Source organism: Leptosomus discolor, chromosome 15 (assembly GCF_034619465.1).
Source record: "Leptosomus discolor isolate bLepDis1 chromosome 15, bLepDis1.hap2, whole genome shotgun sequence".
Lineage (NCBI taxonomy): Eukaryota > Metazoa > Chordata > Aves > Leptosomiformes > Leptosomidae > Leptosomus > Leptosomus discolor.
In genome coordinates this window covers 11,101,956-11,171,049 of record NC_141405.1, presented here as the reverse complement: position 1 = coordinate 11,171,049, position 69,094 = coordinate 11,101,956, and the positions used below count along the sequence as shown (strand labels likewise).

General features: G+C 50.9%; 4 protein-coding genes across 5 annotated transcripts; all 4 read right to left on the bottom strand.

Moving 5' to 3' along the window:
• Positions 1 to 25,289: 25,289 nt before the first annotated feature.
• Positions 25,290 to 31,644, bottom strand: TVP23C (trans-golgi network vesicle protein 23 homolog C). 2 transcript variants are annotated; one of them, XR_015183890.1, is made up of 8 exons: positions 31,616 to 31,644; positions 30,875 to 30,957; positions 29,842 to 29,986; positions 29,282 to 29,371; positions 27,910 to 28,041; positions 27,694 to 27,822; positions 26,601 to 26,726; positions 25,290 to 26,330 (listed from the first exon to the last, which is right to left on the bottom strand). XR_015183890.1 is itself a non-coding variant. In XM_086473416.1 (7 exons), exons 1-7 carry the CDS (start codon positions 31,625 to 31,627, stop codon positions 26,694 to 26,696), a joined length of 624 nt encoding a protein of 207 aa, XP_086329542.1. In that variant the 5' UTR covers positions 31,628 to 31,644; the 3' UTR covers positions 25,290 to 26,693. The 2 variants fall into 2 exon arrangements, 1 of the variants encoding a protein (XP_086329542.1); XM_086473416.1 differs by having other exon boundaries at positions 25,290 to 26,726.
• Positions 31,645 to 37,360: 5,716 nt separating this feature from the next.
• LOC147414432 (F-box/WD repeat-containing protein 10-like) lies at positions 37,361 to 39,958 on the bottom strand. Its single transcript, XM_086473530.1, has 3 exons — positions 39,787 to 39,958; positions 39,467 to 39,502; positions 37,361 to 38,241 (listed from the first exon to the last, which is right to left on the bottom strand). The coding sequence occupies exons 1-3, from the start codon at positions 39,956 to 39,958 to the stop codon at positions 37,361 to 37,363; spliced, it is 1,089 nt and encodes a 362-aa protein (XP_086329656.1).
• Positions 39,959 to 40,868: 910 nt separating this feature from the next.
• On the bottom strand, positions 40,869 to 50,940 carry FBXW10B (F-box and WD repeat domain containing 10B). Its single transcript, XM_086473529.1, has 13 exons — positions 50,771 to 50,940; positions 49,973 to 50,055; positions 49,677 to 49,730; positions 49,110 to 49,319; positions 48,881 to 49,008; positions 47,798 to 47,920; positions 47,148 to 47,260; positions 46,490 to 46,693; positions 45,423 to 45,544; positions 44,020 to 44,168; positions 42,928 to 43,070; positions 42,061 to 42,219; positions 40,869 to 41,160 (listed from the first exon to the last, which is right to left on the bottom strand). Exons 1-13 carry the CDS (start codon positions 50,938 to 50,940, stop codon positions 40,869 to 40,871), a joined length of 1,950 nt encoding a protein of 649 aa, XP_086329655.1.
• Positions 50,941 to 55,573: 4,633 nt separating this feature from the next.
• LOC104343172 (cytochrome P450 2C5) lies at positions 55,574 to 60,434 on the bottom strand. Its single transcript, XM_009946985.2, has 9 exons — positions 60,261 to 60,434; positions 59,589 to 59,751; positions 59,067 to 59,216; positions 58,125 to 58,285; positions 57,775 to 57,951; positions 57,529 to 57,670; positions 56,910 to 57,097; positions 56,052 to 56,193; positions 55,574 to 55,848 (listed from the first exon to the last, which is right to left on the bottom strand). Exons 1-9 carry the CDS (start codon positions 60,432 to 60,434, stop codon positions 55,574 to 55,576), a joined length of 1,572 nt encoding a protein of 523 aa, XP_009945287.2.
• Positions 60,435 to 69,094: the final 8,660 nt, after the last annotated feature.

Below are 69,094 nucleotides of genomic sequence, written 5' to 3'. Positions count from 1 at the left end.
GTGAATTCATGAGAGAGTACAGCTATATGGAGCAACTACATACCCATTAGCCTGCCTGCAGAGAAAATAGCACCTAGAATTTTAATCCAAAGTGCCAGCCTCTCCAGCTGGAAGTGCCTTTGTGCTGCAAACCTCTGCTTGGAAAACAAGCAGGACACCCCAAGACAGTGATCCTGCTTTTGCACTTGGCATGTTAGGGCTGCACACAGAGTGGGAGATCATGCACAGCATTGAGCACTAGAAGGTGGTCCTGAGAACTAGAGAGAGCAACTGATCTATCAGAGATCACACTACAAGGCACAGCAGCATCAGGCACCCTCTTAGCTGTAAGAGCACCTCTCCTCTACCTGCCAGCTAGAACCTACAGCCCGATGTGCAGTCACTGAGGCTGTGAGAGACTGCATGGGTAAAAGTCACAAGAGCAGGTAGTGATGTACCAGCTACCTATAAATACAAAACTGCAAGAAGGTAGAAAAGATCCAGCGAAATGCAAAACACAAGAATTATCCTACAGACTCCAACATCACTCAACTCTTTTGCTTCCTGTGTCCACGTTACACACCCACAGGTATGTCCTCATGCCTCTGCAGAGGCTGCTCAAAACACACAAAGCCAAGTTTAACGATCACCATGTTTGCGCTATGAGTATCACACCAAACCACACAGACAATCATTTTTACATTACCTGCTGCAAGGACAGCTCCCTGGCCTCCACCACCGGCTTGGCACCGGACAGACAGTGAAGCCTTAAACAGCCAGCCTGAAGTGAGCCACTAATCACACTCAGTTGCTGGGAATCAGTGAGGAGGGAGTTCACACCTGGCGAAGCAACCCGTCACGGGCAACTTAAATGAGTCTCATTGTTTTCTGCTGAACTACCCATAACAAAACCCTCCTATTTTCAGAGATTTCAGGAAATGCATGGCACATTCCCTAAGGAGGTAACTCCCGACTTCTGTGAGCTGCAGAGATCCAGGGTGAACTGCAAGCTCCCCTCAGTCCTGGAAGACACAGGCAGTGAGCTCTGACCCCAGCAGAACTAACTAGCAAGTTCAAGGATAACATTAAACATTCAAATTCAGCGTGCCATAGCCACGAGTTGCCAGCACATGGCCAGCTCAGCTTGGCCAGGTACAGGCACCAAGGTGTAGCTTCTCTAATATTTCTGCAGTCAAGTTGAAATCTCAACCCAGTGTCTATTCAAGCTCATAAATAAGAAACCCCAACGTTTTTGCAGGAAACCGCGGTGAGGGAAATGCCCATATTGGAGGTACACACAGTAGGCGTCCTTCAGCTTTCCCCACTCCAACCCTGCCCCTTGGCAGCAGCCTGCCCATCAACCTGGCACAGGGCACCCCCAGCCCTGAGCAGCCCTTACCTGCACGCAGGCTCCTGATAGAAGGTGTTTCCATCCGTGTCAAGTGGTCAAATGCATCCCACTCTGAAGGCTCCAGGATTTCCTTTAAAAAGGCATCCATTTTCCTCACTGAATATATGGTGAGGGTGCAAAACAAACAAAAAAATGATATCATATGATGCTAAGTGGCAAAGACGTGGGGCTTTTTCCCCTTTTTTTTTTTTTTTTTTAATGCTCAGGGACAGCCAGGCCAGGAGCAGATCGCAGGAAGCTGCTCTGCTGCCAACAAACACTGTGTTACTATAGAGCTGTTACTGTACGGCCGCTTTCCGCTGCCTCGCACACCATCCGCCTTCGGCTTGCTCTGAGAGCCCCTGAAGCCAGTGTGAGCCTGACTGAAAGGATTTGAATCTGGCTTTGGATATCAGACACTTCACACACAGCTCGCTGCCTTTGAATAGCATTGGGCAGGTTGTGAAGTCGTGCATTTTAAAGAAGAAGAAAAAAAAAAAAAAACCAACACAGAATTAGAGCTGATGAGATAAATTTAAGCCCCTGTCCTCCCGGTGTTGTGCATATCCAGGCCAGCTGAGCTCACTTTTCCACAACTCTCTCCCTTACCCAGTGAAATTGGTTTTGCTTCACCAAAAAAGCAGGTGTATAAAGCATGGGACTCCTTTTCCAAAGCCCAGTCTCGCCCACTGCAAAAGCTGGGAGCTGCACGGTGGATACAGGCAGGGCTTGCAGATAGTCCTTGTGTTTCCCTTTCAGTATCTGCCCTCTCCCTGTGCTGCCAACTCCCCCAGCCTCTGCTCATCGTTCCCCTCTCTAGGTCTCCTTCCCCGGCTTTCTCCTTCCAGTCCCAACCTCACCCATCCCCATTTTTAGACCTCCCAGTCCCCAACCCTGCCTCTCCTGCCCTGCAAGGGCTTTCCCAGCCCCCAGTACCTGGATGCAGCAGGCAAGCAAGGAGCAGGGCAGCTTCTGCTGGAGGTGAGGCAGACACTCAACCCCAGGACACACTCAGAAGCAGAGCTGGCTGTTGCTAGGTGCTTATGACACCATAAAGCACCTCAAGAACCCATTAAAACAAGAGGTGAAAATTTAGCCTAGGTGCTTTTAACCCCCAAAACTGCCTCTTCAGTCAGTGCCACCAGCTGAGCCCTACTTCAGCCCCACATTGTGCCTCCCCAGGAAGGGGCTTTTTAATGTTATGGGGAATTTCTCCTTTGATGAGTTTCAGCTGAATCAGTTTTCTGGTTTAAAGCTACCAGGGAAGAGGCAGGCACTCGGTGCACTTCTGCATAGCTTAGGTGATCTGCGAAAGAACTCCGCAATCCAAGTGGATCGTGCAGCAGGTCCGTTTATTACAGCTCTGCAGCGCTGGGTGCAGCGAGGGTCAGGTACCTCAAGGATGCTGCACCCCGAGCCGTGCGAATTGCCTCCTATTTAAAGCAACAAAACTTATATATTTATCACTCTGTCCCACTTCGGATGTAAATTAGATCTCCTCCCCCTTGCGCAGGGGCAGTCTTCCCCTTAGGGGGTCTTTTGGTGGTCTTGGGGAGGAAGTAAGAGTTCCTCGATAGTCTTCATCGTGATTGTCCTTTTGAACCCATCCTCCAGAGTGCGCAGTTCGGGGGCAGCTGGGCAGTGTCTGTCTTCCCCCCCCCCCCCCCCCCCCCCCCCCCCCCCCCCGCCACCACAGCTCCAGGCAACATCCCCCTCCGTGGTCACGGTCTGTGGCACAAAGACAATTCCTCCCCCATCCCCATCTTACCTAAAACAATGAAGCAGGCCTTCAAGTGACAAAGACCCTACTTAAGCCCTGCCAAGGGCAGGGTGTTACACTCTTGTTTACCAAAGACAAGGCTAGCTAGCTAATATTGCAGAGACTAAAGCATATCACCTATTTCAAAAAGAATATTTTCAGATATTTTCTACTTTCCCATATCATAGGAAACAAGCCTGAAATCAGCCTAGATGTCTTCAGTCATTCCTGTTGTCCTGTGCAAGGCTCATCTGCCTCTGCAAATGTTTCTTTGTCCCTTGGCTACCTACCCACAAGGGTATGCATTTTTCTGGGCAGCGGACACAAGTCCTACATGTGGTTCTGTGACAGGGGTAGCACCACATCACCATCCTCCTCCCACACCAGCTCTCCAGAAACTATGAGTCTTGGCTAGAAAAAGTCCTCCTGGTCACTTCGGTGCTGCTTCCTCCGTGACTCTGTCCCTGCAGCCTGCGCTGCACACACAGTTCAATCAGTATCATCCCTCCCACTGCGTGAACAAAATAGAATCATTCAGGCTGGAAAAGACCTTTGAGATCATCAACCCTACTCTACCAAGTTCACCCCTAAACCATACCTCCAAGCGCCACACCTAAACGACCTTTAAATACCTGCACCCAGCCGTCTGAAAGAAACACCAATTCAATGCCTGAACCAACGGCTTGCCCCATGCATGCCCTGGAGCAAATCACCAGCCTATGGTACCTATTGCCCCCCACACACAGATGAGTCTATCCAGTGGTTATCTCACCCGCCTGAGTGTCCAAGGGGCTGGAATTAATTCCTCGCTCCATCCAGCAAACACGCTAGGTTGCTGACAGATTGGGAAGTTTAATTAATAGCAGGAACATACGTTAAGCCACTCCAACCAAACAGGCTTGGTTCGTCAGATATGGTACATCCAGAAATACATCTGACATTGGAGGCAAAAAAAGAAACCCTAAAAAACCCAAAGCATTCTCCTGTGCCCAGGGTCTGAAGCTGCTCCATGCAGCGTTGACCCAGATCGTTTCTTTGGCTCACAGAAACGTGGGATTCCCATTAAACACAGTGTTAACCAGAACCTGCTCATGAGACCCCAGAATAAAAAGCAAATTTTGGCTGAGGTATTTCATGAATCCTAGGTGCTTTGGCTGGCAGTTGATTTCATGACCTTTAGTAACAAGAAAAGAGAAAGAAAGTTGAGAAATTTCTTTTGCAGGAAAAAAACGACTTTAAATACCTTCTTGTCCTTCCAGTGGCTCTCGGTTACTGGCAGCGTCAAAGCCTGCCTTTACCTGGGGAAGGATTGCTGCTGGGAAATGCTGCTGCAGCTGCTAAGGTCTCCTGATTTGTCTTGAGTTGTGTCTGTGCCAGGAAGGGATGCTGTGAATCCCAGCACAAAATCCTTTAGCGGTCAGCTGATGAAATCTGTTGGTTTCTGCTCGATTCGGATGGCGTGCTGTCACTTGCTGGATGCTGCCAGGCATCGCGGCTGTCCCCGGGATGAGTTTGCTGCTGAGCATCCCTTGAGCAGGTGAAAGCCAGGGGCTGCGCTGAGCCCGACCCCAGGGAAGGGAGTGGGTCTCGCTATTTTTTTTTTTTTTCCGATCTTAGGATGGTTTAGGTTGGAAAGGACCTTTAAGATCACCAAGTCCAACCCTGACACTGCCAAGCCCGCCACTAAACAGCGTCCCTCAGCACCACATCTACACATCTTTTAAATACCCCCGGGGTGGTGACTCCACCACTTCCCTGGGCAGCCTGTTGCAGGGCTCAGCGCCCACTTTGTGACACCTCTGCTCGGCCCCGCAGTGGCGAGGGGTCAGGGATGGGCGTCACGGGGACCTGGGTGGGTGCTGCCTGTGGCTGTTGTACTCACATGTGAATTTTATCAGATTAACCACCCGGAGCTAGGCAGGTCCCATGCTGGGAATTTATAACCTAAGCACAGGTACTAAGCAGCAGGTGAGAGAAGGGGATATTATTCTTGTTTCACTGACATGCAAATGTACTAGAAGAAGGTGGAAAGGGCTGGGTACACCAGGGAATTTGCTGGTGTAGGAAAACCACCATAACCAGGACAACATCCACGCAGAAGCAAAGCTGATACACTTCCCTGCTTGACAATGGGACAAGACTAATTCTGAAGGCATGGGGAACTGATCCTAGGTCCTATAAAAGCTGCCTACTGGTCTTAACCGTTAAATAACAGCTCAGCTGGTGCTTTCAATATGTCTTTGCAACCCCGGCAAACTGGGCACGGGTGTGCACGTCCCTGCAGAGGGTGCAGAGCAGCACCACACGCCAGCAGAGCCGCAGAGCATCACTGGTGTGCGTGCCCTGCTCCTGTCTCTGTATCAGCTGACGGACCCTTAGGACTTCTAAATATTCTGCTTTTACTTCTGTATATTTTAAAAATATCCAGCCAGGCACCAGGAGCTCCAGCCTGCTGAAGCAGGAGGTGGATTTCCTGACAGATTCTGCGCCTGCACTTTATACTGAAGAGCCACAGACGAAAATGTTTTGCAATAGCAGGAGCAAGAACGGGCTGACCTCATAGATATTTTCTACACAAAGCTTTGGGGAGCTTGTGGTTCCTCCCAGAGCTTCCAGTTCGCTTCTTATGACAAACTGCAGGAGAGAAAGAGAGAGTCTGTGGGAGGAGACTGGGCAAGAGCTCGATCACCGGGAGTTACGGGGAGTTTCAACCCTTCCCTAACCTTCCCTCCCCACTGCAGTGCCACGGATTTGCGGGGAGTTTCAACCCTTCCCTAACCTTCCCTCCCCACTGCAGTGCCACGGATTTGCGTGCTCTGAGCCCAGAGTTGCTGTGCTTCCCCTCCCTTGGTCTCTGCATGGGGGACGGGGAACAGGGAGGGGACAGGGAGGGGACTGCTTCCCCAGGCAGCCCTGCATGCTGTCATGGCATGTCCCACCAGATCAGCCCCTGTAAGTACCTTTTGGGCACGAAATAGATGTTTTCTAACTGAAACGCAGAGCTCCCATGGAAAGCAGTTGTTTTTCACCTGCAGCAGGTGGGTGAGGACTCCCTGTGGGAAGCCGGGTGTAAGTCCTTACCCCATTGCACATGGGAAAGGGATTTGGATGCTGATGGTATGTCTGGGTTGAGTAATACCTCTGGCAAGAAGCAGGCGAGTTTGGGAAGTGTGTAATGGCACATCCCGTGCCACGAGAGCCTCAGAGGGCTGCCTGTCCGCGAAGGGGAGGGGTGGGCTGACCACCCACACAGGCAGAACTTTGCAGGCATTGCCTGCTCCCCCCTGCCCACCCCGGGGGTCTCCCATGGGGCAGGAGCTGGCGGTGCTGGGGCACACCCTGCACCGAAATGCAGGGATCCTGCCTCCTCCCTGGCAGCCTCCCCTCCCTCGCAGGTCACCCCTAGGCTGCTGGAGGAAACAGTGTGGCCCCTCTGTGTCCTCAAATGAAAGGTCAAGGCTGGGGAGGAGGCAGAGCGCATCTTCATCGTATTTAGCGGCCGATTTTAACAGTGATAATCTTGAGGACTGCAGTCAGAGAGCAGGAGGGGAATGCCCGCAGCAGAGACAGAGGGGAAGGCACCCAGGTCGGAGGTGGGGCGAGACAGGGAGGACGCACCCAAAAAGACAGCAAGCAGAAACCAGCACATTCAACTGAGCCCAGTAATTCCACTTGAAACCACCCCAGGAGTGGGGCCAGTCGTTGTCCCAGAGCAGCCCCTCTTGCAGGACGGGCAGTGTTTCAGGGCTACATGAGTTGTCACCGTCCCGTCCCCGGTGGCTGTGCCTGGGCATCTTCTGGCACCTCCATCCCTCTCCCTGGCCAACAGTGGGGAAAACGGGCGCTCCTGCAGCCCAGCCTCTTTGGTAGTGTCAGTAACTTGTCACAGAGCATTGTACGTACAGAGGCGTTTGGAGAACACACAACAGGCAGAGCCCTGCCTGCAGAGCCAGGAGTTTTTGCGCTGAGGTCACTTCTGCTGTCCCAGCCCCAATGTGTCCCTGCCCTGTGCTGGGAGGAGCAGGGTCAGAGGGAAAGAGGGCTGGTGGGTGCACCCAGCTCCCTCCAAACCAGGGGAGAAAAGGAGAGGGGAGGAAAAGGGATCAGAGCTGAGGACAATGTTATTCCACCTGAAAAAGTCACGAGTCACCTGCGCTGTGGATACTGGTCTCCCAGCCCAGAGAGGTGATAGCAGAGGGGTGGCTGAAGGAAACAGCTCTCATTAGGCACAACCAAGGGAGCCATGGAGGGGGCATGTGACAGCAGACAAAACCAGGTCTCAGTCCTGCAAGGATGTATTAACGAAAGTAGGAGGATGCAGCTTTAGAATAAGAAAAAAAAGAGGGGGTTTTCCATGTGTAGTTATACTGCGACATGCCTTGGCGCAGGTACTGCAGATGCTGAAAGTTTGTGCCGGAGTAAGGGGAATGGAGGAGTTCAGGGAAGAGGTATTCATGAAGGTTATTTATCTGCACTGCTGGAGACCATCTCTAGCTCAAGCTGTCCCTGCCCTGGGAGAGCCCATCCTTGTGGAGGTGGTGTCATGCCGCTCTGCAATCACCCACTGCTGGCCACTCTGAGAGGTTATCCCGCGCTATTGCAGGGGTCAGCCCAGCCTGGAGCTGCCCAGGCAGCCCTGGTGGCACCAGGCAGTGACACAGAAAGGTTCTCTGGCCCCTTCAGATGCAGGGCTTGAGGTACTGAGGAAACACATTGACATTAAGCATGAAGGAGGCTTCCAGGAGCTTTCTCTGGTTCAAATGTTCCTGGAAATGAACAATCACTTCCTCTGGGAGCCCCTCTGCCCTAGGAAGAGGCGCCCCAGCCTTGGTCTGAAAAAAGCGGCAAAAAGACAATCTGACCTGTTACGGCTCCAGGCTGGCCCCCGGCAGGGCAGGAAGCCAAAGCCATTGCTGGTGTGACACAGATCCGGCCCGTCCTGGCCAAACTCTGCTGCAGCACTTACACTACAGCCCTGTCCCTGCAAAGCTGGATCCATCATGCTGCCTGATGTACGGCGCTGACCGGCAACAGCTTTCTCACCTGGGCTGTGGCCCTTTCCAGATGCCTTTGCGATGCGCAAGGGAGACGTAACCATTTCCAGGATTTATTGTTTACAGTCAGAGGTGCTAATTCTGTGCACAGGGAGAGGGATCCAGCAAGGAAATGCCTGTAGAGGTGCCTCTGAGTCATTCATCACCCAGGCTGGGTCCCTGCTCGCTGCTTAGGCTCACCATCCCGTCTAACCGGCCTCACCAGGCGAGGAAAATGGGTGTGCTGGGATGCTGGGGTGGTCCAGACTTACCAAATGGAGAGAAAGCACAGTGGCAATGTGTACAGCACGATGTTGTCCTTGTGAAAATATTTGTGCACGGTAGATATATTGGTAGCCCTGTTTGGGGAAACTGAGGCAGGGAGCTGAGGCAGCCTAGTTCCTTAGAAAGGGTCGATACTGAAGCTGTGGTTAAAACCTGAAGATCTTGTCTCATGATCAGAGAAAGCTGCACATCAAAGGAGTCCAGCTGATGATATCCACAGTCCTAAAAAACCATTTTCCATCTAGCCATCACCCACCTTCCTCCTCCTCTGTCTGGTTAAAAGGGCCCTCTGGGCTGTGCTGACAAAAAGAAGGTCTCTGGTCACAGGGAAGGGCTGGAATCCCACATTTGAAGGCGTCCCCAGCACAGGAACGTGCACACACGGTGTCAGAGACACCAAAGCTGCCCCCAGGCAGTGACAATGCCAGGTCAAGGCAATATTTTGTATGTATTTGGGTTTTTTTTCTAAAGTTGTGCATTTTACTAATTTCTCACATGCCTTGCCCTGCCTGGACGGTGCTTGTCTCCAACGCACTGGGAGTGTTTGGAGCAACACGGTGGATGACTTCCTGATGTCCTTGTGACTGGTAAGAAACTGTCACCCCTTCTCAGGCAGGAGTGTAGAATGGGGTGACTGTAGCAGGGCTCCAGGTGGCAGGGAAAGGCAACAAGTGACGGCATGGACAGCCCAAGTGTCACACTGGCCCCATTACAGGGGAGGAGAGAAGAGAACGGGCCACAAATTAAAAACAACCCACGAAGCAGAACACAAAATTCTGGCAATTGCTATGGACTCTGACATACAGTGAGGCCACCTACGACCTGAGCTCTCCTGTCAGCCCAGGGTCCTGCTGTCCTCCCTGTAACCATTTGTTAACAAGGAAACTTGTCATCCAAGAGAATAACAACGGTAATAATATAATTATAATGGTCTTTGATTAATTGGGAGCAAGGAGGCTGCAGGAAGGTGTGGTGTTCACTGTGTGGTTGAATCTCCGTCTCTGTGCCCAAGGGGAGACACTGCAGATGTGCACACAGGGAAGAGCAGCGTGGTTTAAGTGAAGGCAGACGTGCAGGCAGGCAAAGGTCTTCTCTGCTCATGTGGCCAAAGCATGAGCCACAGGGAGGGGCAGGTCCCCCTGCAGCCTCTGCTCATCCATGAGCACAGGTGACATGAGCAGCTGGCGAGCTCAGAGGTGGGCCGTTGTGTCACCCGGGGAAGGAAGCAAAGGTGGGGACATCCCATTTCTGATCCTGGCTTTCCCAGAGCTCCAGCAAACCTCAAGGCTTTTATTTTGACAGTGCAATGGAAACTTTTTTTTCCCAGGCAGGAGGAGGCATCAAAAGTCATTTCCACGCTCCAGACTGCAAATGGAAGACTTGGAAGGAAGATCCACCTTTTACAGGCAACTACCTATCAGTGGAGGCTTGGAAACCCTCCACAGCTCCACCAGCACCTCACTGGTAGCTTGGGTCATGCAAGGGAGATGCAGGACAGCGACACAGTTTTTGAGCAAAAGCAGGGAAAAGTCAGGTCTAACCTCAAAGTAGACCCAAAAAAGTGTAAGCCCAAGTAGACCCAAAAAGGTCCAACCTCAAAGCAGACCCAAAAATACAGCCCTGAGACACCTTCCCACTTCTTCTGCGGGGCGATCAGGCAGGAGGGAGCTGCTCCCCCCAGCAGCAGTGGACACCCTCTGCTCTCACAGCAGGATGGTTTGCACTGATATCCCCAGCCATGTACTTCAAGTGCTGCTCAAAAGCCATAACCTGTTCTTCAGCTCTTGAAGAGGAGCTGGGAGGTGTAGGAGACGAGCGGCACTAGCAGCACCCTGCCGCACGTCTCACCGAGCTGAGGAGGAGCCAGCATCCCACGGCGGCTCCGGGCACCCTCCCAGCCGCCCGTCCATCCCAGCCATGAAAGCAGCCCCCATCCCAGCACAGATATAAAGTCTTTCACCAGCCCGAGCCCCGCCGAGCCTCGCTGGTGCTCAAGCAAATAAGAGCTGCCGTGCGAGCCAGTGTTATTACTCACATGCATGGGAATCCCAGGGGTCCCTCCCTGACACGGGCTGGGGCACGAGGTAGGAAAAGGCCTTTGCTTTCCTTGAACCCAAGCGGCAAAGGCACCAAGCCATGTCTGTTTACATGCTATATTTCACCATTTTCCCCCCAAAAGAGCCTGTTAGAAATCACTGGCTGGCTTAACAGGATTTGTGGGGGCAGAGGGTTTGGACTGTAATGCAACACTTGATAAGCAGGGCAGGGAAATGGCCTTGCCATGGAGCAAGCAAGCACCTCTGAGCACCCTGCACTGCCAGGCACCTCCCTGCCCCATGTATGGGCAGCATCTCTTCCCTCTCCCTCACCCCAAATCCTCCCACCACCCATTTGGCAAGACAACGAGGCACGACCCCGGTCAGCTGTGGGACAACTGGGTGAGGAGGGGAAGGATAAATAAGCTTTAATCCTAAGCCTTAGTCATCTTAACTGCAAGAATAATTATGTGAGATCTCGTTAGAAAGAGATGGGATAGATTCCTTGATTCCAGGCTAGGTTGACTTCGTCATTTCTATGTGTGGCTTGAAGGAGCAGCAGGGTGGGCTGAATCCAATGGACAAGCCAGACACGATCCTTATGCTGGTCTGCTGGCCAAGAGCATCTGGAGAGCTGAGAACCCAGCTCCTGGTGCTCTGGCCATCCAGAGAGCATCCGGAGACCTGTCCAGCTCAATGAGCGAAAGCTGGCCCAAACGTGTCTCTTACAGACCTGAGCCACATCCTGCCCTACTGGGATTTCTGTTGGGATCTGGATCTTCATTGAAAGTATCAAACATTACACTTGGAAGTGCTGTGTGTGTATGTGCATATCGAGCAGCTAAGTCACACTGTCAGTAACTTATGCATTACTAAAAGCCTTTTTTTTTTTTTTGCATATATAGAAAAAACATAAAATATGGAAGCAAAGCTCCTATAAGGGTGTAATAAGTGTGCCTGTTCTTCTACATGCTGTGTCTCTTCTGTGTGGCAAAATCACAGCTCTCTCTGCAGACAGGGGATTTTGAGAGGATGAACTCCCAGCAGTTACACATCACACACAGCAGCTGGACAAGTCTGTCTGAAAATGCACTAAGCCCAGACTTTCTGATAAAAGCGTGTAAATGCCACTTGGCTCAGTCAAAGGATTGATTTCCACATTTTACTATGGGTGAGCTTTGCAGAGCAGCACATAGATGTGGGTGGGAGGGCGATACCAAAGCAAGAATACAGAAACAGGAGAAAACACGTCGTTTAAAGGCTGGGAGAGGAAGATGAGGGATTTGGATGTAATGCAGAGGCCAAGAAGCCCATCAGCCATGTGATGCAGAGAGCTGAGACTGCATTGAGATCTCCAGTGCATTTCAGATAAAAAAACAGATTAGAAAGAGTTTTGACGCCGCTAGGTAGTACTGGGCACCAGAATTTCTTCTTGAACATCCAGCTGTCTCTCATCAACCACCTGAACTATTGAATTCCCTTTCCATGTCTCTCCAAACCCCACAAAGATCCAGAAGAAGAAACAAAACTGGTGGGAAAAATAAACATGCCACATTTTGAATGTTCGGGACAAAAAGTTAAACGTTTCTCTCTCTTCCTTCAGCTATTTTTCCCCCAAAGGAAAAGACAGCCTTTGAAAGCAGCAGACACGGAGTCCAGGTGACAGTGGTGCTGGGTGGCCACGGGCACCACGTGCCACGGCGAGGAGTGATGCTGAGTGAGGCTGGTGGCTACGGGCTCAAAGGCAGGCATTTTGCTAATTGTGCAATTAAAAAGCAAAGGGTAGAAACTTGGAATCAGAAACGGGTTAATGTCACGAATCTGAAGGTGAACAGCAAAACGGTACAGCCCTGCCAGAGCCACAAAGCTGCCCAGTGCCTGCTCTGCGCACCCAGCGCTGCCTTCATTTAATTTCCATTAAAAGTGATGCCAGAGCACTCCACGTCATGACACACGCACGTAATCGCTCCATAGTTTGAGAGGGGTTTGCCAAGGACCGTGTAGGATTCCTTAGCCATGCCCAACTCAGTGTGACCTTTCCTTGCTCCGTGGCACTGAGCTGGGGACACAGACCTGCACCAAGCCCCTGAGCACCCGCTGGGCAGCGCAGCCCTGGGGGCATCGCAGCAGCCCCCAGCCCTCCCAGGGCAGCTCCGACAGCGGCTGCCGGGGTTTCCTAGCTCTTGGCGAGTGTGGGAGCCACAGAGCCAGGAAACCTCCAGCACTTTGTGAAAGGGCAGAGGGCAGCCTTTCCAGCGGCTGCTATTTCGCCCTCGCTACTGAGCGAGCGCTGGGCAGGACGAGATAAGAGCATCTCCAGGAAATCTGAGTCACCCCCGGCCGTTCGGTGCGATGGGAGCGATGGAAAGGCGCGTCTCTCAATGAGCACTTCAGACAGCACCTTTCCCGACACATCAAAACAACCTCCTGGTTTGCCAGGGGACGGGGGAAGCCAAGGGCCATTTTTCCTGTCTGGGACCAGCGTGAGCTGCGGTAAACAAGTTGCCTCTCCAGGGTGATTTCCTCCCCTCCTCCTTGCGCTGCCTCATTTATGCCCCGTAGGAAACATCCAAATGCAAGCCAGCCCACCTCCCCTCTCCTGATTCATGTCTTGGACTTTTTTCTTTGGGGGAGGAAAATGACAACCTGGGACTCACCACCCTATCTTGGCAGTGCCATCTCCAAAGAACAGGTTGGGAGAAGGCTTGGGAGGCTTAAACAAGGACCCCAGCACCCATCAGCATGGGCAGGGAGCTTTGTCACTCATAATGGTTGGCATGGCCTTACTGCTGCCACCCAGGGTCACGTCAACCTCTTGTCTTCCATCTTGTACATCAAGGCAAAGCCTGTCCTTTCATCCCGCATCTGGGCAGGCTCCAGCTCGGTGTCTTTGGCACTGGTCCAACACAACAAGCCCACCATGACCTTCCTCATCATGGAACTACACAACCAGCCAGGCCTTCCCCCAAAGAGCCCACTGCAGGGAGCAGAGGTAGAGAGGTAGGACCTTCCTTGGAAAGTCAGGATGTGCCCTGGTTCATTGGCACGTCTCTGGCATGTGCTTGTGTTGGTGGGAAGGAGAGGTGCAGCAAGGAGATGCACAGTTCCATCTCAAGTAGTTAAATATGAAAAGTAATATTCTATTCTGTTCTAATTGGGGAGAAACAGATTCTTTGGGAGACGGTTTGTCACACCCTGAGTTGGACATCCCAAACCCATCTGCTGAGTGCTCTTGGGGCGCTGTGACTCCTTGGGTGTCCCGTGTGGGTGGGTGTCCTGGGAGAGGCACATGGGGGATCAAAATTATGTGGGCTTGACTTCACATGTAAGGGGTTGGTTTAAATCAAATCCCCGAAATTTAAATCAGTTCGTTCAAACCAGCCACTCTGGTTGCTCATGACCAATACTGTTCAACTACCAGAGAATATCTGTGATGAATTGCAAGAAATTGCACATGTCACTGAAGTTAAGCATCCAGCCAGCGCTTAGGCAGTTTTGTATCCATGTCCTGCATTTTAAATTCTCTCCAGACACTGAGATTGTCACTATTTCCCCTTGAAGCTGCTGTGTCCTACAGACTTGCAAGGTTTCAGCCCTTCAGTTGTGCTCATTTTCTTCTGTCCTTTCCTTGAAGGGCTGTGACACATCCCCCAGCCAAGTGTTTGCGAGGCTCGGCGGCTGTTCGCTGGGCCCACTGTCGCATTGCTACATCATGGTTAAAGAAAATAGCTCACAGCATCCTGACACACGTACTTAGCGTCTCGCAGGGCTGCGAGCACCAGCCAATATTTTCCTTTTTTATTCCGAATGACACAGGAAAAACGGAATGTCTCACCTCTGACCCCGGGAGGGGTCACACAGATGGCTTCCAGGCCCAGCAAAGTTGTAGGACGTGGGATAATTCCCATGCACATTAGCTATGCTGCTTCCTCTTGTATAACTACGAGATATTTGCAGCTGTAAGTCAGAGGTCCTGCGTGCTTAAACCACAAGAGCAGAGGCAGAGAGCTTTGCCAGGAGGGATCTGAGCTGGAATTTCCTTCGAATACATATTTAGTCTAGAAGAGACCTGAGCTGCAGATTTCACATCTGGGTCTGAGGGTGCTCCCAGGCTGGGAGGAGGATGCTCAGGAGGCGGAGGTGGGCTGTGCCTGCCCACTGCAATCATCCACCCCAGCTGGGGCTCATTCTTTCTAAGATCCCTGTCCCTCTGCACCTTTGGGTATCTCTGAGACAAAGTTAAGTGGTCACTGGAGTTCAAAAATCCATTAAATCTGTACCAAATACATAAAAGCTGCACAGGGCATGGCCATAAAACCCCAGGGGCTGAGCAGGCAAGGAACAGGGTGAAGGTCATTTGAAGAAGAAAAACTGCCTGATGAGAATGGCAGCAACCCGCATCCCAGCTTCCAGAGCTCTCAAAAGGTGGAGGCTCATTCGGCCCGGCTGGTGCTGAGCTCATCCGCTGCAGCTGGAGGCTGTTAGACCTCCCCGAGGATCCCCCCACAGCCCAGAGCCCAGACCTTGCCTTTGACTCAAAAATTCACAGTGTCCACAGCCAAGTGAAAAAATAACTGTGCTGCTGTGGAGAACACACGTGTGTGTGTGTGTACGTGTGCGCACACCTGTGAGCACGCCCCAACACAGGCAGGACGTACTGGATGTGGGGTGCACACCCTGTACCCCAGCGGGGTTCCACACCACGATGCTTTTTAGTGCTTGGCTGCGCCCCTGCGCACCCCTGCGTGTCCAACAGCAGGCATCTGGGCGGCGGGTGCTGTGTGGACACCTGTGTCATCTGCTTGGGCTTCCCTGTCCTGGTGTGTCCGGGGCTGTTTCTGTGTCCTTGCGTGCCTGCGGGTGTCCATCCGTGGGTGTCAGGTAATACAGTTGCCACAAAAGCCAGGAGGAGGTGAATAAAGTGGTTTTTATCAAGCGCTGCAAGGGTCTGCACACTGCCAGGAAGCTCCTGCTGTGGGGGGACAGTCGCACCAGAGCCCTGTTCTGTGGGGTGCCCTCTGCCTGGGTCTCCAAGCCCCAGACGGGCATGTTTTCCCTGGACAACATGTTCCACCTTCTTCAGCATCCAAGACAGAGACGTGGACCTATTCCCAAACCACCTTTCCCTGGGATCAATTCTGTGCAGAGTGAGCTCCAGCCGGGTGGGTGCGTGCGCAGGGAGGGGAGCGAGCACGGGGCTGAGCCGCTGCCGGAGCGGGGCAGCAGGTCACCGTGGTCAGAGTTTGGCATGTCCAGCGTTGGCACGGTGCACGCACAAGACACAAGCAACTCGCTGGGCAGCCCTGCCCTCTGCCACCAGCGGGTTTACCCAAGCACTGCCTGCAAAGAGGAGTTTCTGTGCCAGCAAATCTCCACCTGGACGGGGTTCATGTCCCTCCCGTGCATCGATACATCAAGGGCTGTGCAACCCACCAGGTTAGCCACAGGCACATTGCTCTGACACGGAATCTCTCTGTCCTGCCCTCACGAAGGAATACAGTTGGACACACTCTGCTCCTGCCTGCCCTATGGGACTGCTTCAGGCTGCCAGCTCCCCAAACCCCACGGAGATCCCAGCCCCTGAACACCTTCCTGCAGAGAAAGCGCAGGAAGTTTAATTTCTCCTGCTTGCTGCTGCCAGAGTGCCCTGAGCACAGCTGAAATTTTAGAAGGACTTTCACAGCAGGAAAAAAAAAAAAAGGGCAGACTTGGTGTTTTAGAAGCAGAGGACACCCTCTGTTTGCAATCCCACTGACTGTCGTCGTCCCCAGCACAGCACGAACCCTTTGAGCAGAAACACTGCTGCAGCGCTGGGTTGCCGCACACTTTCCTCTCCGAGGTCTTTGGCCAAGGGCCATCAGAAAGCAGAGAAATTTTTGTTTCCAAAGAAATCTGCCTTCACCCAACCAGATTTGCATAGGTCAAGGTGGAGCGAGGCAGCTACAGGCAAACTTCTTCCAGGCTCCTTGCCCGGGTGCCTGCGTGGACCAGCCCGTTCCTGCCCGCTCCCATTAGTCATTCCCTGCCTGGGCTTTTTTTTTTTTTTGCAGAAATATTTGGAGGATGACTGCTTTTCCTACAAATGCCCATATTTGCTTGCAAACTTACATGCAGATGTAAAATCTGCCCTTAGTCATTTGGACTCTCACTTTTAATGGGCTTTTTGACTTGAGTGCGTTCGTTTTAAGATGTCCTTAATACAAAATGATTAAGTAATGAGGGGGTGATTCATAAGTATGCAATCTCAGTTTCCCTGAAAGCAGAGGCTTGATTTATAGTTCAGCTAGGTGAGTTTTATGCTTGAGACACTTTCAATTTCAAGGGCTCAATAACATGGTGTGTTTGGTTCTGGTATGGGGCTCTGATTTTCCTGTATGAAAGGCTCTCACTCAGTTGAGAGTAAAAAGCAGGATAACTGACCACTGCACTATTCCCTCCCGAGGGGGAATCAGGCCAAAAGCAAAGAATACCTGATGCTGCTGTGTGTTTGGGGGGAGGCAGTCAGGTGGGACATACCTGAGCATGCTGGTTGCCATGTCTTCTAGAGTAAAAGTCCCCCTGAAGTCAATCCATGAAGTCACCTATTTCCAAGAACAACCCTGGGGAAAGAGGGTCTGAATTTTTAATGTGGATACAAACCAATATTTCAAAATGAAAGTCCTGTGAAGTGCAATCCCTGCAGGGCTCCTTCCTCCTGTCCAAGTAATCAAGAATCACTTTCTGCTCTGGCCACGAGCCATCCAGCATTTGTTGGGTGCCCACGTCCACCATTCAGCGCTGGGGCTGGAGCTGGTAGGCATTACCAAAGTGCCAATAAGCACTGAAAATGTGGGCACAGGACAGCCTTCCTTCAGCTTTGAGAAGTGAATTCGTTTTCTTTCTTGTGCCAGCGTTGTCCTATGGCCCTGCGGGTTGTCCTGTAGGACGTGTCCGTTGAGCTCCAGGTCTCAGCCTCCTCTGCACTTTCCACCTCGGTGCCCGCAGCAGCTAAAGCAGCTGTAATTTGGGGCTATCCCTGATGGTCATCACCTGGTGGTCAAGGTGCTGGTGACAGCGGGGATCCCAGCACATGAGGATTCTGGATGGAGAAGGTCCCAGGCTCCTCTTCAGCCACCTAAGATCTATGCCAGCAAGTGCATCAGCCCATCCCAGAGATTGCAACTCCTTCCCTCCTCACCCGCCACGTCTCCCAGGTGGCTCCAGTCCCTCACCCAAGGCTCCATGTAACATCAGCAAGGCCACTTGCTGTGGGACAGGCAGCGAGCTGCCTGTGGCACCAACACAAATTGGTGGAAAGCTTGCAAAGGGCTCTGTAGCTAATGTAGCATCACACCTGCTAAAAAAAAAAGACCTCAAACTTGGGGCTGAAGACCAAGAATTGAGCCTTTACCCCAGTTGCTGTAGGGGTGGGAAGAGGGCAGGGTACCGCTGCTTTCATCAGTGCTGTATCCACAGCCATCGTGAGCAGTGATGGCAGCAGGTCTCAGGGGAGGGAAAATAATTTCTTGCTACTTTTAAGACTTTTAAGAAAAACATACATCCCCAAACCCTACTGAGCCCAACCCCTGCCTTACACATCTACGTGTGGCCCCACGCCTGGAGAGAGACCTGAGCGAGCAGCAGTCACAAGTGGGTCACAGTGTTTGCCACGCTGGTGGAGGATGAGGGTGGTGCAGGGGCTCTGCATGGATGGGGACGTCAGCCAGGAGAGGCTGTGGTCTTGCCTCATAAAAATGAAATCCAAGGCCTGAATAACAGGTTGGTTGTTTTGGGATACCCTAAAATCATGTAAGGGCACTTCAAGATCTTGTGGGAGCGAAGGTAGGGGAAAGCAGCTAAATGTAATGACAAGTCCTGTTGATCTATCTGAAGGCAGAAACTTCGACGTTGCCAAAACCTACACTGGGGATGTTTGTACTTGACGTCTTGGGGTGAGACCACCTGAGTAGAGGGGCTGAACAGTTTGCCTGGGGCACGAAGGATGAGGAGTGACTGCAAAACCAGGTCATGATGGATGTGGGAGTTCATGGGTAGGAACCAGCTGTAGCAGGGGGATATGCAGACCTGATGAAGGGTGGGGATTTGGAAGTGTGGTTCTGCACTGAAATGTCACTGAGCAGGTGACAGCTATTCCTCACCCACCACCAAAACCAGCCAGACCCAGTGCTGTGAGTGGGAAGCTTGGGAAGGACCTGAGGGAGCTGGGTCCTTCCCAAGGTCCTTCCCAAGGGCTCCAGGGACCCTGGCTCAGGGCTGTGCTGCAAAAAGGCTCCGCAGCCCCATGGAAAGCTGAGGAAAGCCATTGAGCTGGGACAGATGTGCTGGGAAGCAGCGCTGTACCCTGGAGCATCACCACTGTGATGGGCGGGAGGTGCTGCCCCGGCTCTCCACCACCCCTCATCGCACTCATTCACGGACCACAGGATCACCTTCCCCATCCCACCCATGCAGAGTAAAGCTGAACCCACCACAAAAAAAAGGTGGGTTGATCTGTTTTGCTTTGTACCAGACCAGGTTAAGTGCACCCATGTGACGCTGCTGCACCTTCCTGGTCCAGCGGCTGTGACCTGGCAGCCACTGGTGCCAGGTTGCCCCATCCCCTGTGTCCTATCATCCCAAAATGTCACCATTTGAATGGCAGGGGAGGCATTTAGCTGCTGCTTCAAAGCATCGATAGGTGGTTGAGCCTGGAAGCAGTAGACATTGCGGTGTCCCAACAATTAAACCTGGCAGCTCCCACTAAAACCGATGTTAAAATTCCCTTCTGGTTTCTGGGAGCAAAACTAAGCCAAGACAGTTCAGTTTTGCTAACCTCGTCCGGTGCCAGAGTGCTGAATGCTGGGGGATGTGGAACAGCTCTGCTCAGCTTTAGAGGCCCCAATTCAAATCCTCACTGAGGCGCTTGCAAATAGGACGATCCCCGGCTGCTGGAGCAAGAGGCTGCGCTCTGAGCTAACGAACCAGGGGCGGGGGCCAGCGGGGATGTCCATCCCTACACCCCAAAGCCAGCGCATGCCCCTGCTCCAGGGAACACCCAGCCCGCACCCCGGGGAAGGGTGCTGGACCCACGAGGGTGCGGTGGGGTGCAAGGTGCCCCCAACACACAGGCACCTGCTGCTGGGCGGAGGGCTGAATTGCTTCCTGGGAAGTATTTCTTTAAATGGGAGTTTATTCCCCCAAATCGGGATGGTCCCGACGTCTTGTTTGAGGAGACAACCCAGGCGGCTGGTCTCACACACACACCCAGCTGGGAATAAATTTGGTTTTTACTTACTTTTTCCAATTGAAGCGGTTGCTCACACCACCACCCTGTAACATCAGGGCGGTGAAATCATGTTCCTGTTATATCCCCGCTCGGCCCAGAGAGCTCAGAGGGAGCACTAACGGAAGGAGAGGTGGTTTCAGTGATTGTTTTCCTCTTTGTCACCCCTCTGCGAGGCACAGGGGGACGGGTGGCCACAGCCAGGGGTGACGCCCGCAGAGGTGACACCCTCCCCACTGCAGTCTCACGCTCGCACGGGATGCGCTGGGCTGGCAGGTTGCTCCTGGGGCTTCTCACATCTCAGGATGGTCCTCGAAGGCGTTTCCAACAAGCCCTTCCAGAAAACTTTCTTTGCTCCATTAAAAAAAAAAAATTATTTAATTAATGAAAAGAAAAAGCATACGAGCTCCCTCTGGCGCCGTACGGGTTTAGGCGGGAAAGGGACAGCCTGGAGCCTGTGTCACACAGAGGCTGTTTGGGCTGGAGGGACCGGACGGCAGGGTCAGCCCAGCTGTGCTGCTCCAGATGTTTGCCGATGCCGCCCTTAAACACAAGGGCAATGAGGGGTGGAGAGGCTTTGTCCAGGGGTTCACTGGCCAGGTGCTAACGAAAAGGCTGGTTTAACTCTCCTAAAGGCTGCCCAGGCTGGCAGCAGCCCCGGGGATGCTGCACTCCCCACTCTGCCACAAACAGAGCAAAAAAAAAAAAACCCAGGGATGTTACAGGTCCTGCATTCTCCCCGCCCCGTTCTGCTGCAGCTGCTCTTGCAGCAGCGGGGAGCAGTGGGATTTGGGGTGTCCCGCTCACAGCAGCTGCAGAAGAGCTCTAGGGCATCAACCTGAGCGTGGCTGAAGGCACCACATCCCGGGTATCAGTGCCAGATCCCCCATCCTCCACCAGATCTGCACTGCTCTCCTGCCCCAGCTACGGGCCAGACCTTACCTCTGACGATCTGGTCTCTGAGCTGGGGATGGAGCAGGATCCAAGCCAAGTCCCCAGCCCCTCCTCTCTTTAGTCCAGATCCTAATTAAACCAAACTTCTGGGCATGACCCTGCAACTTAAAACATGAGAAATCAAGGGCTAGCATAACCAAGAGCTCTGCAAAAGGATGTTCAGTTTTTTCTTCATCCAAAAAGATCTTAGGTGAGGTTTTGGGTTGGGACCTCTGCCCGACCATGGGTTCAAGCACCTCCAGCCTCATGGGCTCTCAGATGGTGGGAAGTGGGTGTGGAAGTTCCCAAGACCTGAGGCAGTTTTGGTGAATTCAAATTCCTCCTGAAACAGGGGCCAGGTGTGACAGAGGGCTCCAACAAACCCAAAATATAATCACAGAATCATTAGGCTGGAAGAGACCTCCCAGATCATCAAGTCCAATCATCAACCTAATACCACCATGCCCACTAAACCCATCCTGCCACTAGTTGAAAGAAACTTAGGTGGAGTTTTACATCTTGCAGCAAAGGGGACAGATGACAAGCATGGAAGGTCCCGCAGGGGGAGAGGATCTATCTAACGGGGGAGAAGTCATACAAACCATCAAAAAAAGAGCCAGACTCAACATCAGTATACTCAGCAGGAAACCATGAGTAACCATCTCAACAACCAAACCCTCCTTTAATCTGGAAACATAACAGTAGGCAAGAGCAAGTGAGTATGTCCTGTGGCAGAAAAGCCGAGTGACTCATGTGCTCCAGCGGTTACTATGGAGTTGTTTACACACCGCTTTGTGACTGAAAAAAAGGGAGGGAAAAAAAATATAAAGAACTCGCCCAAAAATGAACTAAATAGAAGGAGGCATGCGCAAGCTGGCAACACGAAGAGGAATAACTCGCAGGCCAAGGAGGTTTCCAGGAGGAGTCCAAAGGGCTCAGGGCTGAACCCACCGAGCCGCTAATCCCCAGACAAACCGACTGATTCTTCTGCTGCCAGATGGGTGGAAGGTGGCAAGTGTGATACTGGGGTTTGGTTGTTTTTGGTTTTGTTTTTTTTTCTTTTTAAGGATTCTGGGAGGAATACGAGGAGCAAAAGAACAGAAAACCCAACTCCTATACTGAGCAAACTAGTTGGACTCCTACAGACGGGGATTCACAGAGATAAGAAACAGCTAAAGAGCACCAACATGGGTTTTCCTGAGGGGAGACCCACCTGGCAAACACTAAAGCTCTTTGAAACGTGTAGCAAGCAGCTGGGGGATGAGATGATACGATACTAACAGCCATTAATTGGATAATTTACAAATTAATAGTTTGCAAAAAAATCCCTAACAAAGGACAGCAACAAAATAGGAGTTTTCATACCAGGGGAAATGGTATACCAGGGGAAATGGCATCAATGCACCCTCCAGTCCTTGCAGAGCATTTGAGTCATGCTCAGCCTCACCAGGATAAGAAGAGAAGCGAAGATACTCGGGAGAGTTAGGAATCCCACATCTCCCCACATCCCAAATCTTCTCTTGCAGTCCAACTGCTCCACAGTCTCCTTACAAAGGTCCTCTGGACACCTCTACCTCCATAAAACCTGTGGCCTTGCTAGGACGCATCCTGGCAAATGCTAAGCCCTGTCCCAGAGGATGCTAACTCCTCCTCCTGGCACTGTAACGTCAGCTGGCAGCTTTGGAGAGGAGAGACCCTGGATCTTCAGCAAGCTGATCCAGCAGGATCCTGACAGCAGTTTGAGTGTCTGGGGATTTCAAACCCCATGTTTAACATAAAACCCAGCGTCTCTCTGCTGTGTATGGTGGCAAACACAGAACACCCCTGGCCTTCCCTTTCCTCACCAGATGAGCACCAAATTAAGTTGGGAGGCAGGTTCCACACAAACAAGAAGTGAAGGATCTTTCTGCGTCCAGTGTTAATCTGGGGAGCTCTCTGCCACAGGACACCGCAAATACTGGAAGTCTGCATGGACTCAGAAAGGAATCAGTCATGCTAATAGCAGCGAAATTCATCAGGTGACACAGAGGGAGCCACAAGCCTCTGGAGGTACAAAAGGTGTTCCTAGAAGCATGGCTGTGAGTTTGCCATTTCCATCTAGTCTTTGCTAGGCACGCGGAATTAGCTACTGCTTGAGACAAACCCTGGGTTTGATGGGTTCAGTCTGACCCAGAGAGCTGTTCTCACAGCTCCAAGACACAGCTGGGAGCACACATACCTGCTGTGAGCCGAGGAAGAGGCTGTCCCCTCAGCAGCACCCAAAGGTGATGCCTCCCCCCGAGAAACAGGAGTGAAATTCAAGCAGCCGAGCGCTGGCTGAGCAGCGGAAACCAGCACAGCATGTCCCCAAGGTCAGCTGCCCCGAGCCACGCGCTGGCACCGGAGAGGGTAGGAAGGAACTGGGATCACGTTCAACACACCCAGTTTGCTTTTGGCATGCACAGGCAGATAAGGATGGGCCCACGTGTCCTCTGTGGTATAAAAATGCTGCTATCAGTAAAACAGAAACAGTGTTTCCTTTCTCTCTGTCCTTCGTCCGTCTTATCAGGGCGGTGGGAAGGGTCTCATTTTGCCATGGGTTTGCAGGGCGGGAAGGGACACCCGCTCCCAAATGGGGGCTGTTCGCACGGAAAGGCAGGAGGGAAGCGAGAAATTCCTTCCTGCCAGGAGCCCTGGAAGCAGCGCTGGGTCCTGGCCAACATCCACCCTCCTCACCCGCATCCCCGCTCCCTTTGGTCTCCCCAAAGGTCACTCTCTGTTAGTCACTGCAGCTTTTTGTTTAGGAAATACCAGCTGGGATGTCCTGTCCCGTGCGAGCAGGGCTGACCACGGCTTCTGCCAAGCAACTACAATAGACCTTTCCCTGCAGCCTGCCAAGAAATCTCTGGAGGGAAAGACAGACGGGCTCCAAGCGCCTGGGGCCTGGCTGCCCGCAGGCACTCAGCATCCCGCCTCTGCCCTCCCCTGCGGTCCTCCCCCAGGGCAGAGGGGGAGCACGCAGGGAAGGGGAGGTGCACCTGACGGGGCAAAACTGCCTCTAAAGCTTTCGGGTTTGGAGAGTATTTGGATGTGCCACAGGAACGTGTTAGAGCACAGGGCCACAAAAAGCTTTGCTTCTGCCCCTGCCCCTTCCCTGGGGACACCAGCACCCAGCTGGCTGCGTGGCGCAATGCCACGGCAGGTGGCAGCCCAAGGCCTGTCTGCACCAGGGGCAGGTCCTCACTGTGGCTAAAGAGCAATGGAGCAGCTCGTCCCTCGGACACAAGGGAAGGATGAGGCCTCGCACAGCCTAAAGCAGACAGCAAATGTCCCCCAGGGCCCCTTTTGTCCCCAGCTCCGCCAGCAAGCTCCCCGCTGGCACAGGCCACTGTGCTCCAAGGACTCAAAATGGCTCTGCCCGTGAAATGAGGATGACTTCAAGTCCACCTTGCAGATGTGCTTGCAACACCCGAGGATACTTTGCTATTGCAGAGCAAATAGTATTTTATTATTATTGCTCTTGGGAGTATTTCTGCTTCTGTAAAGCCTGAAAGTTCAGCCACCACCCAGGCCTGGAGGTCTTAGGTGGGGCCACGGTTACACAGCTAATGCTCAAGAAACTGGCTTAGCCTGGATTCCCAAGGCGGGTTGAAAAAAGCACATTCAGAGAATTTCCCCATTCTGTGGCAACTCCCACTTCCCGCTTCACAGGAAATCCCAGCAGACAGCAAGTAAAAAAAAAAAAAAAAAAAAAAAAATCAAACGAGACTCACACCCAACTGGAGAAGTGATAAGAAATTTGGTTCTGATCCATGCTGTGAAGAAATGCAACAAAACGCTGGCTTCTCAGCAGCCAAAAGACTGAATATTTGCCAAGAGGCTAAAAATGAGCCAAAGGGCGCTCTATTTAAAGGCACATACTAATAAATGCCCCTGTCCTTGATTAAATAAGCAGCAGCTTCCAGAAAAGCACTATTTACCAGCAGTTTGGGGGAAACTTTGGCAGCAGGAGAATAAACAGAGTCCAAAACTTTCAACACATTTTAAAACAACTACCTCGTGGCTGGAGCTGTGCCAGTCAGTGCTGTCCCTTTGACGGCAGCGGCAAACTGGGGGCCTGTTGGACGGGGGCAGAAAGGATTTCGGATCCACCATGCCAGATGCTGCACCTGCACGTCCCCGCGTGGCTGCAGAAGCACCTTTACTTCAACGATTGTCTTGGCCTGTTTTACCGTCACTCCTTAGAAATAAACCGACCCTTCCACGTAAACAGGGACTAGACGTTCCCGCCAAGTGGTGGAAGGAGCATTTTCGGTAGCACGCTGTCACCGGCCAGGAGCGAGCCAGGGACCTGGGCAGAGGGGCCCTCCGAGTGCCCTCGGAAGGAGCCTCTTAGCCACCCCAACCAAGCCTCACAGAGGGCCAGTTACCTCAGCTCTGCATGAGAACGACTCCAGCGCGCTTATGAAGAAAGTGTTTGCACAGGGAAACCTGTCCAAGACCCCTGGGGAAAGGAACTGTGCCAGAGCTCGCTGAACAGCACCGTCTGACTCGACGAGTGACCCCTGTTAGAACTACGTTACAAGAACACAGCGTACAGAGCTCAGCCACAAATCACAGAAGGGATATCTGGTCTGGTTAAACAAAGCGTTATTTTAATTTCAAGATTTTATAAATACATATTTACAAAAGGAAGGTATCAATCCAGAGAGTTAAACAAATGTACAGCTCCCAAGTATTGCTACAGTACAGGGAGAGAAATCACGGTAACGCAATCCCACAATTGACAATACCCATTATTCAAAAAGAAACCAGATTCTTAATTTAAAATACCTCACCCAAAGTTTACAATATCTACCGCTGTGAAAGCACAATCCGCCTTGAACAGAATTACATGACAAGAAGGAACTGACCCCTTTCATGCAGCTTTTCACACAAAACATGCCACTTTCTGCCACCTAAGTGAACGCTTGCCAGCCAACACCTCACGATCCTACAGAAAAGGCTTTTTCCAGCCCCCAGACTCCGTGGGGAGCACAGCTCGAGAACAGCACACTGCAGGGATCCAAGGAACGTAAACCCCTGTTGGTCCTGTTCCCTGCGACCCTGTGCTGAGGGGCTGGTGAGGAAACTGTGGATCACATCACCCTACACCCTCCTGGCCAGAGAGGAAAAACCCGCAGCACCAAAAGCACGTCACGGCACCAGATGACATCGCTTTAACAGCACCAGTCGGACGACAACCGCCCCGATTCACTCTGTCTCTGAAACTGTGCATCCAACCTTCCTCATCACCTGGTTTTTCTCTTGCTGCACTCCCCGTACGGACACGGCCCTACAGGTAAGAGGGACCTGCGGTAAATCCAGAGGCTTAAGATATTACTGAGACCTCCAAGAATGCTTCAGATGAAAAAAAACCAACAAAACCCAAATCCCACAGCTGCTCAGAAGTCACTTTCTGCAGTTTCCACGAGACTTCAAAAATCTTCCCACTAAGCCAACAGCAACATTTCCTTTAGGTGTCCTTCACTGCAACCACCTCAGCGCCGCTCAGATCACAGAATGAGAGGTGCAGAGCCAAACGAGCACGATCTAAACTTCGTGACAGAAGCAGTAACGGCCTCCAAGAGCGAAATGCAGCAACATCCACAACGGAAACTATTTGAGGCAGCAACTGCTGGAGGAGACAGGGGAGTTCCTGGGTAAGGGAAGGCTTGGCTTGTGCATGGTTTTTCTGAAGAAGGATGTCCAGCAATTTTCCCTTAATTCTCTAAACCTGTATGAGAGTCACCTAGGATGTCTTTTAATTTAAAGAAGTTTAGGCAATTTAATTCTAATTAATAAAGGACTGAAACACAAACTGCTAGTGGAAAAAATGAACAGAAGTTGCTAGGAGCGTTAACCTGAAGCCTTGCACAATTTATTTACGTCTTTGAATTCACACCTCACGTATGCAGCTCCCAAACCTCGTGGTCACAGCAACACTCACTGCCGTCCACTGCTGCGAATCCGGTCTGGCTTGAGGCCACCGCCACACTCAGGATGCTGTTTGGTCCTCTTTAGCCACGGTCTGCAGAAGGCAAAAAAAGAACAGGAGTATGGGAGAGCTGTGTGACTCACTGCCACGACTCTAGGGCAAGACATTCATTTCTGCCAGAGACTAAAACTGCCCCGGGCCTCTGGTTAACCACTGCAGTGGTGAAAGCATCCAGAAGCAAACGCAGCTGCAGAAGAGCGTGATCCCAGCAGGGACTTGCCCAGAAAGTTTTATCAGTGTCTGAGCTTCTGATGGCACTAATGAGAGTAACTCCAGCACACATTTGGGAGCCTGTGGCAGCCAAACCACCCGTCCCCAGAGCCGTCTGCGTAAGGCAGCACGCTCAGGAAATTCCGTAAAAGCAGAAATTAAATGACAGCCTAGAAGTGGAACAGGAGACGGTTGTGCCGGCTGCTGCAGGGACCTGTGGAAGGAAGGAAACCCGGCGCTGGGGCAGAGAAGGACCTCTAGAGCAGCTGGTTGGAAGGCAGAAAGAACAGAAAAGGCAGGGGCAGCCCTTTGGGCCGAGCGCGACGCACGCCGCAGCTGTGCCCTGAAGCACAAGGACCAGTGCAACATCTCTCCAGATGCCTGGTTTTGGGGCCAGCACAACCTGAAGAGGAAGCCGTGCCGTGAAAGGAGTTATCTAGTAATGCATTATCCAAGAGCAGCAGTTAATCAAAACCCATTTCACTCTGTCACCACATTCACCATGCTCCTTATTTCCGATAAATCAGCCACATTCCAGTAGCTTCTATGGCACCTGCCCACAGCACCAGCAAATAACCTGAGCTCACAGTGCGCTGCAAACGGAACTTGATGCCAGTAATCAGTGCGTTCCTCCGTTACTTATTAAGGAGGCTCACAAGGCAGCAAGGTGTGAAGGGTCCCTCTGGAGAACTACAGATAAGAACTTTTCAGCCTTTCTTTTCATGGCCCAGGAAGCTGATGGACAGCAACAAACATGACTGGAGGGTTTCCCAAACCCCGGAAATCTTACCTGCCGCAAGAACTGCTTCCCAAGATAGCTGGTCGCCATGCTTGTCAAGTTCTTTCTACTGCCAACTTTACACCTGATGTAACCATAAAGGTTGGCTCCCTGAAGCACCACTCCCATCACGACCACTGCCTAAGACACAGGAAAATACAGTCATTGATTTACCCTGCCTTACCTGGCACACACAGGATCTGCTACCGAACCGCAGGAGCCACTCACCAGCCACTTCACTTTGAAAGAAAAGAGGGCGCTGAAAGCAAATATCACCCAGATCATAGGGCAGGTAATTAGACCTAACCAGAAAATCCGAGACTCTGCTTCTGACGAGGTTTTACTCCCTTGTGCTGATACCTAGAAGCAGAAAGGAAATAGAGGTTAACAGGCTGCTCCATTGTACAGATCCCATAGCCATCAGAAACAGTCCAGAATCTATAAGGCCCCTGTCTTCTGTCCCCACACAACAGTACTGGGTGCTTTCAAGGTCAATTTGTACATCACAAAGATCTTTCCGCAACAGAAGATGTTTCCATTTAAGGGACCGTTTTGTCAGTGAAGGCAGCAGCATCAAAGCCTCTTGGAATGCTTGAGGCTAAAAGGTTAAGTTTGGGAAACATGACGTTTACTGCATGGTTCAGTTATGAAGCTCAGAAACAGCCAAAGGGGTAGTGCTTCCTACCTCCAAATCACTGCACAGATGACCAGAATGCCACTAATCCTAGCACTGGCAGAACTAAATATTCTTAGGCGCCAAAGTAGGGTAATTTTTTCTGCACACACACACAGAGGTCTGATTCACACCACACTACTGATTTTATAAAGTCTTTGCAGAGCAGAAGATCCCAAGCAAACGTTCACTTCTTCCTAGAATACTTAAAAAAATCCGGACCGGCTTAACAACTTAGGGGTAAATTTACAGCATCACCAGTGGTTCAGCTCCCTTTCCCCCCTTCCCCAGTATGCTCTAGCTTTTCTAAACCGGTAGTTTTGAGAAAGTGCCTGCAGCAAGCGCACAAACTCAGCCGGGGAAAGGTTTAGGTTCACATCCCTACACCACTGCAGATTCCAGATCTGCGTGCCACTAGCTCCACACAGACAGAGATAAGAGACAGGGATCAAACAGGCAAATACAAGACATGGTGTGAGGTGCCTGACAGATGGGACACTAGAGAGGCAGCAGTAGCCACCGTGAACACAAAGGCAAAGCAACAGCCGTGATGGATGCTATACGTTACTTCCTACTTCCAGTAGTTTTCTATAGGAGATAAAAACTACATCAGCTGCTCCAAATTCACACCAGAAAACTGTAGGTTACTGATGTGACATGGGAACCTTTACTGCCTTTTATGTGGAAGTTTTAGGTTACTTGCATTAAGCCAGATCAATACATCATGAGAAGTTTTAAATAGTTCAACATCACAAAGCTCATTCAGCAGCTGACATGAAACAAGCACCGTCACAGATCTGTGGCTGGAAGTAAATGTCTACATTCTGCAACCTACCACCACAAGCACAACCACGAAGTCACAGAGAGTTCACAAAACAGAAACAAAGAAAAAAAAAAACAACCAAACAACAAAAAAAAGCCATTTACCTTCCTGGCTTCAAACACCCAGTGACTTCTACCATCATCATCCACCTGGTTCCACCAGCGAAGGCCAACCATCAGTCGCCCTGTGACATTCTGAAATAGAAGAAAAGCAACGAGCTTTGAGCTTTCTGCTAAAAGAAACCGTTCGCCGAAGTTCAGCTGTTTGGGCTGCCACTTTCAGCGCTGCTCATTTGCCTCACATTTGGGAAGACAAGGTTACGAGGCTCTTATGTTCCCAATAATCTAGTACCTAACATGTCCAGCACAATACCAAATTACTGTGAGGCGTATTGCTGGTGATTTAAAAGCGATCAGATAACAAAGCCTGTGCTACCTTAAAAGAAAGTCTAATATGTGTTCTCCGCTCGATTTTCAAAAAGAAAGCAGGTACACAGAGACTGAAGAGTGGTTATTTCTAACGCTTTGCAATACATCACGGCACTTGAGGGTATTTTGGGTATCATTTTGTGGGAAAGGCACAAAGAAGTTACTTTTTCTTTGACACTGTTCAATCATTCTTACACAGTAAGACAAAGATAACAAAAAGCGTAAGATGAACTTACCTTTACAGCCCAAAAGTCACATGACAAGAGGAGGATAATTGTCACCATGCAGGCAATAAAGCTGCTAGTTAAGAGCTCACAGAGCAGATAGACAACTATGGCACTGACTCGGAAGAATAAGTGGAAAAATGACGCCACTGGATGCCTGGAATGAAGTACAGTACAGTCACAGCTCTTTCAGACAAGACTGAAGCAATTTCAGAGAAATGACATCGCCGAGTCAATCTCCCACCAACTCACAGGATAAGGATCAGCATCGTAACATCAACCCAGTGTGCAACAACTGCTGAGAATATGGGAAATAAACTGACTAGAAGCTCATCATAAGGAAGACACATTCTACATGCAGTGATAGCCCACGTGCAGACAGAGTTCGCGGTGGAAGGGGACAGGGAGTTCCACCCGGTGCTCAGCGTAAGGCCATTTTTACGGGGTAAATTTAAAAAATACTATTCTGCCCGAGGAAATACCTCTGAATGAAACACAACATTTCTCAACATGGCAGACTTGCCCTTCTTTCCGATTTCTGCAGTTTCCAGGTCAGAAACGTGCAGTGCAGAGCTGAGGACACCACAGCACCTGTGGATGGACACTGCTCTGCGGCAGCAGTTCGGGCAGGAGGAGGAAGGAGGCGGCTGGACCAGCTACGCCAGGACATGGCAGAGAGCGGGGCAGCACCAAGTGCACTCGAGAATGAAGACTGAGGAAGAGAGAAGGGACTGGCCCCCAACCAGCACTCAACACGGGGCGAACCCCCCGCTTCGCAGAGTTGTGTCGGTGCAGACCCCTTACACGCAGGCACACAAACACGCAGTAAATGGGAGGGCACCCAGAAGCGTGAAGGCACACACCTACAAACTCTGGCTGAGCTCCTGGAGGCAGCTCTCTGAAGTTACCCAGAAATCACCCTCCATGACTTCCAAAACAACAAGGGAGGTATTTGCCATTTCATGTTATGATGTCATATGGCCGTCCTTCCTTCATCACGCTTCTGCCTAGAACTCAGCTAGAAACTCCCTCTGTGGCCACTGACCTGATTTTTGACTTTTTGGATCTCCGGGACACATCGTCATCTGCATCAAAGAGAGACACATCTTCGATGTCATCATTGCTGTCCTAAAGCAGGGACAGATGCAGAGAAGTGCATGAGGAAAAAAGAATCTGTTCTGAACTTCAAGCAGGGAGGGTTTCGATCACCCAGAAGCATCACGGTGTCGCCTTAAGATCGAAATGGGGATCGTGATGATCCAACCACACAAAACCACAAAAATACCGTATTTAAACATTTTGATTTATGCTTAGCGGAAACTACAGAAACTCACAGCGTGCGCCCAAGGCCCCCCGCTGCCCCCGGGCAGCCAACTTCCCAGCCGACGGCTTTTATTCGACATTCCTCGGAGAACTCCCTGTCCTGTACCCAAGCCATCCCTACGCCAGCCCACAAACTCACATCCCTCCAGCGAATATCCTGGCGGCAGAATCGGAATTTAGTGTTTTTCAGACAGGGCGCAGCAGCCACCAGCACCACACCAGCCCGCCGCTCTCACTCACAGACCCTTTTTTTGGGGTTTTCTTTCCCCTGCTGCCAGCCGGCACACGTCAGCGTGACGGCACACCACGCCGCCCCACCCATACCCCCCCCCCCCAACGGATTTCTCACCCGCCCCCAGCGGGGCCTGCGGGGTTCCGGCTCCCCAGCACGCTACCGGGCAGCACAAAGCACCCGTCCGCCTCGCACCGCCGGGGCCCGGGCCCGGGCCCGGGCCGCCCTCACCTGCCGTAACATGGTCGGAGTCCTCCTCACTTCCGCCCTCCGCGCTACGTCACCGCCGCGGACCAATCGCGCCGCGCGTCGTGCAGTATCTCCCCGCCCCCCCCCCCCCCCGCACACCACCACCACTACCGTTGCTTTTCCCCGCGCGTGCGCGCCGGGGCGGACGGAGGGCGAGACGTGGCCGCGCTCCGCCCCCCGCGCCCGTCGCGGTGATGTCACAGGGCGGGGCGAGAGCGGGGCCTCAGCGGCCGCCGCCAACGGCGCAATGTTGGCGCCGTTGGCGGCGGCCGCTGAGGCCCCGCTCCCGCCCCGCCCTGGCCGTGAGGGAGAGCAGCGGCACCCCCGGGCCCGCCGCCCGTGCGGCCGCTCGCCGGGGAAGAGAGCTTGGCCTCGGGGAAGCAGCTCCTGCGGCGCTGGGGAGCCAGCCGGCACCCCTGGCTGTGCCTTTGTGAGGGGCGACAGCTCCGTGAAGCACGAGCACGCCATCCCCAGAGTCGATGTCAAGCGGGATTAGGCAAGAGGGAGAGTTTTGAGAGGAAAAGGGTTTTTTTCCTGAAGCCTCGCCTTTGCTGATCTCTGATCTACCTGGAGATCCATCGAGGAGCTCGAACCGCTAAAAGGGCGGGTTTCGGGTTTTTAGACACCCTCCTCCTCGTTCACACTGTGTTGACTGACACAAGCTGGTGCTCTCTGCAGGACCTGCCTCTGCATCCCACAGCTCTCACTTGCCTCTTCCCGAGTAACTCGATACAAACCTCTGCTCCTGGCACAGGTCAAAACCCTCCCAAACAGCTGGATGTCTAGAAAACCTGATAGAAAAAGGTCAAAATAGAGTAACACGCTCAGATCAGTATTTTTAGAACAGAATCACAGGCTGGTAGGAGCTGGAAGGGACCTCTGGGGATCACCTAGTCCAACCCCCCCTTGCTAAAGCAGGTTACCTTAGAGCAGGTCACACAAAACTGCGTCCAGGCGGGTTTTGAATGTCTCCAGGGAAGGAGACTCCACAACCCCCCTGGACAGCCTGTTCCAGTGCTCTGTCACCCTTAATGTAAAGAAGTTTTTCCTCATGTTGAGGCAGAACTGCCCGTGCTCCAGTTTGTGCCCGTTGCCCCTTGTCCTGTCACTGGGCACCACTGAAAAGAGCCTGGCCCCGTCCCCTTGACACCCACCCTTTAGGTATTTATAAGTATCGTAAGGTCCCCTCTCAGTCTTCTCTTCTCCAGGCTAAAGAGCCCCAGGTCTCAGCCTCTCCTCGTCAGAGAGATGCTCCAGTCCCCTTATCATAAGGAACGTAAGGAAAGACTGAGCAGCTACACTGAAAAGAAGGGGGAAGATTTAAGCTTCGATTTTTACCAAGTCCACAGAAAGGCACAGAGCTTGCAGGAAAAAAAAGTGCAGGTTGACAGTGCCCTGATTTTAAAACCGCTCGTTACAGCTGTCGGTGTGAGCATACACGAGGGGCAAAAACCCGAGGGTCTGTCAGCAGCTGCGAGCTCGCTCACATGCCAAGGAGACCATCTGCAAACAGCTCATCTGAAACGCGCTGCCGGACAATTTTTGTAGATGAACAATTTAGTCAGAAAACATTAGGGAAGAAATGAGTAAATTCCTGCTTCATTTGTAAAGGAAGACGGCAGCGTTAACTATACAGTTACTCCTTCCAGTCATTCTGCCATCTGTTTTGGGAAGCGCAAAGGAACAAAGAGGTGGCCTTGCAAGGAGGCACAGCATTGTTTTATTATCTGCCGCCTATTTGAAGGATCATGACTGGATCCTGTTTGATGCAAAAAGTGTCTTTCCCTTTCTGGGTCACTCTTACCAAGCTGTAACTGCTTTCTGGGCAGAGCTGGCAGCTGTTCTTGAACAACTACATGTGTAGCTCAGTTTTGGTTACCTTGGGGACTAGCTCATCCTTTGGCGTATCCATATGCCTTAAAAGAGATTTCAGACCTGTAAGGCTATGACCTCTGTAGCAAGTCACACATCAAAGCGAAGATGTAGAAATCCAGAGCTTTTTAGGGACAAAAAAAGTCTCCAATTGGGCTGACACAGGAGTACTTGGAGCTGTGCTGGTACCTCATCTGCTTCACATCCCCACACGCTGGTGGGAGAGCAAGCAAGGGGCACCCGTGTGAGCTCTCCTTTAGCGCTAGCGTGTGTGGATAGCAACAGTCCCTAGCTGTTAGTTAAAACGATCATCATCTAAAGCAATAACGTGGAAGCACACGAAGTGCTGGTACCAACGGTGCATTCTCCTGGGACAATCTTCCCCGTGGTTTCTTTGCAAAAAATCTAAAACCTGGTTGTGACGCGGCGTAAGAGATGTTACAGAAATTGCTATCGGTGTTGCTGCAACACAGTTAATGTTGTTACTGTTGGAGCAATGGAAATCTATTGGGATGCCTGAAGGTGTGCAGCAGCAGCACCTAACCTTTGCATTAAGCTATCAAAAAGTAAAACAAACCAAAAAAAAAGTCAACCAAAAATTCTACTGAAAAACCTCTAAAGGAAAGAGTCATCTGTTTGGAGGTTTTTTTTTTTCTCTCTTTTTTTTTTAAAAGCATATAGCCGAACATTTGCTTTGCAGATAAACCAAAAAAACCCCAACTAATAGTACTTTGTGCTGTATTATTTTGTGACCAGTACAGCATTTTCACTCCCAGCCTTTCCTCCCAGGTGGCCCCAAGGTGCTGTTCGATACTGGGGACAGGACACACTCCACTCCGGGGAGCAGGTCTCTGCTGCTTTCGCCTTGTTCAGGCATTGGTGCTGGACAAAGCTGCCTTCGGGCCTTTGGGCACTCCCACCCACCACCCAGTTACCTGCTGGGGGGCAGCGAAGCATCAGGCTCTGGTGTACGCTGTCCCCAAAGGGCAGCTGGGGGCCCAGACCCCCCAGTTAGAGCCATCGGGGGGGAGGATCAAGGCATGGAGCTGCGGCCACACGGGAAATCCCCAGACACACAGACTGTGACCCCGGGCTCAGATTCACCCGTGCTCCAGGGTTAATGCCCCAATAAAGACCTCTGGTACCCTTAGGGCCGCAAGTGATACAGCCCTCCTGCTGGTGACTTTCTCAAAGACTGTACTGGGTTCGAATTAAGTTATTTCTGTACAACACCTGAAAAACCACAGCAGAGAGGCACCATAGAAATAAGCGAATTATGCAGCGAGTCAGAAGACTTAATGTTCATCATGTAAACACCTGGCTGGTTAATGGTCTTTCTCACACATCTTTAATTTTGGGGTTTTTTTTTTATTTTTTTAATTTAGAAAGGGCAGATACGGAGTTATTAGAATTGTTGCTATCTTCAGTCTGATACGCACGATCTACTCTCGTGGTGTGCGATCCCGCCATACAGCTTTGTTTTCATATCTACATAAAGACAATATGAAACAGTCCATTTTGCTTGCCTGGCTAACAAGTGCATTTTACGTGCTCAGTTGAGTCAGCACGCCACTTCACAGGCAATCCAAAGTTGTTACTGATAAATACGCCACTACATAAAAACTTAATTTACTTTTTATGTCTTTGCTGTTGCCTTTTTTTAATACTGTCTTGCTCGTTTTCTATTCGCTGTGTGAAGCGTCAGGCTCCATTCTGCTGCTGAAATACAGATGCTTTAGTTAAAACCAACGCTCGGGTAAAAACATATTTTGTTCCGAAACGCCTGTCGAGCTATACAGACAAAATCGCTGTGACTTCAGTACGGTATCATCAGGTCAGGATAATATTATCTATGCTTTGTGGATGACACAAGTACAGCACTAATGGCACCTAGTTACAGGAAAACTCTATCGAAACTCTCTTGCCCCCATTCTGTCTGGCTTTGTCTCTGCTTGCGGGTGCATCGCGTCCTGCACACCACCAGTGCTGCCCGCAGCACCCCCATGTTGTCACCCCTGCATGCCCGAAGGCCGAGGGCACAGAAAGGTCGATTTAAGTCAGAGGTGAGCTGTTGAGATAGTACAACAACCTCCTTACCTTCACAGGGGACTTCCTGTACCGTGTATGATGTCTTCCCATACGTTAATTCCCTTCCAGTGCATCTCTGACGCCCAGCTCCCAGCTTTGCATCTGAACTAAAGCCGATCACAGAAGGACTTGGTCCAGCTCTGCCTTTGCGGGTAATTTCACACCACCTCTCTTGGCTGTAGTATCCTGCGAGTGCCTCAGCACCCACACCTGCAGGGAGATGCTGATTCATTGGCTCCAAGCGGGAAGACAACACTCTAATCCTCCTCACTTCGGCTTGACCGAAAAGGCGTCAGCCTTTCCGTGATGTTTTTCCACCAGGCTTCCTCTATTAAATGCTTTTTTTTCCAGGGGGGTTGTGCCGAAGGGCCTCTGGCTGCAGCTGTGCTGGGCTGGTGCCTGATTTCTTGTGAGAAAGTGCCATCCCGTGGCTAAGTGTGAAATCCTTGCTGCTTCGTGGCTGAAAACTGCAGGCAGAGCCACCCAACGCAGCGATAAACCCTGTCCCCCAGCACGGACGTGCTGCAATAAGGCCAGCTGCCAGCCTCCCGCCCGCGCTCATCCCCAGTCTGCACGGCCTTTCGGCAGCAAATCTGAGCTACAACAGTCCAGCTCCTACATCTTCACCAGTTTCTGGCTTCCTCATAGTTTTACATGGATGCTTAGTTTTTATTACCTCCTTGTTATTGCTCTTTGGGGTACAATACTGTTATTTTTCACTGTTAGCAAGGTCTGGCTTAATCACAGGGTTTGGAAGTTGAAGATGACGTTAAAATAAACAAACCAAACCTACTCATCACCCTACTCTAACCAAAACTGCTGCTGAAATGACCTTTGATGTGACCATGGGCAGCAGTGTCCTGCCTCAAGCCTCTAATGCAAGAAAATAATGGAGATATTTCTGGTACACTGGCCCAGGTACTCAAAGCTGGGCAACTAGACAGGTTTTTGTCTTCCCAGCTCAAGCCAATCTAGGTCCTGAGCGTTAATGGAAATTAAGCATGTTTATCCACAAAAGCAGAGAAATAGAAACCATTACCTTTGCTTTTTTATTTAATACAAATTAACTTTTAAGCTGCTTTCCAGCTGGGTGGCCCCAGCATGTCCTGGTGCCTGGGGCTGTTCCTCCCCAGGGGCAGGACGGGGCACTTCCCCTGGCTGAACTGCCCCAGGTCTCTCTCAGCCCGTTTCTCCAGCCTGTCCAGGTCCCTCTGGGTGGCAGCACGACCTCCCAGTTCGGTGACATCTGCCAGCTCGCTGAGGGTGCACCCTGCCCCATCCTCCAGGTCATTAATTAATGACGATGTTAAACAAGATCAGACCCAGTATTGACCCGTGGGCTACACCGCTAGTTACTGGCCTCCAACGAGACTTCCTGCGACTGATCACCACGCTCTGGGCTCAGATGCTCAGTCAATTTTCAGTCCATACTTTCAGCTCATAAACTCTAATCAATCTATGCAAACTCTAATAAGATTTTTTTAAATGTTTCATTATTCACACACAGTTGAGCCGTATGTTGAGCTGTATTAGCATCAAGCAGTGCTGTGTCTGTACTAACAGCAGGTCTAGCAAGATAAATCCAGGCGGGGTCTCAGTCCATTCACTGCCTTGAGGAATGGCTGAATATGCCAATAAATATCTCTTAGAAAAACTTACAGCGGAGATGTCTTTTGTACTTAGAAACCACAGGGATCTTGACATGGCGGGCTCAGCTGGATGCCAGAATCCTCAGGCACTGGTTGGTTGTTGGACTGAGGGATTACCTCAGATAAATGTATTAAGCCCAAGTTCAGGAGCGGCTGTTTTCCCCTCCTCAGCAGAAGAGTCTGTAGGTAGGCCTTTCATTTTCCTTAACCAGGCCTTCCTGCATGCTCTTTGCTGATCCTCTGCGAGCTTTGCCTGCTGTGCCTGACACTGAGCTACAGCAGCTGCCTCGTACGCCTCCTTCTGTTTTCCTGTCAGAAGCCTGAACCCACTGTCACTCTGGGCAGGGTCTACAGCATATGGACAAAAGGGCTTTTTTCTCCTGGAAATTACTTTGGTTTCCATTTGTGCAATCATGACACGTGTTGATTTGATCAGTTCAGAAACAGCTGGAAAGGGATCGATAAGATGAACTCCATCTTCAGGGAGAGGAATGACTTTATTGTGACCACTGTGAGCTTTCTTTTCTCGCAGCAAACGACAGCTTGTCTTGGGACGTACAATGGAGGGAGCAGGGATGGAGGAATTCACAGTGGGTCCATGCAAAGAGTTTTTCAGCTTGAGATGCAGCATTTTGGTTTCAAAGGGTATAGAAATTTTTTTCATGGTCAGCGAATCACTGTGCAATCTTGCACGTTGGAGCTGGACTGTCTGATCCTTTTTGTGCTGCAGAGGGGTTTTGTATAGTTGTATCTTTTCAGGATGGGGTTGCTGATATTCCCATGGAGGTTCCCATGCTTCCCTGACTTCTGCAGTGTGCTTCATACTGGAGCTGACTGGGACTGCCTTGCTGGCGTTCTGCAGCATGCTGACAGTTAAGAGGAACTTGTCAGGGGACATTGGACGACTTGGACCTCTTCTCCTTTCATGCTGCCAAGTGGCTTTTGCCCTGTCAGTATGTGCGGGTGCACAGAGGGAAGGGCCGTGTTTGGATTTGCCACCTGTTTCCAAAAAGAAAATACAGTTGAAGTCGAGGATAGTTTTTGTGATCGTTGTTGGCCAGGTAGTACTCCGAGTGAGACCAAGGATGGGTGCCGGATTGACAGGCGTAGGAACAGTCCAAGTTTATCTCCCGAAGAGGCAGCGTAGGAAGCTACAAGCCACTGGTGCCTATTTCAGTTTGCTCATCCTTAGCCTCACTAGTGACGCTGCCAGCATCAGAGCTAACTCACTCTGTCCTGGTGGACTGAGAAGTGTTCCTTCCATAGCCTGTCCAGGACAAACTACAGTCAGATTCTGTAATGTTGTATTTGTGTGGGGATGACTTGGTATCCACCCACCTTGTTTGAAACCATGGTTTCCGAAAGGAACGAGGTTCCCCACTCCCTCTTCCCATGCACCCCTTTCTTGTACTACGGCTTGTGCATTGCAAAAAGGCTTCAAGGCAAGTCAGTTCCTGGTAGAAATCTTTGAAGTAGCCAAACCCCACTTTGAACCATTACCGCTCAGAGCAGCATTTGAACTGGAAATCGCAAGACATGCTTCGCAGCCCAGCTTTGCTGCCTCAGGGGATGTATGGAGTGACCCGTGCTGTAGGACAGACACATCAAGATGGATCGTGTGATTATGCCCTTGACTAAGAACTAGATGGGGATTATGACACAGACTACGTCAGATGCTCAGTCCCATGGCCTTGCCAGAGCGATTCATTTGTCACTTCGCTTTGCAATGTCATGTTGTTTGTGACCATTGCTGTGCAGTACAATTCTGCTTTTCCAGACCGGTTAACTGAAACTTCTGCCCTCTGGAAATCTCTTTCAGAGAACATTAACTTACAGTGCAGAAAGGCAGAGCACAGCAAAACAAACTAATGAAAATTACTGCTTGTTCCTCGTTCTCAGAATTTAGAACTGTTTATCTGCACATACTTAGGACCCCGTGTCTTAGTTACAAACACCAGGAGTTTGGGGTTAGAGACTATCACTTGGTACAGCTCTTCTGAAGTAAGGTGTCAGTGTACGTCTTAAAGTTTGAGATCCCAAAATTCCGAATATAAAACCTGAGAAAAATTAACTTGAAACAAATGCCATCTGGCCACAGGCCGTGTTTGTCATCTTGGCGCTATCTCATTTTCAAGTTTCAGGTTGCCACGTTGTTGCTGGCTGAGACAATTTACAGTCCATTTTTTTAAAACAATTCTCTGAGTTACTGCTATTGATTAAATACCAACTATGTGAATAAATTTTGTGCACAGTTCTACACCTGTTAAAGAAATCAAAAAAGAGGCTAAGGATACAGTAAAAAACCCCCTAGATACCAGAGAACTAGGCTTTGTAGCTAGAACTGAGCCCTTGTCCTGTTTGAGTGATCTAAAGCAGCTTCTGTAGCCATCACAGGCTCTGCAAGTGATGTTTCACCACTGCAGACCTCTCATCCAGAACGGGCCTGGCTTCTAGAGAGCCTCACCTTTCGTCTAATCCATTCAGTTATCTTGGGTGCACTTGTTTGAAGAATTCCTGTCCTACCTAGCTGCAAAGAGTCCTTACCAGTATCTGCTGGGATTCTCGCAGAACGTGCTCTTGCTGACTTTCCCGAGGCAAAGGCGTGGGGCTGTTTGGTGCCAGGAACGAAAAGCTTTTTCTGCTGCTCTGACTGAGTGCGAAAAGGCTTTTTGATCTTGAGAAAATGCTGCTGTTGCTGGCAAGCTGCTGATTCCATCGGTTCATAGCAGAGCGCTAGAAAACAGAAGAAAATGTCATCTCTCAACTCTGCTGGTGTTAAGCTTTTGTTTAAATTAGATTAAATTTTCATAACTGATGGGATTTCAAGTCTTTGGTTACTGTTTTGCCTCATCACAGCTTCTAAATGTCTAAGTATTAGAAATAATTCAAAGATATTTGATTAGCAGAAAACCTCACAGATTCAAAGATGACAGCAAACGTTGATTTAAAAAAAAAAAATATTAAGTATGTATGCACAACCCATACATTTTTTCCGCTAAAATAAAAATTCATTGCACTCCCTATTTGTTTCCTGCTTCTCCAAAATGTACATCTTTTACCAAGTAGAGCTGCATCAAGGAAGTTACCATCTGATGGCCTTAAAAACATGAAAATGAGTTCATCTGCAATATACAGTGAGATTGTAGAGCTGGAAGATTTGTGATACATACTGTATTAAGTATCTGCTAATTTAAAAACCAAAACAAAACCAAACCAAAGCTAAATCATCACATATAATTTAAAAGGCGCCTGCTTATGTGCAGTTGCATTGCCCGGTGATGGCAGATCCTGAATGCAGGTGTCCTATGACATTCTAGGGTATTTTCTAATAAATAATCCAAGCACTGAATCAGCGGCACGTTTCTGTGCGTGCCAGCTGTAAGAATATGAGTAATACTACTGATTTCTCTGCTACTCAGTTAGAAAATGACAGCGCCTGTCTTGACAAATGCGTTGAATTCATACCAAACCTTTCTGAAAAGGTACAAAGGTTTTACGAAAGCCTGGAAATGACAGAACTACTGAAGTGCAACAGCACGTCTACCAGACTGCACTTTAAAAAGGCAGAGAGGCTGTATATTGATTAGGATGGAGGCAGCGGGTACTTGAAATGATTTCTAACTCATTTAAGAAAACGCCAGCCTATTGAAGAGGCGATACATAATACTTTGGGATGTTCCACAGCTTTTCGGTGGCCGGCAGCAGGTCCAGCGAGACAGCTTGGGCTGGTCAGCGTGTGGTGTCTCTGGAGCGAGCCGATGCAGCTGGCGGAGGTCGTGGCGCTTCCTTCGCTGACTTGGGGTCCCGGTGCGCTGGTTTTTCTTCCCCACCATCTCTCTGTCAGCACCTAAGGTATAGTCCCACCTGATGTCCTCAAACTGGAACATCAACAGGCGGGTTGGTGAATTGATCACCATCCTGGCGCAGGGAAGGAAAAGCCCAGGTATCACCAACACAGCGGTTACTACCGCAGGGGCCCACCGCAGGGGCCCGTTCGCTTCTGTGCAACACAAAACCCGAGAGCGCTTAAACAGGTCGGAGATAACCATCACTTGTTTGAGGAGGCAGCAGCAGCAATTAGTCCCAGCAATCAGACGCTGCACGTTTTGACTCATACTCTGTATGAGCAATACGGGGCTCTTTGCGTTCAGTGCTACAGCAAAATTAGTTTTGAAATAGTTAGGATGAAAATTGCCAACAGTGGCCTGAGCTAGATCAGTGCAATGCCAAAAGAACCTGGAGATACCATATCATTAGGGACTTCGAAACCTGAATTGGAGGGGTGTACTGGGTCTGGCTGGGATGGAGTTAGTTTTCTTCATAGCAGCCCATATACTGCTGTCTTTGAGAATTGTGAGTAAAACAGCCTTGATAACACACCGGTGGTTTAGCTATTGCTTACACAGAACCTGGGAACTACCTTTAGGTTAGAGGTGCAGAAGTGAATGAACCTGGAAGTATTTTCCATCATTGGCTTTTATAAAGAAGCAGTAGGTCAGGGGCCAGGCAAAGGCTTTGTCAAGCCTCGGCTTGATTCTCCAGCCTCTTAATAAATTTGGGTTCTGAATTCAGCCATACAGTTGGATCTATATCTGAAGCTATATAGAAAAAGGAATTTGTACATTGCTGAGTGGACTAAGAAAATCTCTTTTCAGCCATTGTTAACAAACCCGTATTATTAAAGCAGTCAATAAGCAGTGGAGCCCTTTAAAACTTGTTTGTGAGAAGGACAGTAAAAGGAAAAATACACAGTTCCTTAAATTACAATATAATCTACCTAATTCGGTTCAGAGACTGATGGCAGCTGTTGTCACCGACCTGTTTCCTGCAACATAGAAAGAAGATATGGGGTCTCCTCTGCTGTTGGCCATCAACACTTTCAAGCAGCTTCCAGTCAAGTAGTTAAATATACGAATCTTTCCGTCAGCACAGCCACTGATGACTCTGAGATAGAGGAACTCCAGAGACAGAACTTCCCTGAAAACACAACACGTAAAATGTTGGTACATTCACAAGGAGACACAATCGACTACCTCTTTTGTCCTGGAGGAGGTGCAAAGGTTTGCTTCCATCAACAGGCTAAACAGAGGAGCTGATTTAAAGGTCCAAGAGTGAAGTCCTTCACAATCACTCCATGTCCAAACCAACCAACCCAGTGCATCCTCATAGCAACCAGTATGGTTATGGCCATCTGCTGCATTTTAGATTCCATTTTTATGTCTAGGAAAGTTAATTAAAGCAATATGATGCTACACTTTTCACAGTACTAATATACAATTAAAGTATTAGAAAATGGCATAACATACAGTTGGTAGGGTTCAGCGTGTAACTCGGCCACCTCCAACATAGACAGTGTCTATTCTTGACCAGGTAGTGTGATATCTTGTTGCATATTGGTTGGGATCCTTGAAATACTGGACTATGCACTGTCAGTCTTAAGTCATCCCTGTTTGTGAGCAAGTGGTTGTCTATTTGCGTTTTAGGTTGTTATAGGTCTTAACTGACAGAGACTGGTTGTGACCATGTAGTACCTGACACAGTTTATAAGATGGCGAATGTTGAAAGCCAGGATATTTCAAGTACTAGGACTGATAATTAAGGCATTTTCTGTTCCTGTAAGGGAAATATTTTCTTTACAGATTTAGTAGACTGTTGAATACAGCTTGAGACACATTGGATTCCTACTTCGGGTGGCGGAAGGCTATTAGGCATCTCTTAAGGTTTCCCAACATGCTCCATCCCAGGACATATCTGTCGGTGCTTCCTGTGACTAGATGCCACTGATCAAAGGACAAGCACTTAACTGGGCCTTGGTGCCCCTCTATTGTCTGCAAAGTAAAAGAAATAGGTGCCACACCATCAGCAATCTGGATGTAAATACGGCAAGATATCTTACAGCATTCACCATACCAGCCTCATATACTATATTGTAGTTTTATTTGGTGTCATTATAATACACCAGTACACCCTGTGGATAACTGTGATAGTTTTATAGTCACTCGTAGGAAATATTCTGGGCTTGTTGCTGGTGATAAGCTACTAGCATGAAATTAAAATCCGTTTTCCACCTTTATTACATGTGCCAAATAGATGTTACTGCACCGAGACCTTTGTGCTGTATTGAATGTTCACCCAGGAGAGAAGAGAGTGGACTGTCCTGACTGTGGTGGAAGGGCCAATCGCGAACTTAGCTCAGCTGGACCTGGTCTTTCTTGCATCTGAGATGCATCTCGATTTGCCACTCTCTTCCTCACAGGCAGAAAGAGCTTCCCTCCTCTCAGAGATGTGGACTGATACTGATTTTAGATACCTGCTTAGCAGACTCTGGCCTCAATCTTTACATTGCAGAGCAGCTATCCAGCTGCTTCACCTTTGTAAACTGGTTCTGAGAGCAAGTTTCATATTTCAGGCTAACCCATGACACCTCCAGCCCCAAGAGCTTGGCTTGTTAGTGGAGCCCTCCCACCCTCTTCCCAGGTTCTGAATGTTTCTACAGGAGCAGAGAAGAATGTATCTACAGAGGACAAGTAATGATGGGTGTTAAGCAAGGCAAATCAGAACCTGGGTTAAAATTGATGGTTGTTTGCAAATTAATTTTTATAATTTTTGCTTACAGGTAATTCTGTGGTTTCTTTTACCAGTTTAGACTGCTTTTGGTTTTGTTTTGGGGATTTTTTTTTTTAGAAAGTCTTCGGCAAAACCAGAAAGCTATGATAAACTAACACAGAAGATTTTTGAACATTGAGCACAAAATTATCCACGCAAGAAGAAACTTACTTTGACCAGAGTGCCCCTATCAGCACACCAGACTTTCACCAGCCCTCGGTCACACCCGCTGACAACATGTGTACCATCCATCTTAACCACCCAAACAGCACTGTTGTGCTTCAGAGTCCTGAGACACCTCCCACTCTCCAGGTTCCACACTGGTAGGGGCAAAGGGGAGAAATATTACAAATATATATGCCCCAATGATAAGTTTTGGTGAGTACAACATGAATTAAAAAATACTGTTGAAATTACAGTTACACCTTGTACCCGCAGCTCTGCACGAAGCCAAGTGTTTGACTTAGGAAGTATAATATTGTGGCAAAAATTTTAAATGCAAAGTCCAGAAAACAGCACATCTTTTTCATTCTTACTCTGTAAGCTAATAATGAGGTGTCCTGGGTTACAGTGTAAAATGTGCCAAAAGGAAAAAAAATATTCTATTACCATCTTCAGGAGCTGTTGAGACCAGGTGGGGCGGTGCTCCCTGCCTCCCCCCTCTGGACTATCTCCTGTTAATGGCCCATCAAGGAACTGCCTCAGGACTCCCCATCCCATTGTGAGATGCTCCGCCCGGGGGGGGGGGGGCGGGGGGGGGCGGAAGGAGCCAAGTAGTCCATGCCAAATAAAACCGGAGATTTTGAACACCCTAGCAGCCTTCTTCCACTGGATTCCCAGAGGAGTTTTCCCCCCCACTGGAGTTCCAGAGGACAAGAGCTACCTACCTACCACTGGACCTTCGGAGGAAGACCAGACTCTTTTACCTGATCGCTGCTTCCACAGCACTACACCCATCGCTTCAGGAGGACTGCAGCCATCATCTTACCGGACTGCTACTGCCACCCTAACAGGGTGTCAGGTTGTATTCCTGACTCTGTCAGTGTAAACCAGTGGGTTGTTTGTTTTTTCCCTGCCTTGTTTTATATATATATATATATATTAGTAAAGAACTGTTATTCCTATTCCCCATATCTTTGCCTAAACGCCCGTTAATTTCAAAATTATAATAATTTGGAGGGAAGGGGGTTGCACTTTCCATTTCAAGGGAGGCTCCTGCCTTCCTCCACAGACACCTGTCTTTCAAACCAAGACATGAGGAAACCTCTGGCAAAGCTGAAAGTTAATACGGCTTTCCCAGGAGTTGGTCTGACCCTATAAACACAAAGACATTAAAACTGAATAAAAGCAGAAATTATGAGAATGTATTCAAGTGGCACAGAGACCTTGTGTGTGCACAGCTTAGGCTTTTCTGGAAGCAAAAATATGAGTCACTAAAATTCACCCTCTGATTTATAGACTCACTTTCGTGCTCACACACTGCATGTGTCACACTCATCCCAACCCCCAGGTACTCTGCCCATTGCTCACTGCTGTGTGCCTTTGGCTGGGAAGCTCCTAGTCTTGGCTCTCACCTTTCACCATCCCATCTCTGGCTCCTGACACAAACTGCTCTTTGTGTAAATCCAAGCAGGTGATTGTCCCACAGTGACCATTGAAGATTTTCACACAAGCACCACTGTATATATTCCAGCATCTAGAAAGGACGACCGAAAAGGGAATACGGTGATCAACTTAATTGACGGCTTATTCATTTTATTCATTATTCCCTACTTAATGGGCCCAGCTCTTCTCCCATATGTGCTAGGTTAAAATCAGGAGTCATTCCACTGAGGTGTTGGAGGATTTGCAATGATCAAGTCAGGCTTAATATTAAACTTTTACCCATGTACTTTGTTCTTCCACCTCCAAACTGCCTGGAAACATGGCATGGTTCCCTTCAATTAACCTTAAAATGTGGAGCTTTACAAGATAAGGTTGTTTCTTTACTGGCTGGTGCCAAGATGATTTCTGTTGACTTTTCCTAGAAAACTCAAGCCTGCACTTAAACAAACAGCCCTTTTGGAGCCTGAATTGCTGTAAACTCTTTCCCCTTTTGTTCTGTGCTGCCTTTGCTGAAGGGGTGCAATTGCCATGCCAGCGCCAGACAAGCTGCTGCTTTGCTTTTCACCCCTCGGTGACAAGTGTGGGAGCTGATCATCTCCACCCCTTGTTTCAGGGTGCAGTACCTGGAAAGGAGTAGCTGTACAGCAGGTACCAGGGCGTTGAGCCTGCTTAGCACAAGCCTAATAAAATCTCACAGAGAAACCCAGCCTCCCTGAACTTGATGCTGATGTTAGCAAGGTCAGAATCTCACTGCAAGTGCTTATTTGGCGTTTTAAGGTACTTTAGGGAAACCTGTGCATCTCTATGTCTTCCTATTTTGTCACTCAGTACTGGTTGAAACTGGGAGAGAGAAGCTGCGCTATGTGAGTGGGGGATGTGTTCCCTTATCTACTGTCCTTTCTTCATTACTGTGATGAAAGTGATGGAAAGTGGATTCCTAAAGATTGGAGTGAGTCCTAAAGAAGGACTCAAGTTTCATTTTCCCTAGATTTGCCAAGGGGCTGGTGTCCCATGGCACAGCCCCAGCACTGCTCACCTGATGCTGAGATCGAAGCTTGCGCTGAGAACAAACCCTTTCTTCTCATTGAGGAAGAGGGCTTTGATGCTCCCAGCATGGCCAGAGAGCAGAGGCGGCACTTCTTTCATTCCCAACATACCAAGAAGCCTCACTTTTCGGTCTGCAGAGCCAATGGCTACCAGGTTTCCACCGCTGTAATGGATTACTCGGCTTTGGTCTGATCTGGATAAGAAGCAGTGACTGAGGTGAGCTTTAGCCAGCTAACAAGGTACAACAGGTCTAAGACTGTGACAAGCGTTTCTCTAATGTTTAATGGTCCTCACTGGGCAGCCTGGTGGGCAATACGCTTAAGTGGGTGAATCCTTTGCAGGGCACCACAACCAAGGTCCCCAGTTCTGCATACCCAAATTTGTGTCTGGAGGGTAAGCTTAAAGAGGGGAGAGGGCTCCTCCCTGCCTCATAACCCTTGTGATACACTGTGGATTGCTAACCCTTCGGTCTTCAAAAATAACTTATCTTGGTATCTTTCTAAAAAACTGGATATGACACTGAGGATTTCTTAATATGGATGCTAAGACACCCTTCTGCAGCCATATATTCTCACAGCAGGATCACAGGGAATAGGACAACTTTTCAGAAGCTGCTGTTTGGCCCTGCAGCTGGGCAGTCTACTCACTGGTCCATGAGGACACGGGTATTGTAGGAGCCACAGAAGACATTTCTCTCTTCCAGATGGATTGTGTCAGTTTTCAGACCACGGTAGGCCGCCTGCATATCGTCTTCCTTCTCCTGATGGAAAGAAAAATAGGGGAAAGTAACTGGGAGAAGGAGGAATGCAGCATTATTCCATAGTGTTAAACTTACGAGCTTGGTCCCCACTATAGTGACAAGACCAACAGAGAGAGAAAGTGTTGGTGAGGAATACCTGGAGTGCGGGAAATCCCTGGTTAGCGCAGAAACAAGGGTTGTTCCCATGCCGTGTTCCGTGGCAAAAATGGAAGAGCCGACAGCTGCACCCTTCATTCTTTGGGGAAAAGGCCGTGACCTTGTGATGCTGCCCAGCTTTGCCAGCACTCCCGGCCGCAAGGCTGTGCCTGCGACTGGGGGACGCATTAGGACAAGGCCTGAGTTCAGGGATGCAGGCTCCCTCCCCTGCAAGAAGGTGCTGAGCAAGCACTGATCCTTCTGAATTGCTCACAATGGTGTGAGCCAGAAACGGGAGTGGGAGAAGAGCAAAGCAACTCCCAATTCACCATCCACCATGTCCTCCTTCCTCCCCAAATACTGAATGCAGGATCCATGGAAGGCAAACAACTTCTGACATACCTTTGTTTTACTTCCCCAATTGTGGTCCTTCACTTCGATGACATCACCCTCTTCGTTTAACTGTGGAATTGTCACCGCGACTGTTTTAGCATAGTTTGAAACAGCTCCTCTAGGGCACGACCCCTGCAATACACCAGTAGAGGCAGCACAGTCACTGCAGAGCCCACGCACACGAGGATGCTGCTCATGTGCTGATGCTTCAGCATCTTCGCGGGATGCTGATGTGACGTGCAAAGCTGAGCTGCATACACTAGCTTGTTTAAGACACCTGGCTTGCATTTACCACTTTTCCAGTATCCGATTTAACTTCTTGTGAAAAATAATAGCTTTTTATTTTTTTTCCAAACTCTAGCTTTTAATAAGCTGCAAAACTTCAAAGTGCATCTCATCTTTGGTGAGCACTCAGTTGATTCAGAATCAAACCCACTGAGACAAGAGGCTCTCTAAATATCTTTATCAATATTGAAGATTCATTTTTAATGTGTGAAACTTTCCATTAAGTCTTCTTTGAATGCTAGCACAGAGCTGAGATTTCAATGCCCTCTTCACAAATCAAAGCACACAGAGACTCCTAACTACCTCTTTGGGGATTTACCTTTACACTTAGCTTGGAGTATGGCAGGTCTGTACTAACCAGGACAAGCCCTTCCTAGAAGTTCTGCTTTACTGTGTCCCAACCACCAGCTCTGACTTCTCGCAGAGAAACCTAGCACTTCCATCTTCCTACGTGGAGCAAATAAAGCTCAGTTTTGAGCTGCCTCAGGGAGCCATTGTAGCTCTGCCCAATTTCCACTGGCAAGTCCAGTATTGTGACCAAGCTCTTGTTTCTTGATTACAAGGATGATTTGATCCGTTTTCAGAGTCACAGGCTCTCTAAAGCTCAGTAAAAGCTATTCTGTTGTGCTTACTTGTGACAGTATGAACATCTAACCTGATTTAACTCTGCAGGTGGAAGAAGAAGGAACAGGGCGAAGTTGGGAGGTCGCCTCTAGTAAAAGTATCTCCGTCTAGTGGCTGAGGCAGTAGCAGAAAGATACCTTCTTTTTAAAGTGCCTAATAATGGCAGAAGCCCAGGCATCATACCTGCAAATCCAGGATCTTCTCCTGTATTATGCTTTGACATACACGTTCCCTCTTGACTTCTTTGACTAGAAAAGCCCAGTATCTACTCACAGCAGTGCATATGTTGAGGGATTTTTGATCCAAAAGCCCTGAAAAATTAAAGGGACAGATTGGCTGACCCCTATCCACACTAAGAGACCATTCATTACCCTGAGGGGAAACCACCCTTGGCAAATCAGAGCAGCTTTACCCAGGATGTACATGGAGAGGTGAGGTGGCAGGCAGCAAATGAAGTCCTTGGATTGGTTGACATTAGAGGGTGGCTGGAGAGGTGCAGGAGCCACGGTGACATTTTGAGCAGTTAAGGACATAATAGGTGAGTTGTTCTTTGCATCAGGACCCTCCTGGATGAGGCAGTCGGTGTTTTGGGGCCAGAAGCACATTGCTGGTGGTTGACCACCTAAAAGATGGGAATTTACAGTCTTGTAAGTGCTTGAGCTTTGGTGGCTACTACTGGTACTGTTAGTAATGCACTGCAAGAGTTGGTTGCTCTTAATCTGACTCTTCTGCAGCCCCTTTGGTACTGTATCATTCAAAGGAAAACACTGAAAACATTCAGGGTCTTGCAGGACAGTTCACACCAGCCAGGTTTGAGGGCACAGAATGACAACTCTTCCCACTCACCGCTGCCCTGAAGGGTAGCGAGGGCTCTTCACAGCTGGAAAAACTGGGTGATCAGAGGGGTGACAGGAGAACCTGGGTGAGCTTGGTGGGGACAGCGTGACAGTTTTCTCTTTAGAATCACGAGAGCCTTTACCTCCTCCACCTCTGTCTACAGCAGTCACCAGCATGGGAGGGTGACTGCCCCAGACTGAGGGGGAATACACAACAACTTCATGCCAAGGACATAGCACTTCTTCAGCACTTCATTAGATTTTCTTCACTAAAAATATGACTTGGGTTATGACATTGTAGAAGGAAAGAAAGGGGGACAAATTTCTCTGTTGTCCCTGAGATAGTGGCAGGCTAAAACACAGCTAATGTCCTTCTCACCTTAGTTTTTGCTGGTGTCCACATACACCTCCAGCATCTTTGCCAAACCAAACCCCTCACGGTGTAAGGCTTTCCCTCCCTTTAGGGCCGACACCAGCCACAGTGTTTTAGAATTCAGGTTGTGCTGGTGGAAGACCTCACACCTGGCAGAACAACACCTCAGTCGGCAGAAGGGAAGATGCTGTCTTTCATCTCTTCACGAAGAGCATACTGTCAGCACCTCAGCAAGCTTGGGAAGTGACTGGGAGCGAAGACAAGCATCTGTTGAATGGCATCACCTCCTCTTGCACGGTACTTTGAACTTTCCAGTTAACTATTGCCGTGGCCTGCCATGCTTTTTTCCAGAACTGTTCCTAGGCAGTGCCAGTTGTCAGTGTGCTCGTATGAAACACCATAGATTTCCCCCCCTGCCCCCAGTATTAAATACTTGGGTAGTGGTACTGTCATATCAAGCTGGCCAGTTCTTGCAGATGAGGTGTTACTTTTAAGGGCTGCAGAAGAAGTGCTAGCAGACCATAGTGGAAATCGAATCTGGGCACTGGGCTGAGGATAGCTATCTTCCTCGAAGCTGCTTTGGGATTCAGCAGATAATCCATCTACGTGTTCCTCTGGAATAATTAAGCGAATAGTCAAACCTTACAGTAGCTGAATTAGGGGATTGCAGGAGTTAGAATAGCATATTAAGTATCTAATAAATAAATTATGCTATATTATTTATTCTGTCCCTTCTAGCTGTGCAGAATTAGTCCCTTCAGCAGTTTCTTTACTATGGTTTTCATTACTTAAAACTTTCGATTCACAGCCAGCCCTCCTGAGATGTGCCGCCCAGAAGAATTCAGGAAGAAGTTTTTTCATTACCTTTTTGTCAGCTGTACTCTGTTATAAGCTGTATTCCTCTTCCCTTTAACGACCACCCCATTTACAGGGTTAGTGTACGCTGGCACACACATGCAGGCTGGCACGGAGGCAGAGCTGCCCCCGGGAGGCTGATGCTGGCTCAGGATAAAGCTGCCAGGTCTGAGTCCCATCTGGCCTCACCTGCTGCCAGAACACCCCATTCCCTCCGTGACCTTCACTCACCCCCACCTTTGCCCACTCATTTCCTACAGCTGGAAGGATCAGACCCCTGACTGATACTAGATTTGCAGTATTAACCAGAACGTTAATAGCACAACGCAAACAAAGCTACAGCTAACTGTTATGTTGGCTGGGTGGTTTCTTTTGGCAGTAACCCTTGGCACCACCTGCACGGGGAATTTTGGCACATGCAGTAAAATACCTGCTAGAGAGGGGAAGAGCCAGAGCATCAGCATCGGGACCTGCCAGGCTGCTGCAGATGGCAGAAAGGAACCTGCGGAATGTTACTTCCAGCTTAGCACCACCCTGGACCACAACACCCTAGTGCTTGTACCCTAGAGGTAGCTCTGATGAAGCCTGGGCATCTTTCCCAGCTTTGGGCTGGCCCAGAGCATGACCCGAGAGAGCTCAGGGGCAGATCTTGATCTGGGGCACAAACAGAGGGTGACTGCAGCACTCAATATCCCCCAAGGGACATGGCATACTCACAAACAGCTGGTGATCCCAGCCCTACCACTCTGAAACTTGTTCCCCAGACAGGGAAGAACAGTGGCAAGGTCTGCATGCCCTTTCTCTTCACCACTGGCCCTGCAGGGACAGGCGCTGTTAAAGCCCACACGCCCTGCTCATGGGTGACGTCCTCCTGCACAGCCAGTTACTTTCAGCTTGTGGTAACCTCGGCCACCTCGCAAGTCTGAGCTGCGAGAAAACAAGAGGATTTCTGGAGCTCAGGGGAATCCAGTGTGGCCTCAGCAAGGCAGTACCTGCCTTTCATAGAATCATTAGGTTGGAAAAGACCTCCAAGATCATCAGGTCCAACCGTTGACCTAACACCACCGTGCTCACTAAACCATGTCCTGAATTGCCAAATCAACATGTTTTTTGATCACCTCCAGGGACGGTGACTCCACCACCTCCCTGGGCAGCCTGTGCTGATGTTTGACTACTCTTTCAGTAAAGAAATTTTTCCTCGTATCCAATCTAAACCTCCCCTGGCACAACTTGAGGCCATTTCCTCTTGTCCTATCACTTGTTACCCGGGAGAAGAGACCAGCCCCCACCTCACCACAGCCTCCTTTCAGGCAGTTGCAGAGAGCGATAAGGTCTCCCCTCAGCCTCCTCTTCTCCAGGCTGAACAACCCCAGCTCCCTCAGCCGCTCCCCACCAGACCTGTTCTCTAAACCCCTCACCAGCTTCCTTGCCCTTCTCTGGACACGCTCCAGCACCTCAATGTCCTTCCCAAAACCTCCCGCACTATTCGAGGGGCGGCCTCACCAGTGCCGAGTACCGGGGCACGGCCACCTCCCTACGCCGTTACCCCCCGAAGGCACCAAAGGGGAAACCACCCCGGCACCAGCACCCCCAAACCACCCAGCCCCGCCGGCCTGACCGCCCTGGCCGGGCGGGTTTCGGTGTCCTGATGGACGGACGGCAGGAGCAGCACCCCTGCAGGTCTGTCCCCTGCCCCAGTGTCCCCGGGTCCCACGCACAGCCGGCGGTGGCAGGGGCGACCACCGGGACCCTCCCCGGGTATGCTGCCGCCTCGGTGCCGCTTACCTGTCCCCGGCGGGTGGCCAGGCTGTCCCGCCCGTCCCCGCCGCGTCGCGGCTGCTAGGAGACACCCGCTACCGTAAACCCCCGCCCGGCCGTATTGCCCCTAATAGCCGCCCCTCCCGCCCGCGGCCGCGGAGCCCCCGGAGCAGAGGCGGCTGGAAAGCGAAGCAAACGGGTGTGGAACGTCCCGGGGAAGCGGGAGCACGGTTGGGCTTTGGACACTGCGGCGTGTGGCTCTTAAAGACAGAAACCCAGAGGCAATGGGTGTAAGCTGGACAGGGCTGCTCTGTTTGGGAAGAAATGGTGCAGAGATACTTCGTGATCAAGTTACTCTGGTCAAACATGTATTTATTTATTTATTTTTACTTAGTTTCCTGAGTCCCCAGCTTGAAAAAAATGCCTCATTTAGTCATCTGAGTCAAAAACGCGTGTAGAATAAGAGCGAAGGCTGGTTCGTCCATCGCTTGGGAGAAGGCAGGAGGATTAACTAGGTCATTAAAAAAACCAACTTTTGACAAGAAAACAGAGCATGGCAGAACAGCCCAGGTGGGAAAGCAGCAGAACGGGCAGGCAGCAATAAAGTCATACCTCCCCAAGCAATAATCGTACCCTTGTCATCCCTTGCAGAGGTGGGCACAAATGCATTAGGACAGCAGGGCCACGTACCTGGGTCTTGCTCTGTGCCCACAGGTTTGGGGCTCTCACTGGGCCTGTTTAGCTCTTTCCCTTGTTGGAGGAGGAGTGGAAAAGGCAGGAGAACACGACACGCTCTGCCCTGCAGAGATTTCTCTGCTGCCAGTGCAGCAGTTGCGAGTTTGGTGCATGCAAAACATGCAAAGCTGTCAGCCCTAGGGGCTCAGGCACCCAAGCTGCCATCCCACACCCATCCCCACACGGGATTTTAATGCAACTCTTTGGCAGAGCGTGCAGAGGAAAGCAGGGCTCCAGCCTCAGCCCTTCTTCTCCAGTGCAGGGTTGTTTTCCTGCCACAAAAAGCTACTTACAGCAAATCACCTTGTCACCAGTTCCAAACCCAGCTACAGGCCGCCTCTGTGTACTTGCTTGTTTAATTAAATCAAAGCTTGGAGTTCCCCTCTGCAGAGATCACAACCCTTCCCAGAGATGCACTTCACTCCGTGTGCACAGAAATGCTCCTCTCACAGTGGTATCTGGGAAATAATCTTTACTTGCAAAGTGGCCCATTTGGGATGGCAGCACCCACCATCGAGAAACTACTGTCCCAGGGTGAGAGAAGTCCCCAACATCCCCGATCTCACCTACCTCCAGGAGGGCACAGCCACCTCTCCCCAGCACAGGCTCCCTGCTCTCTCCCTCTCATGCTTGCAGGGAGGTGCAAGCACCCCAGCAAGGCAACACCCACCAAAACCAGCCCCAAGACCCCCATATAACCCCAGCTGCCTCCCTGTCCTCCAGCCTCAGGCTTCCTAGAGACCCCCAGCCCCACTGCTGAGACAATTCCCTCTGCAACAAGCCCAGCCCCCTGGCCAGGGGGAACAGGAAGGCTGGGAGCATGTCCCACACTGCCAGCTCCTCTCAGATAACCCCGAGTTACTTTACTAGCTGCACATCAGTACACAGAGCTGAACCAGCACCTGAGGGCATTGCCTAGAGGTAAACATTGATGTGAAGGACCTCAGAAAAGCACAGCCCAGCAGCCAAGATAGCAAGCTGAATATTTTTGTTTGTTTTGGTTTTCTCTCTTCTACTCTCCCACACAGTCCTCCTGAGCTACAGCTTTTCTGTGCTGCAACTCAGCTCTTTCATTGGAAACTCTTTCTCCAGCTGAAAGCTTTGCTGCTGCTAGGGCTCAGGTGGCTCTGCCTGTCCCTGGTGCAGGCAGGGCTGCCTGCCTGGGGAGCCCTCCCCTCGGTCAGAGCCATGGGGATTAGTGTTTTGAAGCAAGCAATAAATTCCTGAGATACATAAGATTCATTTGAAGATTAAAGCCACGGAGGCAAATCAGCTAAAACAAACTGAATGTTTTCCTGGCTCAATCTGTCCTGGGACACACAAAAACCTGGGAAAGATGAAGACACTCTGGGAACAGACATGGAGCTGAAGTCCCATATCTGAGAGATTTGCCCTGGGAAGAACTGGGCGCAATGGGAAACATACTGGTTTTCCATGGCCTGGAGACACATTCAGCTGCCTGCCGGGGGAAGGAGGAGCCCAGGCTGTCGCTGAGGCTGAGTGAGGTGGGCATGTGTCCGGGTCATTTTTCCCTTGCACAAGTGTAACACCTTTTTCCTTAAATTCCCAATGTTTTGGAATAAAGGCTGTAGAGGGCCTGGAGACTAGCAAGTAAATCCCTCTTCATGCAGGGGTGGTTAAAGCAGTGCAAGCACAGACATATTGAACACCCTGAGAAGGATGCAGTAGGTTTGGTGGCAAAATACTTCTTGCTTCCCAAGCACAGCACCCCTCTTCGACAGCACATTTCCCCCCGCGCATTGTTTTTTGTGGCCTAAGGGTTGTTCACAAGGGTTTCATCCCTGGGCAGAGGGAGACGGGGATGGGAGTGAGCGTGGTTTGCAGTGTCGCAGAATGCTGGAGGGTACAGAGAGGGAGCAAAGCAGGGAAGCAGAAGTATTAGGTGCTTGTCACCTTGGTTGTTGTGGCTGGCTCACTCACCCCCTGTGAAGGGCAGGGAGGCCTGAGTATCACCACCCTTATGTCAAGAAGCTCCGTGAGTGTCTTTATAAACACCAGCATCCAGCCACGATGGTTATTTTTATTGCAGAAGCACTCTTAATCTCTCACCAGAAGGAGGGAGCACCCAGCTTGGCGAGCTCCAGGCAGCCCTGCCACAAGGAGCTACAGGCTCAGTCAGAGCCGATAGGTACATGAGGAGGAAAACCAGTGCTGTCTTCCTCGTGTTACTGGGGTGTGGAGGTGAAGGGTTGGGAGCAGGTTGCCCATGGAGCTGGTGGCAGAGAGGCCTGGCAGTTCTCTGAGGAGAAGCTCAAAGCTCAAAGCAACCCTCCTGCTTGGTGGCTGCTGCTGTAGCATTCATGGTCGCATGGCTTGCTCTGATTTCAGAAGAAGCAGAGGCACCTGGAAGACCCCTTCCTTCTCCCCGCTGCTCTCTGCCTCACAGGATACCGGGCGCCGAATGGCAAAGAAATTGCCGGGTATCGCCCTGCTCTCTATCCCAATCCATAGGGAGAATAAGTCTGTCTCCCTGTAGTCGATGGCGAGCTGGAAGGTGAAGCTCTGCAGGAGTGTGGTGAGGAAAAGGAAGAGCTCGATGCGGGCGAGAGCCTCTCCTGGGCACATCCGCTTCCCTGGGGGCACAGAAAGGGGAGGGTGAGCAGAGGGCTGATGGCTTCATCCAGCGTTTGGGGAAAAAAGGGCATAAAAGGACAGCAACAAAGCTCGTAATAAGGGTGTAATTTGGTGCCAACTGATACTCATGTTGGCAGTCCCTGAAGTGGAGCCGCTGCAGGCAGGGTGCTGGCACAGGCAGTGTGCAGGGCTGAGCACTGACCTGCCGAGAAAGCCATGAAGGCTTTGTGCTTCTTGAACTTGCCCTTCTCATCCAAGAAGTGGCCTGGGTCGACTTCTTTGGGGTTCTTCCATTGGGTTGGATCCGTATGCATGGAAGAAAACACTGGAATAACAGCCGTGCCCTGCAGGAGAGGGACGGGGCAGGGGAGCAAGGAAGGACATCAGTACTGCAACACAGGGCTCTAGTGAGATGGATTAGCAAATGAGGAGCAGCTGGGGGGGTGCAGGGGGAGGCTGGGTGCACACCTGATGCCCACCCAAATGCCCATGGGGAGGCAGCCCGGAGCAGTGGCTCTGTGCCAGGCAGGGACAACTAACGTGGGGCTCAGCTGTCCCCATGGTCCTGCTGGTTTCTGTGCGGCTCCTGGGAGAGAAATTATTGAGTTATTCCCATTGGTTTATGTTAAAACCTCTCTTGCTGCACAAAGTCCAAAGGAGGGAGGTATTCCTTCAAGGTGGGTGCCGTACAAAATGCTTGCAGTCAAACCTGGACTGGTGGCCGTCCCCAGATCTGCCGAGGAGGTGGGGGCTGGCTTGGCCCCAAAACAGGGTGAGCTCAGGCTCCTAGCCTCAGCAACCCTGCACATCTCCCTGGTGGAACGAGGTATTTTCCAGAACAGGCAGGGGACATGGGTGTGTGGGCAGAACTGGCAGCAGCATTCACCTCCTTCTACACCTCCGCTAAAAGGTTATCGCCCTCTTCCCCCGCCAAGGGTTGCGAAAGACCCAGGACCTTCAGGAGTGATTAAACAATCCGAGGGCAAAGGTGAGTCTCACTCAAGCGCCCCTGCCACCCCTCCATGGGGGGATACTGAGGCTCCAGGGCTGCGACACCTACCTTGGGGATGATGTGGCCTCTGAACATGACGTCCTGCGTCGTCATCCGTGGGAAATTCTCAGTGCGGGTCTTGTGGAAGCGCTGCAGCTCGTGGATCACCGCGTTGGTGTACGGCATCCTCAGCTTGTCCTCTGTGCTGGGAGCACGACTGGTGCCCACCACCGCGTCGATCTCCTCTTGGACCTTGGCTAGGGAAAAGGCAGGCGTGGAGCTGTGGTGCTTGCTGTGCAACACCCCCTGCAATTTCTTACTGGCCTCCATGGGCAGCTATCCTACACAGGAAGATCTAGCAGAGATGGAACAACCTGGTATAACCCCTTGTAGAGACCACAAAAAGGGTCTCTGTCCTCATGCCTCCCCGCATCAGGCAGATTCAAAGCATCTCTCATAGGCCAGTCCGGGGCCATCTGCACAGGCAGGGGTGGAGAAAAGGGAACAGGTACCCAGATCCCTCTGGCCTGTGTGAATCTGTGTCTAATGGCTCTCACCCTTGGGTGACCCATGCTGGATGATTCTGATCTCCTCCCAAACAGGACCCTCCAGGGTTGGAACTCTCTGCGGCTTTGTTTCACCATGACCTCCTCAGCCACAGAGAGCAGTTGCATTTTGCTGCCCTTACCTTGAATATGGGGGTATTTTGCCAGGGTCAAGAGAAAGAAGACCAAGGCACTACTAGTAGTCAGTGTCCCGGCACCAAAGAGGTTGAATACTGACATGACCAAGTCTTCAGTGCTGTACATGTTCTCTGGGCTGCTCTTCTCCTGCAAGGATACGGTGGGAAGGGGACTCAGTATCATCTGGGTGATTTTCCAGGCTGCTGCCAGGCCTGGAGGGCAGCCCTCATCCCCCTTTGCACCATCTCTACCTTCTCCGCTTTTATAAGGAAACAGTCAATGTAGTCCCGGGGGCAGCTGGGATCCAGCGTGAGCTTGTGAAGCTCGACTCTTTCTCGGATGTAGTCTTTCAGCTTCTCGCACTCGGCCAGGACTTTCCTGTGTGGCCCTGGGAGATGGTTCATGATGTTGGGGAAAGTGTTGTAGACCTGCAGATAGGGGAGGCACAGGGGGGCTCAGGTGCCTGGAATGAGCTTCCCACACCTTCCCTCAAAGCCATGCTGTCCCATCAAAGCCAAGGAGTGGCCCAAAGCTAAGGAGCATCCCTCAACTGCCCAAGTGCGTCAGACATGAAGGTGCTGACCGCAGCAAGGGCGCCTACCATAGCAATGGGGGAGAGGAAAAAGCTGTTGTAATTCCCGATCACTTTCAGTAGCTCCAGAAAGGCCGTGTCGCTGTAGCTGTAACGGCTCCCAAAGACAACAGAGCAGATCACATTGGAAACTGCATGTCTCAACATCGTAACTGGCTCAAAAATGTTTCCTGCAGCCACAGAACAGGCAAGAAAGGCACCAAAAAGTCAACAGTTATTTATCTGCTTCAACACCCTTCCTCCCCCTTCGAGCCCCTGTCCTTTGGACTCTGAGCCCTGGCTGAATCTGCTGGGTCTAACAGCCAGAGCAAATAATCCTCCTGAGCTGTGGGTTCCTACGTCTACCTCCCTGCTCCTAAACCGCGCCCCAGTGGTCAGGACTGAGGAAAGAAGAGTCATCTCCAGGTGCTTTAGGCTCCTGATGATGTGCCCTGGGGATCTGGGGGGCTGCAGAGCATCTCCCTGTGGCAACCAACTCCTTGCCAGCACCGCTCACTGGAGGCAGAGGAGCCAGCGTACAACTGAATTTCCATCTTCTCTTCTATTCTGGAAGCCCCAGAAGAGGTGGTGGCACTGGCAGCAGCTCAGTTTTGTTGCAGAGGATGTCGCCCTGATAAGCCCTGTGTGGCCAGGGCAGTATCTTATTTGTTCATTCTCGATGCCATGCAGTTTAGTTTCCTATTTGTGTTCTTTTGGCATGAAATGTCCCTCAGTGGTTGCCACCCCCTGCACCAGTTCAGGAGCAGGATCTCCCACCCTGGCCTTTAAGCCATGACGGTGGCACATCCCTGCTGCTCTCTCTGGGTAGGATGGGGCTAGGTCTAAGCCCTTTCTCTACAAGGATCATCCACACCAGCCATTGCAAACAGCTCTGGGGGCACACGTGTCCAGTGAGGCTGTTGTGTGTCCTCCGCCTGCCGCAGGGGCCAGGGTGGACGGGACCCATGTCACCTTTGAATTTTGTGAGCAGTTCCACCAGGTGCTGGGCCTCCATCTGCACCCGCTGCGACATGGAGCTCTTCCCCATCCCAAAGTCCCGCAGGGTGCTGAGCGTGAACCTCCGCAGCTCCTGCCACTTCTTCTCATTTTTGGAGAGAAAACCTGGAGAGAGGCAGCGGAGACCACTCACCTGCCTGCCCTGCCGCTCCTCCCCAGGATCAGGGGACCCTGCTTTGAGCGCAGCTGAGGAGCAATAGGGCAGTAAGCCAGGGAATGATCCTGGTGTGTGCACAGTGTCCTTGAAAGGCCGAGGATCTCTACAGAAGCTCTGAACAAATTGGGAACTGGCTAAGTGGAATTAATACTGTCCTTGGACAAGAGGACTTAGTAGTTGGAGGGACTTGCAAAGTGGTAAATTGATGTTTGAGGTCTTGGGTGTTGAGTCCTTCACTAGTCAGGAGCATGTCCAGCTGCAGTCAGGGACTTCTGCTCACCCAGAGATCAATAGTGTCTAGAAGAAATCCAGACACCTACCGTAGTCTTTCGATAGCTGCACCAGAAGCGGTATTTCAGGTCTCCCTCCAAACTCCTCGGGGTGGCCCAGCAGAGCATCCTTCACCACCTCGTACCCACAGAGCACCACCACTGGCTTCAGCCCCAGCCAGATGGTGAAAATGGGGCCATACGTGCTGCTGAGCTGGGGGAGGACAGGAAAGCTGTGGTGACTGAGGGTCCTGCACCCCAGCCTTTTGTTTAATTTTAAATTGGGTCTCATGACCGCCGGGCTGGTGAATGTGCGGGCAGGGAGGGGAAGCGCCTCCCTTGAAGCCGACATCCTCGCCCCTCTCCCATCCCAGCCCTCTCCCTGGGAGGTTTCTGATCCCAATGCCACTTTGGGGGTTCAAAGTATCATCTCTGGGAAGCAGGTCTGGATGGCGGCAGTGCTGCAGCCCAGAGGGTGGCTAGTGTCACCGCCATGATTCCCTTACAGGAGGAGAAAGAGTTCAATAACAGTATTGATTATGCTCCCAGTAGCAGGGATGTAGGCAATTCTGGCGGAACAAGAGAAAAAGGAGGGAAAAAGAGAAAAGAAAGGTAGGAAAACAGTCACCTGCACGATTTCCCTTTTATTTTGATATGAGACATTCACACTTTCTGTCCTGCCAGGGCTGGGACCAGGTCTGGCACTGCCAGTTCCTTTCTTACCTTCTCATAGGCCCTGTAGAGGGGCAGGACATCCTTTTGCCATAGGTTGCCCAGAATGGGCCATGGGGCCGGTCCAGGAGGCAGTCGGCTTCTCTTCTTATTGCTTCTTGAGACCAGGAACCACAGGATGGAGAGGAGGAGGGTAATGAGTACCCCAGCCAATCCAGCATCCATCCTCACCCGTGCTGGTGAGCAGGAAAAAAAGTTCAAGAAATTCCCTCTCCAGGAAGAAAATCACAACAATGAGCAATGAGCAGAGAGGAACCAAAACCTGCTGCCTCTGCCCTTCCTTGTGCTTTATATAGACACAGCCCTTCCCACAACCCCCAGGGTTGTCTCCTGCATGTCCCCTCACCACTCTCTGAGTGGTCAGTGACACGGAGATGCTGTTTCCTCCTGGCCAAATACCTACCTGACCCCGCCGTGTTGTAACACGGATCTCGAAATACTGACATGGGGTGCCGGAAGCTTTGCAAAACCCCGTAGATGAGCCAGGGGAGATAACGGCTCTCCCCTCCCTGCGTTCCTGGGTCACTTTTTCTCAATGCTCCCGTTCAGTGGCATGCAACGGTGGAAGCTTCCACTGTCCTGGCAAAACCTCGCATGTCACTGCCAGGTCATTGTCCATTTGATTACCGGTGCAGTGACCCAGGAAGGGACATTCTTGTAAACAGAAATGGTGGTAACCCAGAAGCGGGGCACATGTGGCTGGTCAGGTACCTGTTGGGTGACAATTTTCTACCATGCTCCTTTCTGACGGAAAATGGATCAGAAAATAGGAAACCCACATTTTTTTCTGAAATACTTTGGGGTTCTGCTTGGGTTTTGGAAGAACATCAACCCAAGGTGTTGCGGTTGTTGCAGGCATGGTGTTAATCCTTGCCCAGGCTCCTCTGGCCTCTTCAGGTCTCCTCTGATGTTTTTGAGAGTCTCGCTCTGAGCACCAGCACATCTGGCTGCTCATGAGCACATCTGGCACTGGCTCAGCCACCACACCTCTGCTCAAGAGCACTTGCAGCCCTTGACTGAGCGAGCTGGTCGCAAGCCAGTTCCCAGCAAAGGATGCAATCTCTCCTGGAGGAGAGAATTGGAGGAAAAGAGGGAGAAGGTTAGATTTCATGCTTGTCCCTACAGTGGAAGGAGACCCTCAGCATAGAGCATTAAATGGTATTTGCTGAGAGGAGCCTGAGTTATAATGCTTGCCCAGAGCAGAGCATCTCCCCGCATCCAGCCGCGGGATGAATGGCTGGGAACCAGGACTGCGTTTGGGCAGGGCTGATAGAACCAGCCAGGACCTTTGCACCTGCACCCATTTTTGGCCACATAGCAGGGTGGTTCACAGGTGTCAGGCCAGGGATGCTTAGTGCTGCCAGCCGGGCTCATCCCAGCCGGGCTATGGGGGATGCTGCCCCATGGCCACAGTATGATTCCTTACGTGTACACACCAAATCTCTCTCAAATCACCAAAAAGTGACTAGCAATGAACCTCCCGCAGCTCTGGGACTGCTCTGTTTCAATATTTTGATTTTTTTTTTTCCCCCTTGCCCCATGCTGTTGGGGGCTGGAGGGGGCTCCTGTCTCCACCAGCACTGCAAACGCACTCAGCAAAAGGGGGTTTGGGAGGAGAGGGTCGTGGCGGCTGGATGGGCAGCCCCACAGTGGTGCCAGGAGCCCTGTAGCTGACACCCACTGGGGCTGTGGCCAGGAGGTTACTGTGACTCACTTGTTTACCCTGTCCTGTCCTGTCCTGTCTCGTCCCTGCACTTCCCAAGAATTGCTCTCAATTCTTGACTTGGGTGCGAGCAAGTGGGGAGCTTTGCTCAGGGAGGTGATGTAGTGACAGGGATTTTGGCGGGGGGGGGGGGGGGGGAGGTGTATGTGAACAGCCTTTTGGTGACTGACACTGTTTTTTCCATGGCAGCCGAACAATACAAAGGAATCACTTGAACAACAGGAAAAGAAACAGCCGTGGGAATTAGTCTGAGCTGCAAAGTTTAAATCCGATGGAAAATTCCCTCTTCTGCAGGCAAGCTCAGGCAGAGCCATGGCTGCCTGCCTGGACACCAACAGCATTTCGGTGCAACACTCATTGCTACAGCAGTTTTTTGAAAGGTAAGAATGCAAAAAAAAAGTGTTGTTATATCACATTTTATTAATGAAAATGAGAAAACAAACAAATCACTCTGGAATTTGTGAGTTCAGGGCACCAGACAAGAAGTTTAACACAGGGATGATGAAATTTTGCGTTTGTCTCCTTGAACTGCTTGATGAAACTTTGCTCTAAGTTTCTCTTCATAGTCTATAGAATAAACTAAACCAAAAGACCCCAAGTAGAGGGTCCGTGTAGTATCTCTTGTCAAGCATGCAGAAAAAAAAGGGAAAGGTAGAAGTGTTGACTAAACCTTTAGCAGCTGAACAGCACTTTGCCTGAAGACATCACAGAAGGGAGGAGCACAGATAGGCTTTAGTGCAGCTGCTTCAGCACTTTGCAGGGCTGGGACATAGAGTGAGCCCAAACTGCCTCATGTGGACCTAAAACCACCAGTACTTTGTCCATCTTTCTGCTGATTTTCTTACAAGGGCTTTTGGAGAGCAGGTGTCTGTAGAGAAGCAGGCTGCTGCAAGGCTCTGGGATCCCTTCAGGAGCAGTTGGTGAGCCTTTTCTGCCCCAAAAACTAAAATAGCAGGGGAAGGTCAGCTAACGACCCACATGGAAGAACTTGTGTGACATGAACAAAAAAAGGGACAATGTTTTGACTTCTAAAAAAATAAAAAATCCATTTAGAGATTGCCATGGCCTTTGGATTTTAATTGAAAGTCATGTTTTGGGACTAAACTCATGCAGAAATAGCATGTAAAAGCAATTGGGGAGCAGAGCATCCCATGCTTGCCCCGCAGTGTCTGGATGCTCTCAGGGCACAGGGGGGATGCCTGGTCCTGGCCATGCCTGGTCCTGGTGCCAGGATGGAGCCTGGCTCCTGCCTGCCACGCTGCAGCTCTGCCAGGGACAGGGAAAAGCATTGCTCGATTAAATGCTCATGTTGCTGGGTCAGACCCAGAATATAACAGAGGGGTAGAGTGAAGGAGTTAAAAGAAACGGTGCTCGTAGGGTATTTTTAGGTGTAGACGTGTATTCGGAAAAGCTGCGAGGCAAACACAGCAGTGCAGAAGTGAGAGAAGATGACTTCAGTTAAATAAAGCAGTCAATAAACTGTCTGGGTTATTAGATCTAGGAAGATCTGCCGGAGGAAATCGTAATGGTTGTTCCTGTCTCTCAGCTAGCGCTTCTCTGCAGTCGGAGTCAAAAAACATTGGCAAGGATCCGGACACAGCCTATGTCATGGGGAGGAGGATGGGGAGCAGAGCCACCGCACAGCATGGCCGGGAATAGGGTCTGACTGAGGGCTCACAGCTACAGAAACACCAAGTCACCGAGGCTAGAGGCACCCTGGAAGTCATCTCCTCCAACTTCCTGGTCCAGCAGGACCAGCAGGAGGAGGCTGCTCCAGGCCATGTCTAGTTGGGCTTTGCATACCTCCAAGGATGGAGACTCCACAACCTCCCTGAGCAACCTCCTCCCATGTTCAACCGCCCTCACAATAAAATAGTATTTTCTTACGTTTAAGGAGAATTTCCTGTATTTCAATTTGTTCCTGTTGCCTCTTGTCACTTGGCACCTTGGAGAAGAGTCTGGCCAGGTCTCCTTTACCCCTCTCCACCAAGCATTTATCCTCATGGATAAGATCTCCTTGATACATCTCCTCTTCAGGCTGAACCACCCCAGCTCTCTCAGCCTCTCATCAGCAAGATGCTCCAGGCCCTTAGTGTTTGCTGAACTTGCTCCAGCATGTCCACATCTCTCTTGTACTGGGGATCCCAATGTGGAATACAGCATCCAGATATGTGTCACCAGCTCTGAGCAGAGGGATCTGCTCCTTGACCCACTGGTGATGCTCTGCCTGATGTAGCTGAGGAGGCTGGTGGTCTTCGCTGTGAGAGTGCATTGCTGGCCATGGTCAGCTCAGTCTCCTCCAGGACCCCCAAGGCCATCTCTGCCCAGCTGCTTTCAGCTGGGTGGCCCAGGCGTGTCCTGATGCCAGGGGCAGGACTGGGCACTTCCGCTACCTGAAAAGCCCCAGGTCTCTCTCATCCCATTTCTCCAGCCTGTCCAGGTCCCTCTGGGTGGCAGCATGACCTCCCAGTTCAGTGACATCTGCCAACTCGCTGAGGGTGCACCCTGCCCCATCCTCCAGGTCATTAATTAATGAAGATGTTAAACAAGATCAGACCCAGTATTGACCCGTGGGCTACACCGCTAGTTACTGGCCTTCAACCAGACTACATCCCAGCGAGGATCACACTCTGGGTGCCCATGGTTGGTGCTTGGGGGCTGGATGGGCCACCCCGCCCACCACCAACCCCCTGCCCCGAGGCAGCCTCTACCTGCGATGGCATGCGGGTCAGCCGAGTACTCCTGCACGTCCACCACGCAGCAGTCCAGGGAGGCCTTGAGCTTCTTCAGCTTGGAGGCCGAGGGAGCCACTCGGAAGAGACCCTTCACAGAGGACACAGGAGGGCGTCGGGCAAGCTTTGGGGCCGGGGATGTCCCCAAAGCCCCCCGGTTCCTCGTCCCCGCCTTGGAGGCACCCATGTCCCCTTCCATCACGCTCAACCGAGAGCGGTCGGACATGGGACCCACCTCCTCCTGCATGCCGCACTCCAGCAGCATCGCAACGCACTCCTCCACGGGGAAGGCGATCTCCTGCCCACTGACGGCCAGGTGCTCCTCCAAGGGCTTCCCAAAGGAGGGCTTCTCCATCCACGCCTCTGTGACGGGCAGAAGGGGTGAGAGGAGGGGGAGGACACGGCGGGGACGGTGCCAGATCCGGCATCCCCTCCCTGAAAGGCCCTTGGATCACAGCGTTTCGGCAGCCAAATGCAGATGTCAAACATTTCTGGAGACTTCTGGTCCGCAGGCTTTCAAACACAGCCTGCGTGGCAGCACCGATGGGCAGCTCTTACACCATATGAGGCTTCAGCCTGGGCTTTGCGAAGCCCACCCTACCTCCACGGCCTCCTCTTCACACCCTTCGCATTGAAGCCATTTTTCAAGGCTGATGCCCAGATCCCACCCTGGGTATGAAGTAAAGCCACGCCTGCAGGTTCCCCTGATCTCGTGCTTTGCTTCAGCTCTGCTGGCTTAGAGTAAGCTGTTATGCTTGCACTAAGGCAATTAATATTATCCTAATGCAATTTTCCCCCGTCAGCAGCCCAAAGCCTTTGGAGGTGTTCTACTCACCCCGGGGCCTCAACTGCACAGAAGGACGTGTAAAAATAACTACAAAATATTTTCATCTCTCCCCCTTTCCCCTCTGCAAGCACAGGGGTGAGACAGCCCCGCAGCCGCTCGCTGCGTAGCCTGGGCCAGCTAATGACTAAGCTGGGAGTATTTTTGGTTGCTCTTAATAATGCAGCAGTACTTACTGCATCGGAGCCTGGCCATAATTTGTCACAGAGGCACCCACATGACAAGCAGAACAGTCACTCGAACACCCCTACAGACCTCAGCAAACCGCAAGCTGGGGTGCCAGACCGAGGCACTCACAGACAGAGCAACTACTTCAAAAATGGGGATTTATTCCAACTAAGGTTAGATAGCACTCTGATAGACAAAAATAAGGTTCAGATGTCAGTTGGGAATATATTACTAGACAGTTGTCTTAAGAATTTCTAAATTATTCAAACAGGTCTTTTAGGAAAATGATCCAAAATGTGCCCTGGTTCACCCATGAAAGGGGAAAATCTCGCACTCAAGGGTATGGTACCCAGGAGCTACACTCACCCAAAGGGGTGAGGGCTCACTCAAGGATATATCCAGCAGAAATCACCCAAGATGGGGGGTGAGGACACTCAACCCCAGGGAGTTTCCTCAGGCGGCATCCGGACCCAAGGGGAGAGTCCTCGACTTCAGACCTGCTGCTCCAAGGACCAGCTCAAATCATCCTCCTGGTGGGGCCCAATTTATACCCAAGTCAAGTCCAGCCTGTGGTCAAGTTTAATTAAGTTGACACCAGCAGGAGAAGACAAGGTCACAAAGTTTCCAACAGCCCAGCAAGGCCTCGTCTCCAGTCTTTGTCTGGTCTCCTGAAAGACCTGATCGTTATTGAGTTTTAATGAGCCCCAATCATTTTCAGGTCCAGGTGGGGTGAGTGCACTTGCCACGGATTATAGGGCAAGTGTCATTTGTCATCGCTGTCATCTGTTCCTGGGATATAGCTCCACAGCTCCAAGCCAGTTTCACATTCCGAGGGCTCGTTTCTGGGGTTTGCTATGGGATCCCTCCAGAAAATCCAGTTTTACACCACTGACCAACCCAGACTTGCCCCAGCACATGGGAGAGGCACGGTTTGATTTGTCTCAGTAATAAAAATGTGGTTTATTTGGTCCCAGGGCTTTCTCTGGTGCGAGGCAGGCAAAGCAGTGCAGCAGGTCCCCTTCACCCATTCACTGTCCTCGTGCTGTTAGTCCTCACACATGTATCTCAGCTGAGGTCCTCGGCTGAGCCACCCGCCGTGGTGGGTGCTCGTTGGAGGTGGATAGCATCAGTGTGTTGTGGTCTGAACTGGTGATAGGCCTGGCAGCACGTGCACTGAGCAGGGCTTCGGGCTTTAAGATGCCCGTGGGCCCAACCCCGCACCCTTTGAGGGTTCAGCCCTGGAGGAGCAATGGGACCTTCCTTTGTCCACCTACGTGTCGCAGTTAAACCAAACAGGTGACTTGGTCTGGTTTTCCGTGGCTTGTTCATCCCATGAGGAGAAGGAGGCTTTCTCCAGTGCCAGCATGTTTCTTCTGGTCCGTGAAACATCTCAAAGGTCTCTGGGAGCCCTGCAGGACACCAGGTCCTGCTGCAGATACAAGAGGCGGGCAGGTAGTCATGCTTCCCATCTTGCCAAGTAGGAAGACATGATTCAAGCAGGAAGATGAAGCAATTCCCATTTGCAGTCAATAATTGTCATCAGCAACTTGCGTCTAGTCTACCATGGGTTCAGTCTTAATACAGTGGCAACAACAGGTGATCTGTGGCAAAGGAGAGGAGAGCACGATCACGGCGTTGGGAACAGCCGTGGAAAGGGCGACAGTTAATCAGGGACTGCCAGCCTTCATTTTGATTCCTTCAGTGGTCAAAAAAAAAGAGAGAGAGACATTTTGCCCATTGATCTGAGTTTGCACAGAAGGCAAACGAAGGCAGACTGTGTTTGAAGTGCCTGCAGGATCAATCCCACTCCAAAGTGATGTACATCAAAGGCAGGCATGCCTTGAAGGTCACACAGCCCGGGAGAGCTGGGGGTGAAGACAGCCCGAATATCTATTAATAATTGGCCAGAGACACGCACCGACAGAGCATGGTCCTGGTCTGCAGGTGCACGTACACCCCTGCCGCCGCACTGTAAATCAAATAAGCCGGATGAGTCACCAACAGGTGGAAATTCATCACCACCATGGGATACGATCTCAAGCACCGCTCTTTGTCATTGAACCGAAAAATGTGATTAATCTTTCCTATAATATTTTAATTTTTAATCTTCTCCCCACTTCCTTGTGCTGCCTGTCCGATGTGTGTTGGCCACGACCGGGCATGAGGAGTGAGGGGCGGCCGTGGTGGATTTACAGCCGCACCAGGAGCTTCCCGTACAGCCTCTGCTTGCTTAATTACACGGCATTAATCTCTCCCTGTAATTCCTTGGAGGAGGAGGATCAGTTTGTGCTGCTTGTACTGGGTCTGGATTATGGACAAAAAGTGCAATTCTGTGCTCTGAGTCACTGCAGAATAGGAGCCTGCTGCTCTCCCTGCACCCTTGCTCCTAATGAGACCAGTTGCACTGGTCCTGCTCCCAGCTCTCAGTAAACATGGCTCTGTTGATAAACAAGATGATACAGCTTTCCAGGGTGGAAATTCCTTCTGGATTGCCACTGAGAACATACCAGGAGCCCAAGTACCATCCAGAGACGTTTGGACAGAGCAAATCTTGCGCTGTGCACATGAGAAATTAGCTGAGCCTTACCACGCTCCCATTTTCCCTGTTAGTGAGACGGGCATCCCGGCGGGGACATTAGTGAGTTGTCAAGAAAATCATTTAAAGGATGTAAAATACACGAGACTTCTTAGAACAGCTGCACTGCCCTGCAGCCTCCCCATCCTGCTGTTCACCATTCCTGCAATAATTACGGAGAGGAGAAAAAACATCCTCCCCTTCTCCTCTGCCACCTTGCAAACATGCCACGTCCTTACCCAGGGCACGTTGTTCCTTTGGTCTGTGCGTGTGTGTATTTACCATGTCTATAAACCTCATTAGAATATGTTAATTCCAAGAAAGGGAAAAAATAGCACTTGCTCTCGTTGTGGCTGAGTGCGATGCTCACACCCTCCCGATCACGTCGGGGAGAGATGCACCAGGCTGGTGACCTGGCACTGGCACTGTGTCCCTGCAGATGGGACAGCATGCTCCCTGGGAGAGGGGGCACCCCTGCCAGGGGGGGTGTTTCCAGCTGGAAGCTCAAAAACCTTCCTCTGTGTTTCCATAGTAGGTAACAGGTCCTGGGTTTTGGGCTCGGGGCTCCCTGCCCCTTCCCTCTGGCTGGGGAGGGCAGAGAGGGGCTCGCTGTGCCCTGAGCCCCCACACAACCGACCCACACGGCTTTGCATTGGGGACAAGGGGCTCTGGCCACATCTGTACGTCAGCCAGGTTCCCTCTCCCAGGGGATTTAACCCCTGGCATCTGTGTCACCGCTGGCCACAGGCAAGGCAGGGAGGGATCCCTGCAGAGTGGAAGCAG

Bases quoted from the DNA above. Each gene is read 5' to 3' on its own strand.
- TVP23C (XM_086473416.1), bottom strand. The intron at 28,042-29,281 runs GTAAATGGCTTT...TTCTGCTTCTAG, and splicing joins GGGTGTTTGAAGCCAGGAAG to GTATCAGCACAAGGGAGTAA. The intron at 27,823-27,909 runs GTGAGTGGCTCC...CCTGTGTCTTAG, and splicing joins CTTTCAAAGTGAAGTGGCTG to GCAGTGGTCGTGATGGGAGT.
- LOC147414432 (XM_086473530.1), bottom strand. From the start codon at position 39,958: ATGGAATCAGCAGCTTGCCAGCAACAGCAGCATTTTCTCAAGATCAAA. The intron at 39,503-39,786 runs GTAAGGACTCTT...TTTCTTTAACAG, and splicing joins GAGAATCCCAGCAGATACTG to GTGTAGAACTGTGCACAAAA. The intron at 38,242-39,466 runs GTATTTAATCAA...TTTTGGAAACAG, and splicing joins AAAATTTATTCACATAGTTG to GTGGCAAATCCAAACACGGC.
- FBXW10B (XM_086473529.1), bottom strand. From the start codon at position 50,940: ATGGGACTCAGACCTGGCAGCTTTATCCTGAGCCAGCATCAGCCTCCC. The intron at 49,320-49,676 runs GTAAAGGCTCTC...CCCATCTTTTAG, and splicing joins TGTAGACAGAGGTGGAGGAG to GTGGTCAACCACCAGCAATG. The intron at 47,921-48,880 runs GTATGATGCCTG...GGTGTATTGCAG, and splicing joins AGAAGATCCTGGATTTGCAG to GGGTCGTGCCCTAGAGGAGC.
- LOC104343172 (XM_009946985.2), bottom strand. From the start codon at position 60,434: ATGGATGCTGGATTGGCTGGGGTACTCATTACCCTCCTCCTCTCCATC. The intron at 59,752-60,260 runs GTAAGAAAGGAA...GTCCTCCCCCAG, and splicing joins TCTACAGGGCCTATGAGAAG to CTCAGCAGCACGTATGGCCC. The intron at 58,286-59,066 runs GTGACATGGGTC...CTGTGGCTGCAG, and splicing joins ACTGCTCACAAAATTCAAAG to GAAACATTTTTGAGCCAGTT.